Genomic DNA, 72089 nt, shown 5'->3' with positions numbered 1-72089 from the left:
AGATCCAAAATGATTTTAAGTTATGAAAAAACCCAACTCGAGTTATAGCGTGTCTCTAAGAATCAAACCAGATCTTGATTCCCCTTAGCGGACCACAACTAAGTTTGTTCACAAAAAGTGAAATTATGACCAACCAATCCATCTTCCCAATTGTAAGCCAAAAAAACCTTCAAGCCAACAACATCTTTTCGGATTGAAGATGTAGTAACTTTAAAGAAGTAGCCGATTGCCACTCCTAATTTCCAGATAACCAAAGAATGCTATCCAAAGTTATGAAGAATAAGACTCAATTCTCAAGATTTAGAATTAAGCTTCGCAAAGCTTTAGGCTAAGTGAAGTTTAGCTAAGCATGGATTGGATCATACTCAACATAATAAAAAGAAAATAAAGAGATAAAAGAAAATTAGAACTTTAATAAATAGCCAAGGAAATATAAGTTCAACGGTCAAACCTACAGGTATTTATAACCCGAGAGTTCTAAGTAAATAAATTAACTAATTCCTAAATAAAAAATAATGATATAATCAAACTAAAAATCCTAGCTAGATGTCTAATAAAATAACTAGTTCCTAAATAAATAATAATAATAAAATAATCAAACTAAAATTATAAATCTTAAAGGTTTATCACAAAAGATAAAAATAAATATTTAAGTCTTGTAGTTATGGTTGAATTCTGCTTCAACTTATGGATAACCTTGTGCTAGGTAAATTCCAATTAAATATTTAAGATAATTCTACTCATCTTCTAGAAGATGTTGATTGGGCCATCAAAATATGTTATTTTTAGGCTAATTAATCCAATGAAACTCCTATCCAAAATAAACCCAAAAAGAAACAAATAAGTAATATCCAAGAGATAAATGAGGAGTAAATAATAGTAAAAATATGTATCATCTACTTTTAATCAAACTAGGTTTATTACTTTCCCAATTTAATTATGTCACTTTGAATTCAAGTCAAACTTTAACAAATCTCTACCTTGGCACGAATTTTGAAAGTGCAAAAAATTCGAGATAAAACACTCAAATTCGATGAGGCATCAAAAATCAACAAAAATAATTTTTTACTTCAACGAACAAGTTCTCCACCTCTTTCACAACACCCCTCAAAGAGTTAATCTTCAGTAATGGATACCGACCACGTCCAAGCAATGCTCAAACTTGGTTGTAGGGAGCGATTTGTTCATCTTGTCCGCATGATTGTCACGAGTGCTAACTTTGCTTAAAACAATGTCACCTCAAGTAATTACATGACACAAAGTCATAATCGATATCAATATGTTTCATTCACTCATGAAACATTTGATATTTCTTTAAGAATATAATGCTCTGACTGTCACGAAACATCATACTGATTTGAACGTCCTCACTAAGTTTGCCAAAGAGTCCATTCAACCAGATTACTTCCTTACAAGCTTTAGTGATCGCCATGTACTTCATTTCAATAGTTGATAAGGTGGTCGTACTCTGCAAAGTAGCTTTCCAACTAATTACATATCCTCCAATCATAAAGACGTTACCCGTAAGTGATATTCTCTTATCAAGTTCTCCCACAAAATCATAATCTATGTACCCCATGACTCCATCTATAGTTTTCCTAAACTGTAAACAAATGTCACTAGTGCCACGAAGATATATGAAAATTCACTGGACAACTTTCTAATGCTCTTTTTTGGGATCCGTCGTGTATCTACTCACTAAATTGGTTGTGTACACTAAGTTTCAGATGTGTACAAACCATAACATACATTAAATATCCCACGCACTTGAATATAGAACATGTGACATGTACTGTACCTCTGTATTTGATTTTGGTGAACAATCTGATGAAAGTTTGAAGTGAGTTGCTAGCGGAATGCTTATAGGCTTCGCACTCCACATATTAAACCCACAAAAAACCTTTTAATGTACCCCTTTTGACTTAGGTACAATTTAGCTCATTTTCTGTCTTTTCTAATCTTCATTCTGAGTATTTTTTGTAGGAACTAGATTTTTCATCTCAAAATCCTTATTAACCTAAGTTTTCACATGTCTAATCTCTTCTTTATTATTCGCAGATATCAACATAAAGATGTACATATATAGGCAAGCCATCACAAATTATTCTAAAGTAAACATAACTGTCAAAATTACTTCGCTTAAATTTAAGAGAAACCATAAAAGAGTCAAATCTCTTATTCCATTATTTGGGTGACTGCTTAAGTCCATAAAGAGATTTCTTCAGCGAACAGACATGGTCTTATTTTCCTGAGACCATGAAACCCTCCAACTGCTGCATATAAATATCTTATTCAAGTTTACCATGCAAGAATATAGTTTTCACGTCTAGTTGCACAAGCTCTAAGTCTCTCATACCTACTATTCAAAGCAAAGCTCTAATCAAACTATGTTTTTTCACCAGAGAAAACACATCATTAAAGTCAATACCAAGGAATTGACTGAACCCATTTGTAATTAGCATTCCCTTGTATTTGAGTTCTTCAAATATCCCGGAATTCCTTTATTCTTTTTGTACACCCACTTACACTGAATGAATCACTTTCCTCTAGGAAGTTTCACTAAATTCCAAGTGTCATTTTTATGAAGTGGCTCTATTTCCTCTTGTATTACGATCATTTACTTGTCTGAGTCTTCGCAACTAACTACCTCTAAATAAGATGATGGTTCTTGGTTTACATTAATGTCTTCACAACACTCAAAGCGTATGCAACTAGATCAACCTCTACGTACCTTTACGGATGCCTAGTTTCCCTTTTGGGTCTATTCTGTATAGTAGAAGACAAAAAATCAGATTGTTGTGGAGGAGTTATATTCTCTATGGACGTGTCAAATACGGACCCTATTTCAAACTAAAACTCTACCTCATTCTGTGTGGACTCTGGTTCCTACAAATCCTTGGTAGTTTCATTGAGGGGTGATCATCGCAAAAGGGATGGGTTGCAGAGGAGCAGAGTCCTCTCATATATATTACGTATTGACAACTTTCTATCTATCATACTTCAAGCTGTCCACTTATGATGGAACTAGAGATTCCATGTAGTATCAGTATAACACTCTTAATCTGATTTAATCGAAAATCAGATCAACGATACTATATTAATTTATCCAATTCGATAATAATATCTTAATAGCCATAATTTGATTATTGATGATTAAATTATGATTTCAAAAAAGTTATTAAATATTAATAATTAACAGTCTACTTAGATGGAATCAAAAGGGACATAAAAAATTTAAGGCTAGATTTCACACTATAATCATCGTAGTCCACTAGTCTATGATTTGTCAACTCTTTGCTAAAAAACAAGGCTTAATATCTAAATAATTGTTTAAACTATACATTTTTTTTCTTGAATAAGTGCATATAGTATTTTTTTAACCATCTAAGTGAATAACGTTACAAACGTGACTACTTTACATGCCCGAAACGTATCGATCGTTAATTTTTTTCGTTAAATGACACGTGTTATAATCCGATAATTTTAAATTATTTTTAAAAAAAGAATATTTAAAATATTATAATATTTATAAAAAATCTTAATTTCTTTTAAATTACAAAAAAACCTCAAAATATCTAAAATCCTAAATCCTACCACTAAACCGTCGTCGTCGTCCTTTCTGACCATGACCATAGCTGCCGACGTAGTTTTTGTCATCATCCTAATTATATGACGCTGTAGTTGTTGTCGATTGGCCGTTGGAGTCGCGTGAGATCGTGATTTTCATCCTATGGTTCACGAGGTATAAAATGTCGATTCACTGTCGACCGATCACAATTTCATAGGGTTTTGGTCGTCAAGGGGAGGAGAGGTATGGTGGAGATTCGTTGACGACAAATGGAGGCGATCGACGTAGGTTTAGGGGTTGAAGTGAAGGTTTTTAAAGTTTTGGGGTTATTTTAAAATTTATGTGTTTTCTTTTTTAAAAAAATATATAATTTATTTTTTAAATTTTATATAAAAATTTAAAATTACCGGTGCCGTTGACAGCTCGGGCACCTAAAGTGGTAATGTTTGTAACATTAGGCATTTGATGGGCCAAAAAATACTATAGGAACCTATTCGGGAAAAAAGTATAGTTTGGGCACTTATTTGGGTATTAAGCCATACAAAATTTTAGGGTAAACTATACCATTGACCACTAAACTATGTAACCCTTTTACTTTTACCACTAATTTTTCAATTTTGTTAATAAGTCCACCTAACTATCAATTGTTATTAATCAAGCCACTTTCCGTTAACAGTTAATGGATAAGGAGACGTGGCAATTAAATATTTTGACATAATTACATATTTGGTCTTTATTATTTATATATTTTATTAATTTAGTCATATATTTAACAAATTAAAATAAATTTAACACTCGAATCAAATGGTGCCACATGTCACCATTTGATTAGAGGGTTAAATTAAATTAATTTATTTTAAATTGATATATTTATTTACCTCCAACCAAAGCGCGACATGTAACACCCTCTAGATGAAAGAAAACAAATCATGCATAATTCTGGGTAATAAGATGACGTGAAGTTGTTGAACCATTGAGCCAAGACCAATATTTGGTTTAAACAGACAATATGTTGTATATATTTGTATTGTAATGTATAAATAACTAACTTAAATTTCATAATATTTTATATTCTCAACTTTAAAAAAAAAATTCTATCTTAAATTATTAAATATATTTTATTCTAAATTTAATTTTTAAAAATATATTTTATTTTTATTATAACTTAAAATACATTTTATTTTTATCTTAAATTTTAAAAATATATTTTATTTTATTTTAATTTCAATATATTCCAAATATATATTTTATTCTTACATTAACTTATTAAATATATTTTGTTCTTACTTTAACTTATTAAATATATATTAAAAATATTTTTAAATTAAGATAAAAAAAATATAGTTTTTTCAAGTTAAGATTAAAATAAAATATATATTTTTATATTAAGATAAGAATAAAATATATAATTTTAAGTTAAAATAAGAATAAGATATATATTTTTAAGTTAATATAAGAATAAAGTATATTGTTTAAGCTAAAATAAGATTAAAACATTTTTTAAGTTAATATATAAATAAATATTTAATAATTTAAAGTAAGAATACAATACATTTTTTAAAGTTAAAATGATAATAAAAATATATTTTAAAAGTTAAGATGAGATAAAATATATTTTTAAGTTAGACAAGAATAAAAAATATGTTTTTAAATAAAAATAAGAATAAAATATATAATTTTAATTTAATTTGATAATAAAATATATGTAATAAATTAAGATAAAAATAAAATATATTTTTTAAAGTTAAAGATACATAAATTATTCTGTTAAAAAAATTCATAAATTATTATAAAATCAGGTTAATTATTTATACGAAATGATATACAGTATATACAACATGTTATATATTTTAACTGAATGTTGGTGTTGGCTCAGTGGTTCAGGGTTTACTTGCCTTCCCAATCAACCTCTGATTGATTCCCATTGACCTCAGCCATGTGTGATTCAAACAAAAAAGTAGGGAGAAACAAAAGAAGAATAAAGGAAAAAGAAACAGAAAAAGGGAAAACAGCAATTGACAACCGGTGGAAGAAGCAGAGTTGTCGTTGATTTGTTTAAGGGCCTTGAAGCTGATCCTCTCTCAGTACCAGATTATAAATATATAGAGAACAACCGGAAAGCGGCAGTGAGTTGAGCGGCTCGGCTAAATCTTCGTTTTCTGCGGGTCTTGAAATTTGGAACGTGAGGCGGAGCTGTGTCCACATGCTCTGCTGCATTATGATCTTTAATTGTTCCTGACTTATTTCTTCCACCGACCGCAGCCGCTCCATACGCCGGCGAACAGTTCTCGACTTCCTTCTCTGCGTAAGTAAAATTCCATGTTAAAAAAATATATTCATTTCGATTTTTCAATTCTTGTATCGATGATATAGATACTGTAGACACTCGTTTTTGACCGGACTTAAAAAATAATATAAATATTAATTATATTATTATTATTATTAATATAAATTACATTATTTATGTAGGCCTAAAGTTCAAGCCCTCTACAACAAAAGAATTCCAGGAGCTCAATGCAAGCCCAATAAAAATCCAACAGCCTAAATATAAAGTTTAAGCACAAGAGGTGTTCCCATCCATGCAGCAACCAATCACGCCAATATCTCAAGCCATCGCCACTGTTAGCTAATCTGCACAAAGTCAACAATACACCGAATCAAGGAAAAATTAATTAGCCACCGAAAATTGCATCAAAGTCAATACTTGCTCAACCAAATATCACCAAACGCAGAGAAAATCAACATGCACACAAAGTATTAGGTGAAGAAAATATTGATAAAAAAAAAGGAGGTACACGAGATAAAGGAGGAGGCCATTCGAAGGAAAAGGGGGGACAGAAAAGAGGGAGCATTACATTCGAAAGGAAATTCATCAACAACAGGGGAACCATTCGAAAAAAAGGCTCTCGGATTTCAACAGGAAAGCAAAGAACAAGGAGGTTTTTTCTTTACCCTTCGAAAAACTTAAATTTCGGGTTTCCATCCCCAATTTGGTATTCATAAGCAATGTAACCAACTGTAATTCCAAGATATAAAAGAAATCAATTTTTTTACGAGACCATTCGAAGTAAATTATTAATCATCCACAAGAGTAATAACAGTTTTTTTTGAGATACATATTCATTTGGAATGCATTATCGATTTCCAGTGTATGCATTTTTTTAATAAGCGTAATAAATGAATTTTTTTTAAAACATAAAAATAGAGTTAAAAGAACTTACATATAGGTTGGTTTCTCTTTGTCTGGGTAGTTCGCGTCTCCGGTAATAGGTCGACTCCTTTTGTCGCTTGGAACCTTGCATGTCGTTTATTGGGTTAAGCTCTCATCGGTTGGGATTTTAAAATAAAAAACGGAAATAGATAAGGTTTAAGTTCTTACCTTAGTATTGCAAGCTCTCATGGTCGGGGTGGAGGTCCTCGTGGTTGAGAGGATAAGTGGATGGATAGTTAAGTCCCAAACAATGTGTCTTGAGTAAATTTTAAGAAGTCTCGGTCTGGAAGGATGAAAGACGACTGTATTAGGTTTTGGCCCCTTACCGGAGCCCTTATCTGGCCGTGGTCGGTCTGGCGGCGTTGAATCGAGCCTTTGTGGCTCTCGGTCGAAGCAAGAGAGAAGTGGAGAGGAAGAGAACAACGCAGAAAAGGGGAAATTGTTAGGTTTGGCAGAGTGTGGTTTTGTTAAATATTAGGTTTCAGTTAATCCATCAAAACGGCGGCGTTTTGTGTTAAGGTGATTTGTCTCTAGCAGAATTGAGGGTAAACTGTGAGACCACTCCAAGTAGTTTTGATTTGATACATTTTAGTCCTCAGACTATTTTTTTGTTTTTTATTGTGCCTTTACATTTAACACATCTTTCATTCTGGTCCCTCGTTAAATTGTTCTGAATTTTATGTTACTTTTTTTTATTTATTATTTAGCCTGTAATTTTGTTAATTGCCATTTTAGTCATGTTTTACATATTATGTTATTTTTTGTCAATATTTAATTTTGGTTATGACATTTGTAAATTAATTATTTTAGTAATATTCTTTCGTTATTTTAACTTCTTCATGCATTTATATATATATATATATATATATATATTACATTCACATGTTTGCCCTTTAATTTATTTATATTTTTGGATTTATTTTACAGTTCACAACGCATTTAATTTGAATTTAAATTTGATTGATTTGAATGTAAATTACTTGATTGTTTCCTGCTTTTGTTTAGCGGTAATTATTGATGTTGATTTAATAGTCTCGGGTTTTTACCTTAATTTTAAGACGATAATGCATTGGAATAGCATGTTACTGTTTGTTTACCTTAACCTTTACTTTATTCCATTTATTTACACATGATGTATGTTAATTAATGCTATAGGGATAAAGATTAGTAATAAATATAATTTTAGTTGTGTTAGGTATTAGTGTTTTTATATTTATAATTATATTTAACTTATTTGACAACCTACTTTGGACTTTATAATATTTTTATATATAATAATGCAAGCTTATATATATATATATATATATTAATTGAATGTTAGTTATTAGTATTTGACTTTTATTATATTGTTGTTTGTTTATAAAATTGGATTATTTGACATTATACAAGTGTGTAGTCGGTGCATATAGGTTTATGATTAAATTTGAATTAATTTGCATGTTAACTTCATGTGTAACTTAACCTAATTATATAATTAGATTAAAGGTAATACCTTTTTAATTTAAAATGATTTTAAGAGGGTTGTCTTAACTGATTAAATATCCATTTTTGACAATTTTAAATTAAAAGTGTATCCCATTAATGACACCTAAAAATTGATTCATCACTTTAAAATTTAGGAACGAAAGAAAATGAAATATTCGGTTATTTAATTTTTTTGAGAAAAGATAGTTAGAACTTATCTAAGATATTGTCTCGATATTTTTAAATTATCGAATATTCTTTATCTTTATAAAGGTTAGATAATTTTAATTTAATCTATTTTGGTGTTTTTAAATATTGTAAAACTCGTATGTTGTTGTTTTGTTGGGGATCATAAATCAAATTAAAATTGAATTTATAAATTTCATTGCAAAGACGTTAATTAATCAACTAGGTACCGATTTATGGCGTTGTGGGGTGTTAATTTTTCCCTACGCGTAATCGACTCCCGAACTCATTTTCTAGTAACGCAGACCTTAATTTGTTGTTTTAATTAAAATAAATTTTTATTTAAAATGATAATATTTTTGGGTGCCCAATTACACTTTAATCAAGGATTGGTGGTGACTCCTCAAATCGTATTTATTTAAGAAATCCCAAATTTTTCGAAACAAGAGGTTTTTTAAAATTGTATTGATTTTTAAAAAAAAATTACAAAAATAAATTTAAAATGACGTGATTTTCAAAATCTCTAACTTAAGAAAAAGATGATTTCGATAGATTATATATATATATATATATATATATATATATATATATATATATATATATATATATATATTAACAATCTTGATATCATATCGTAATAGATGTATACCGCCAGCCGCTTCATACGCCGGCGAAACCGGAGAGCGACAGTGAGTTGAGCGCCTTGGTTGAAGTCTTGGTTTTCTGTCTTTTAAAATTTGGAAACTGAGGCGGACCTGGGTGCTCTTGCTCTGCTGCGTTGTGATGTTAGTCTCCCTTGGAAGCTGCTCGCGTTCCATTTCGGCGGCTTTAATTTTTTCTCTCACTTGCCTTTGTCTTTCTCTGATCTTTCGTTGTTCATGTCTTATTTCTTCCATATACGATCGCAGTCGCTTCGTACGCCCACGAAGGGTTCCCGACTTCCCTCTCTGCGTAAGTAAAATTCCATGTTAAAAAAAAATATAATCATTTCAACTCTCGTAAGTAAAATTTTCTCTCACCGCTATTCGATTTTTGCTGAAGCTATTCTTCGTAAGATCAATTGTTGTTGCTGGATGTGAAGCTGATCACCCTCTTCCTCCCCTTTATTTATAAACCCCAATTACATTCGGTTATAGAGCAGATCAATCGCTTTCTTGCTCATCGCGCGCCTATCGAACGAAATCAACAACTCTTATTTCTATTGGCCCATTTGATTATCAAAAGGTAAAGCTAAAAATATATTAAAATATTGAAAATAAAAAATAAATAAGAATTCAAGGGACGCAAAGAACAAAGAGAGAGAAAAAAAACTCCAATCGAATTTTAAAAAAAAATAAATTCATTCTATTTAATGTTGTAGATTAATATTAAATTAATGTTACAATTTAACTGATTATCAACCCAAATAGAAAATAATAAAAATATTTTTATTTTCCATACTTTTATAAAATAATTAAAAAATTATTATTTAAGAATCAAACATAAAATTAATAAATTTTATATATTTTTATTTTAGTTATAATAATATATTGGTTTGTCCTTTTAAATATATACTTTTACTTAAAATATTTTTTTAATTTTTAAAATATATTTTCAGAGTTGCTAATTAAAGTTTGATGTCATTAAATTAAAAATATATATAATTAAGATATAAATTAAAAAAAATTAATTTATAAGATAATGTTAATAATTTATTTTTTATACTAATTGATTTAAAAATAAATATGTTTAAACACTAATTTAAAAAAATTGATTCTTATTGTCTTTTGAATTTTGAAAAAAAAAAATCACTAATTTTATTCAAAATATGAAATATTCTAAATTACAATAAAAATTTACGATCATAATAGTAAATTAAACACATAATTAGGACAATTTCTTATAACAATTGAAACAAAACTAGCAACTAAAGATCATAAGGACTATACAAATAAAGATTAAAATCTAACCCAGATTACTCGAACAAAGATAGATACAAACAAATCTGATCGCATCTGCAAACGAACCACAAAAGAGGATCAAGCTACTGAAAGACTATCGATAGACCACAAATCAAACTTGAGCGACGTAAAAAGTTATCCACGAATGCATAACGGATATCCAAATCCAATACGAGAGTAAATAGTCTAAAAGCCACCCCACATGCTAAGATTTTTTATAGTGTGGGTTAGTTGAAGTGGGGGAGTCCAATTTTCCAGTCCACTCACAAACAATTCTTTTTCCTTTATGAAAATTGATTTTGATTATCTTTTGACTTTTTATTTAATCATTTTAAAAGAATTTTGTGTACTTTTGGAACCTATTGATAAACAAATAAACACGATCGAAAAAATAAATAAAGAATACTAAGATTTACGTGAAAGATCCAAAAGGAAAAAACTTACGGACAGACAATAATAATTTCACTAATATGAAGAAAGAAAATATAAAAAGATTTTGGAGAAAGAAATACTTTGTCGCACCCCACTTTTTTTTAAATTAAAAATTAATTTAGTTAATTTAGGGACTAAATTGGAAGTTTTTTAAGCTTGAAGCTCAGTTTAGAATATGTAGGAAGTTCATAGACATAACCCTGAATTTTCCCCTTTTTGGTTGGTAGAGATAAAAAAATATGAAAGTGTGGCTAAGGGGTTTCGAACCCCTGTTCATCAACATAGTTGGCCATCATCATACCATTTAGGCTAGGTCACTATTAGTGATATTTTTAATTAAATATATGTTGTAATTTCTTAATGCTCGGGCAACCCAAAGCCAACCTCCATTTCTGAATAAAAAACACCCAAATCCCCAAATTTCCCCAACCTAAAATCCCTAACCTCACTGCCGGCCCTCACCAATTCACCACCGCCCGATCGTCGTAGCATACATCGCTTCTAGCATCCAGCTCGCCACTGTCCGACGACCAAAACCCCCTTAGATTCAAACTGTGCATCATCGTCGTTTGTCGTTAATTGACGTTTGACTGATCATGGAGAACCCTTGTAACCGCACAATTTTTTTTCATTTTTTTGTTGATTCCGCTGACGTTGTAGCACACCACCACTCTTTTTAGCTCCATCGGCGTCGTGCGAAAAAAACTCAGGCGATAAACACATTCTGTTGTTGTACCTCCGTCGCTTACCGTTGGGGGTACACGAGACTCTCCCGATCGTTTAACAGCTCGACCCAGATCCTCCCTATCCGTTCGACCTTGTGAGTCAGTGATTACTCATTCGAGCACTGTTGTAGAGCGTGGCGAGGAAGGTGCTCAGTAAGCCCCTTGACTGACCCCATTTTTACGAGGTGTGTTCCCGGTGTGCTATATGATTGTTTTTATATGACTGTTCTACCTGTTTTGAATTGTGAATGAATTATCTGATTTTAATCTTGATTTATGATTCATGTTTTACTAATTATAAATATGTTTTCATGATACATGTTCTCTGGTTGTTTTACTAAGAAATAATTATGTCTAAATTAAAAATTTATTGTCTTTACTGATACTTTATGTGTTATTTTATTGGATACTTTTAGGATGTTACCTGGAGTCTCTGAGGTGCAGCTCTGATCAAGCTGGTAAATCCTTATGGACCTAATGCAACCCTTGAGTGGGCACCTAGACCTACTGGGCCTAGGGTAAGACCTTATGGACCTTAAGGTACTTCCTTATGGTGGCTCATCTACTTTGTGCATTGGGTAAGACCTTATGGCCTGGGGGTACTACCCCCAGGTGAGATCTTATGCTTTGGCTAGGATGAGACCTTATGGCCCAAGGTGTTCCCTTAGGTTGGCTCCTATACCCAATGGGTACATGGTAAGTCCTTATGGATGTCGTTCTGGGAGACCGTATTTCAGTGTATGGGAGGAGTGTAGATATGAATTTTAAACTATAAAATCTCACTGATTACCTTATGTTACGTTACTGAATCATTTTCTGAATACTTGAATACAACGCTTTATTTGCACTATTGGGACACACTGAGCTCCCTAGCTCACTCCTCCAAACTTTTTCCCTTTCAGATACTTTTGGATAGACACCCCTGACTTGGCACTTGGAGGATCGACACATCACCTACAATAATTTTGTTGTAATGTTTCTATCTTCCAAACTACCCTTATTTGGTGACATGTGCCTGTATTATTCGGTGATACATGTTTTATGTCATATTTTGATTTACTATTAATGTACGAGTTATTGGGATACTCGGTATTTGGTTTACTTTTGACATTCCATATTTTGTTATACACTTAATATTTTATGTCTTATATTATTTGTTTTAACTTATTTAATATTACTATGATCTAAGTTATTTTAAGATCGTTAATGTAATCCGCTAGATCTAGTCATAACGTATAGGTTGGGTCTAGGGGGTTACATACTTGATATCTAATTCATGCCCTTAGTATTTATTTTATAGGGATAAATACTTTATTATAAAGGAAACTAAATAAAATAAAAATCTAGTTTAATAAAATTATCTACTGGCAAGCGTCAAATTTGTCAAATAAAATAATTCATAATTCTCAAATAAATAAATAAATAAATAAAGTAGTATATAAAAGCATGGTCGATCCACAAAGACTAAAGAAATTTGACAATGTTGTTTCTTGGATTGTATCAATTGCAAAAAAAATAAAAGAGGAGAATTTTAAAAATAATAAAAGTAAATAAATAAATACTAAATAAAAATTAATGAGAAAAAAATAAAGTAAATAAGGTTGAAGAATTCAATTGAGATGATATAGCCTTAGGCTTTGTTTAGCCTTAATTTCAAACGGTCATCAAAATAGAATTTTCCCTTTGTGACGCACGTTGGTTACAGTTAACAGGGTCCAACCCCTACATCCAACTCTTCTCTCCGATTAACCAAAATTTCCAAGTCTATCTCCGAAATTCAGTACTTGTTGGTCTAACCACATATATCATCGTTAGATCCTAAACAACTTTAAGTTTTGGAAAAACCCGACTCGAGTTATAATGTATCTCTGAGAATCAAACCCGGTCTTGATTCCCTTTAGTGGATCTGTAACACCCCCGACACGTACCCGACCCAGATACGAATATGAGGTGTCACATTGACTTTTTAACGCTTTGACTCTTTGAAAATCTGACTAAATGTTTTTCAATGAAACAAATACTGAGTATTTGTACATAACTTTAATAAAACATATTTACAAGACATATCAGAGCATTTGCTATTTATACATTTACAGTACAAGCCAACAAAATTCAAATAACAAAATCAAGTACTATTCAAATCAGTCTGATATGATATTCTTTAAAGATATGATGTCGTATATTTGTTTATTCTCCTGGCTCCTCTGAACATACGTGTGAAAACACTCACACGCTAAGTCTTTGACTTAGTGAGGCATAAATGAGTATAATAAAACATTAAAACATTTATGTAAATATTTCAGAATAAACATTAAATACAAAAACACAATACATTTCATATCATATAACATTTACTATTAAACATTATTTAAATTATATCCATTTGTTTAATTAGCCCAACGTATATCACACAGAACTCAAGGTATGTGAGTACTTTGAGGTTGTGCACTAAAATTTACAGTCAAAAATACCGCGTAGAATTTGCACCAAAATGCCATGTAGAATATGCACCAAAGTGATGTTAGAGTATGCCCAAAGACCAATCATACAATGATTGTAATAATACATTTGTTTACCGATTTTATTGAATGAAGGCATTGCCACTATTATTTTCAGTTATATGTCTGTGTTTAAAATAAACTGAAATATAATAAAGTCCATATAATAACATTGTTATTTTTAAAAGATCAATAGTCAAGTGTTATTATGGGCATAGATAATAATAATACGCTTAAGACTACCATGTTATTGATTGATGACAACGAGTTGTCATTGACATAGAGATGTCAGAATTGATACATAATTATATTGTTAGAGAATAATGTATTGGATTGACCCACCATGAGCATATGTCTTGGATTATTATGTAATAGTCATAACATTGCTCATGGTGATGACTATATGTATGATCCTCAGACTTGAGATCAATGTTAGCCCAACATATATTGTTGTATGTTTTGAAACAGTTAAACATGCTCCTAACTGGTTGCACTATAAAGACTAGTATTGAATATATCTCGATTTATGTAGTGGGTGCGTATGATTAAGATAGGATTTGTCCTTCCTACATAATAGGAAATAAATCACAAGCCACTTGATTGAGTGAGACTAGAAATGCATGGACATGCTCGAATAAGTTGATATGAGATATAAAAAATATTTGCTAATTATAGTCTACTCTAGATATCAAGAAACAATAGATGAGCTATACAAGTATGACTATTCCAAGACTTGTGCCTATTCTAGATATAAAGGACAAAAGGATGTAATACATAAAAGAGTTAATCACGAAGATGATATGTCAAATCATAATTTCTTGTAAATTGGGTGACAATGATATATTGCTAGATGTCACTCATTGTATGTAATATTAGAATTGTTCTAATAATTACTACTAACGTTACAAGAACCTACAAGGTTACACCCTAGGATTGAAATGAGCAAAAATATACAATTTGTTGTATGTTACTAAAATATATATGGAGTTAATATATGTATATTTGATATACATATGATTTTAATTATCCCGAATATAATAAGAAAACATTAAAAGAATGTAATTTTGATTACAACTCTTTTAATCGATATTTAATTCGAAATAATTAAATAAGAGTTTAAGTAAACGTTAAAGATTATAATTCAGATTATAAGTATTTAATGGATATTTAATTTGAATTAATTAAATAAGATTGTTTATTAATTTGAAATAACTTAAAATCCCTAAGAGGTTAGGGTAACTGATATATTTAAAGTGAGGAAAGGTCTAGCAGCCTCTTCTTCTTTAGCCATTTTTCTCAAAACTGTTTTTGGGAAAAAGAAAATTTTGCTCTCAATCGGGTGAACTAAGTAGAGGCCGAGACGTGTTTTCTTGGAGGTTAACGATTCGAACCGTTCATGATCACAATTAGTCATTGTTACCTTTGTTGTTTTTCAAGGAACCCATTGTAAGTATTCACATTATTTCCTCCCGATTTCGATTTTTCAGTACTTGGATCGTTGGTGAGACCGTCAAGTTTTGTTTTCGCTACTCCATGGGATGCACCGACGATCCCAACAAGTGCTACATAGATTTGTCCCAAAGGACCACGTAGAACCCTCGAATCTTGGCATGCCAACTATACCTCTAATTCTCATAACATATAGTTTGGGCTTGAACCATATAATTATTTCACATTATATTATTCCAACTATCTTTTATTCACATAGACCACATTTACATAGAACATATTCACATAGAACAATTTCACGTAGAACATATTTACATAGATGATTTACTCATAGCATTTCATGTAACATTTTTCAACTTATCATTTATTCCTATAGAACATATACTCATAGTGTTTCATATAACATTATTCAAATTATCATTTATTCCCATAGAACATGTTCACCTAGATCCTATACTTAAAGTATTTCACATAAAATATATATACGCATAGCAATGAAATCAAAATAGTGCTTTTAAAATATGATTTAGCTAAAACCATAACATAATCAAATCATTTTGTTCAAAAACGTTTGAGGTTGGCTCATTGCAAGTCGTCCTCCAATAGTGTATAAAATAAGTAAGTAGCACTCACATTTGCCTCACTTAAGCCCTAAGTAACTCATTCTCTCTTTCACTCTATCTTTATACATTAATTTGTTCAATACTTGCTTTCAATCGAATCTACACGTTAACATGACTATGATGAATATCGAGGCTCAATTAATCATTAACTAGTTAACATTTACATCAACCAAATGAAAAACCTATTTTACAATTTCAAGCTGAACAATATCGGTACTCCTCACCCAGTACCGATACTTCTCTTCTATGGTATCGATACCGACATTAGTATCAATACCCAAATTGCATTCTGGATTTTCCTTTTCCATTATAGAATCAATACTCTAATATTGGTATCGATACCCACAGTATTGATACTACCCCTTCAGTATCGATTCTGTTCATCAGATTCATATGGTATTGATACTGTTCTTCCAGTACCGATACCTTTGCCCAGAATTCACTTATTTTACTTCGAATTTAACCCAATATTCTCTCATATTTCTAACTCCATTCATGCCTTTATACTCATTTATACTTATTCCAACAGACTTACATCAATTAAAATCCCTTTAACATCTAAAAATCTCCATAGAACATTTAAAACTAAAAATCTCCATAGAACATTTAAAACTAAAATCATACCCAATCTTTAACATTGTTCCCAATCCTTCTAACACTTCAAACATCATATTTATACCTTTGACAAGTCAAATATACCTTTAAAATCCAATCACTAACCAATTTTCATCGACTCCCTTAATAATACAGGATCACTACTAAGTTTGTTCACATGAAACTGAATTTTGACCAATTTATCCGTTTTCCCAATTGTAAGCCAAAACAATCTTCAAGTCAACGACGTCTTTTGGGATTTAAGATGTAATAACTTTAAAGAAGTAGCCAATTGTTACTCTTAGTTTCCAAAGAACTGAAGAATGCTATCCGAAGTTATGAAGAATAAGACTTAATTCTCACGATTTAGAATTGAGTTTTGCAAAGCTTTAGGCTAAGTGGAGTTTTGCTAAGCATAAATTAGATCATACTTAACATAATAAAAAGAAAATAAATAGATGAAATAAAAGTAGAACTTTAATAAAAAGCCGAGGAAATATAAATTCCAATATGAGCTCAAAGATCGAACTTAAGAGTATTTATAACTTGAGAATTCTAAGCAAATAAAATGATTAATTATTAAATAAAAGATAATGATAAATATATATAATTTAAGGAGTAAATTATTTATTAAGTCTAAAAATAAAGGGAAAATAAGCCCCTTTTATATGATAAACATGGAAATATAAATGTATGTGTAATATTGTTTTTAAAATTTGAAAAGAATGTATTTTTATGGGAAGCGATAATTGCTGACGAGAGTAAGAAATGGAATGTGGTTGCCATTTGTATTGTTTTTCTATGAAAATAAAGTTGTTTGTCAACTATGATTTAATGAAGTTTGTATGAATCTTCTCTTTTATATTTGACAATTCAGATGTTGTGAAAATGAAGCGGTAAAAATATATTATTAGAGGCCTTGAGTTTAATCATTTATGTTTGTGAAGTGAACCAAAAACATTATTTGACATTTTACTACAACTGGGGTCTTTTTTTTTTTTTTCTTTTTTTCCTCTTTTCAATTTCTAAAGTTTCGTCTTGATTAATCTGGATTGACTTAGATCCACGTTGGTTCTTCTTTTTAGTCTTTATTATTTTGATATTGGGGCAATAATTATGAATTAATGTTTGATGTATCATTCTTATATAATCTAACACATAGTCAATGGATTAAATAACAATGTATATAAATTCATCAAATGGTCTTAGTAGTAAAGATGAACTATTGCTTTCCGTAGAGATATTGGATTCAAACAGATGTGTTTATAGGGTATATACGTTGTCAATAGATTTAAAAAGTTTATGTAGATACTATCTTGTAAGTTATAATCACCTCAAACTATTAAAATAATAATAATGATAATAATAATAATAATAATTTGTATTATAAATTTTTAAAATTATATTTGTTTAAATTATATTTTAATGATATATCATTATTTAATTAAATTTGTATAAGTGATTAATATATTACATATTATCTTTTAAAATTATATTATATTTATTAAATCTTCTTCGGATCTTTTTGGAAATAATTCCAAATGGGATGGGTTGCAGAGGAGCAGAGTCCTCTCATATATTACGTATTGACAACTTTCTATCTATCATACTTCAAGCTGTCCACTTATGATGGAACTAGAGATTCCATGTAGTATCAGTATAACACTCTTAATCTGATTTAATCGAAAATCAGATCAACGATACTATATTAATTTATCCAATTCGATAATAATATCTTAATAGGCATAATTGATGATATCTCAGGTACGACAATCTTAATATAAGACTAAGGAAGTTCGTTATCGAAAATATTAATATATTTTTAATATTTTCGGTAAAGCGTTATCTAAAATATTATTTTTTCTACCATAAATGTTAATATTGGGCGCTACCTAAAATATTTATTTTTCTACCGAAAATTAGGTAGCGAAATTAACATTTCCAGGTAAAAAAAATAATGTTTTAGGTAGCGCTTTATCAGAAATATCAAAAAAATATTAACATTTTCGATATGATATTTCCTTAGCTGTATATTAAGGTTGTCATACATCAGAGCTACCCGTCATAATTTGATTATTGAATATATATATTTAATCCAATTATGATTTCAAAAAAAAGTTATTAAATATTAATAATTGATGGTCTACTTAGATGGGAATAAAAAAGGACATCCAAAAGTACCTAAACTTGAGGGTAGATTTCACACTATAATAAGAGGATGTCTAAGGTACGAGTATTATGTTAAGGAAATGTGTTACAAGAAATATTAATATTTTATTAATATTTTCGGTAGAGCGTTATTTAAAATGTTATTTTTTTTATCGGAAATATTAATATCGGGTGCTACCTAAAATATTATTTTTTTTACTAGAAATATTAATATCGAAAATATTCATTTTAGGTAGTGAAATTAATATTTTTGACAGAAAAATAACATTTTAGATAATGCTCTACTGAAAATGTTAAAAAATAATAACATTTCCGGTAGCGCCTTTTCTTAATCTTATATTAGGCTGCCTATAATAAAACTACCCCTATAATCATCATAGTCTACTAGTCTATAGTTTCGTCAACTCTTTGATAGAAAACAAGGCTTAATACCCAAATAAGTTCTCAAACTATAATTTTTTTCCGAATAAGTGCCTACAGTATTTTTTCGACCATCTAGGTATCTAACGTTACAAACGTGACCAATTTAGGTAGCCGAGATGTAATGATTGTTAGTTTTCTCCGTTAAGTGACATGTCACAATCTGGTGATTATAAAATAACTTCAAAATCCCTAAAATCCTAAAATCCTAACACTAACCCCTACTGCCACCCTTTCTAGCCACGACCACCGACGCCAACATAGTCCCTGCCATCATCCTAGTTATATGAAGACCTAGTTGTCACCGATTGGCTATCGAAATCGCGTGAGATCACGATTTTCATCCTGGGGTTCGTAGGGTATAAAACGTCGATTCATCGTCGACCAGCCGTCGATCGGTCACAATTTGTATTGTTTGTCTATGAAAATAAAGTTGCTTGTCAACTATGTTTTAATGAAGTTTGTATGAATCATCTCTTTTATATTTGACAGTTCAAATGTTGCCAAAATGAAGCGGTAAAAAGATATTATTTTTCTTAGAGGCCTTGGGTTCAAACAATTATGTTTGTAAGGTGAACTAAAAACATTGACATTTTATTACAACTAGGGTCTTTTCTCTTCTTTTAGTCTTTTTTTCCCTCCCGGATCCCAAGGTTTCATCCTGACTAATCCGGATCGACCCGGATCGCACACCTAGCTTTGGTGGGTGAGTCTCTCAGCGGGAATTTTCTACATACACAATGACTCAAACTAAAAATCTTAAATAAAATAATGAATTCCTATATAAAATATAATAATATATCAAACTAAAAAGTTATAATAAATAATTAATTCATAAATAAATAATAATAATAAAATAATCAAACTAAAAATCCTAAATATAAAAGTTTTATCAAAAAAGATAAAAATAAATATTTAAGTCTTGTAGTTATGGTTGAATTCTGCTTCATCTTATAGATAACCTTATGTCAGGTAAACTCCAATTAAATATTGAAGATAATTCCACTTGTCTTCTAGAAGATGCTGACTGGACCATTGAAATCTGTTGGTTTTTGGGCTAATTAATCCAATGAAGCTCCTATCCAAAATAAACCCAAAAAGAAACAAATCAATAATATCCAAGCGATAAATGAGGAGTAAATAATAGTAAAAATATAGAATATTTAACATTTATCAAATTCTCCCCATTTATTCAATGGTTGTCCTCAAGCATACTTCAATCCCTATTTTCATCACTTTCCAAAGATTCACACAAAAGCTTATGTTAAATCCCAAGTTCAAGCACGAATTGAAAAAGTTAGACAAGATAATCAGAAAAAAATGACAAGATAATCCAATAAAGAAAAGTTAACCAAATGAATAAGAGGTAGATATGCAAAACTTTTACTATTTGCTTGAAAGAAGAAACCAAAATTAGTTCCCTCGTGGTAGACGATTGGTGGAGTGTGAGTTTTATTTTTCTCCCCTTTTGTATCACACACTCTTGTTTTTTTCAAGCGCTTATTTTCTCTTTCATTTTTTTGATATTTTTTCTTTTTTTTTCGAAATTCCTCTTACTTTTTTGTGTTTCTCTCTATTTTCTTTAATTCAGTAGTCTCGACTCGTCACCGAACCTCCAAACTGGAAACAAGATGACAACCCAAACACCTCGCCCCAGCTCTTTAATTCGGTAACATGAAGTAACAATTGAAGATAACATCAAACAGTAGTGAAACAATCACAAACTCATATTTAAGCAACAATAATAATTATACCACAAGGTTAAAAGCTTTCATCAAATCATTTCATCAACTCAAATCAATTATTCTTGCATAAAAAATCCACTCAAGCTTGTAAACAAGAGATTATGAAAAAACTAACAAGTTAACCAAGACAAACAATAGTCATAAGAATCGAGATATCCATTAAATCAACATGAATAGAAAAGGTGAAATTCTCACTCTACTCCCATCACTTAAAGAGTATTGTCCTAATACATAGTAAAAAGTAAGCACAAAGTGAAAGAAGGTAAAATACTCCCCGTGTCTAATGTGATAAGACCCAAATAAACTCTATGGTCATATCTTCGAGCTCAATCAAAATACCTGGTGTACCTAAAAATACAAAGAAAAAAAATAAATAGATAACCAAAAAAAGAGAAATTGTATAATAAATAAATTGAACGAAAAATGTTAAAAATAGTTTGCCTACCATTAGAGTGTTTTGTTTAACTTTGTTAGCTCGACGATCTGATTCAACCAGCAAATGAAACGGTTTATCGAAGACTAAGCGGTATGGGGACATGCCGATGTAACCTTTATAAGTGATGTGATATGCCCATAAGGCATCGATGAGTTTCAAACTCTAATCTTTTCAGTTTGGCTTCACGATCTTATTGAGAATCAACTTGATTTCTCGGTTCAAAACTTTCGCCTGACCATTTTTCTAAGGATGATAAGTTGTGTTGATTCTCTGTGTAACTCCATATTTCTTCATGAGTGCTTCAACAATCCGATTAACAAAATGTGTCCCACAATCACTGATTATTTCCCTCGATGTGCCAAACCTAGAAAAAACAATTCTTTAGAAAATCAACAGTGATTTTGACATCATTGTTATGAGTAGCCTTAGCTTCTACCCATTTAGACACATAATCAACAACAAGTACTATATAAAAATTCCCAAAAGATGAAACAAAATGTCCCATATAATCAATTCCCCAAGCATAAAAATTTTAAAAACATGAATTGGATTAAGAGGCATTTCAATTCTTCGGCTTAAATTATCGGCGCATTGACACTTTTCGCAGGATTTACATAAAATATAAGTGTCGCAAAATATGTTAGACCAGAAAAATCCACATTCTAAGATTTTATGTACAATTCGATTTGGACCGAAATAGCCTCCACAAGAATAAGAATGACAAAAGTTAAGTATAGAATTTACCTTATTTTCTGCCACACATCGTTGAATTACCTGATCAGAACAATGTTTTCATAGATATGGATCGTCCCAAATGTATAATCAAGATTCACGTTTAATTTGACTTACCTTAGAACGCGATAAATCTGAAGGTAATATTCTTGTGGCTAAGTAATTTACCATATCCGTTTACCATGGGAATACACTCTACACCGAAAAATAATCTCTCTTTAGGTAGCTCATCCCTTATTTCCACACCAACTACTGTGATAGGTAATCGGCTAAGGTGATCGACAACTAAATTCTTGTAGTCTTTCTTGTCTTTGATTTCTAGATTAAACACTTAAAGGAGTAAAATCCATCAGATTAAGTGAGTTTTTAGCTCTTTATTACTAAGCAAATACTTCAAATTTGTATGATTAGAAAAAACAATGATTTTAGTTCCCAGAAGTTATGAGCGAAACTTTTCTAAAGCAAAAAATAATAGCGAAATATTCTTTTTATGTTGTCAAATAGTTTCTCTAAGCCACATCCAAAGTTTTAGACGTATAAGAAATGACGTGCGACTCTTTTTTTTAATCTTTTTTTCATGTATGGATCCCATGTTCCCATCGCTCGTATCACACATGGTCTCAAAGGGGTAGTCCCAGTTGGGCGGCTGAACTATATGTGCTGAGAATAACTTTTCTTTAAGGATATAGAAGGCTTCTTTACATTATAGGTCAAAGTCGAAGGCTTTGTCCTTTTGTATCAAATTGCAAAGTATTGTACCACCTTGGAAAAATCTTTGATGAACCTCCTGTAGAAACCTGCATGGCCAAGAAAAGAACAAATCTTCCTCACAATCGTGGGGTATGGAAGTGAGCAAATAATGTCAGTTTTAGCTTTATCAACCATAATCCCATCAGATGAAACGATATATCCCAAAATTAAGCCTCTATCAACCATGAAATGACATTTTTCATAATGTAACCAAGATTAAATTCTAAGCATTGCTTCAGGATTTTGTTAAATTTGAAAAACACTCACCAAAAGAATTATCGTAGACTGTAAAATTGTCCATAAATAGTTCGATCCCTTTTTTGATGTAGTCAAAATATATACTTACCATGCACCTCTAGAAAGTGGCATGTGCGTTACAAAGACCAAAAGGCAATCGATGATAAGTGAAAGTGTCGAATGGACAAGTAAATATGGTATTTTCTTGATCTTCTAGTGCCACATGGATTTGAAAGAAACCTGAAAAATGATCAAGACAACAATGAAGAGTCTTTTTGGTTAAACGTTCAATTATTTGATCAATAAAAAGAAGCAAAAAAAATGAAATTTTTGAGTTAAAAAGTTCAACTTCCTGTAATCGATATAAAATCTCCATCCATTCTAAACACGAGTGGGGACTAGTTCACCTTCATCATTCTTAACTACCGTGATTTTGGTTTTCTTAGGGACCACATGGATTGAACTTACCCGATTACTATTGGATATCGGGTATATCATGTCTACATCAAGAAGCTTCTGAATCTCTTTTTTTACCACCTCCATCATGGGAGGATTTAGGCGCCTCTGGCATTCTCGTGAAAGTTGGCATTGTCTTCAACTTTAATCTTATGCCTAAAAGTCTAAAGGACTAATTCCTTTTGATATCAATAAGTGTCCATCCTATTGCTTCTTTATACATTTTTAGGACCTTTACCAAATATTCCTCTTTTGCCTTGGAAAGCTGTTTGAGATGATAACCGGTAAAGTAGTTCATTCTTCCAAAAACACATACTTTAGGTGATCCGGTAGTTGTTTCAACTCAATCTCTAGTGCCTAAAAAAATTAAAGGTAAAAGCTTAGTTTTGAAGGACTTGGGCACAAATTGAAATCAATATTAGAAATATTTTTTAACATTTTTTAACTCCCTTGACTGATTAGCTTCTTCTTTCGAATCCCTACAAAAATTATCAAAAAAATTATGCTCAATATATTCATCAACAAATGGTTTAATAATATCGATAAAGCTAACATTTGACTTAGAGTCAGGATATTTCATGGCCTTATAAACATCAAACTTCACTATCAAACTCCATAGTGAGTATTCCATTTCGAACATCGATCTTTGTTTGAGTCGTACTCAGGAATGATCTTCCGAGTAGAATTTCAGAAGAAGTATTGGATCGATCATATTCCATATCAATGATGTAGAAGTCGACTGGAAATACTAACTCATTTACCTTTACAAAAATATTTTCCAGGATTCCTTTTGAATATACCACTGATTTATCAGCAAGCTGGATCGTTACACATGTCTCTTTCAAAGGATTAATACTCAATAAGTTATAAATGGACAAAGGCATAACATTAATTGAAGCTCTTAGATCACACATAACTATTTTAATACCAACCTTACCGATTTTGCAAGGAATTGCAAACATAACTTGGTCCTTGTATATATGTGAGATTGTTTGTTGAATAACAACATAAACATTCTCAACCTTCTTGTTCCCAGTAAGTTTTATCTTATTAGTGCAGAGATCTTTCATAAATCCTTCATTCCTTGGAACTTTTTTTATTACATTGAGGAGTGGAATGTTGATTTTTATTTTTTGAAAAATATCGAGAATCTCTTTGTCTTCAGCCTCTTTTTTGCATTTGTCGAGTCTTTCTTGGAATGATGGAGGTATGGTATAAGGCGATAGAACAGGTGGTTTAGCTATCGATTTTGGTTCTCTTTTTTCCTTCTTGGATTTTGTGCCAACTTCTTCTTGAGATCTAGATCAATGATAGCTCCGCTTCGTAGGGCCATAGAACATACATTTTGTTTGGGATTTGGTACTATTTGCAACAAAAATTTTCTCTGAGATTCCAAATGTCCCACTATTTAAGCCAACTGACTCATTTTTTTTGTCGAGCTCTAGAAGGTGAGCCTCGATCTTATTCTAAAACTTTTTCTAGCTAAGCGCAAACCTCTTTACTATTGACTCCAAAGATAATTTTTTAGATTGATATTTTTGAGGCATAAGTGGTCGTGGTTGACAAGGTTAATTGTATTTGGGATTTGAACCATATCTAAGGATATAATGATCCCTCCAACAGGAATTATAAGTATTTCAGTAGGGGTCATAACGCCTTTGGGGAGGACTTGGAGAGCTCCTAATAGCTTCTGCATGTGTCGTATTGTCTTCTTGAAGAATCAGACAACAATATGTAGGATGATCTGGCATAGTGCAAATTCCACATAAACGAGCCAAACTTGTTTTTCCAACAAGCAAAAAGTGAACAACATTAGTAAGCTTATCAATCTCATCTTCAATGGAAGGAGTAATTATCTCGTGAACTCGTTGAGTGGGTTCATTAGAATGACAAAATTGTTGAGCATTGGCGGCCATTATGGAAATCAAATCTGTAGCCCTTTGAGGAGTTATGTTAACAAGGACTCCTCCGCTTACCGCATCGATAATTTTCATCTCCATGAGAAGTAATCCTTCGTAAAAATATTGCATAAGGGTTTGTTTCGACAAGCCATGTTGCGGACAACTAGTGCATATCATTTTAAAGTGCTCCCAATAATCATATAATGATTGGTTATCTTTTTGTTGAATCCCTACGATGCTTCGCCTTCGTTTGCTTGCTCTAGCTGCAGGAGAAAACCTATCAAGGAATAAACGAGACATATCAACCCATGTATCAATAGAACCAAGAGGTAAATAAAATAACCAATCCTTCATTGAATCAGCTTAGGAAAAAGGAAAAGCATGAAGTTTTATTTGATATTTAGAAACTACATGTGTTTTCATACTCATACAAACCATATGAAACTTTTTTTGATGTTTATGCGGGTTTTCATTTTGCAAATCGTAAAGGGTCGAAAGAAGACATATTAAACCCGTCTTTAATTTGAACAGTGTTTCTCTGTTCGAGAATGTGATGCAAAGCAGTTGTTGTTCATCAGGTGTGGCAGCAAGCTGTCGGATCGTTAGATCAGCCATGTGAATTGATTCTTCTCTGTCATACATGAATAAAGCTTTAGTTTGAGAAACATCTTCAGATTCAGGTTCGGGTTGTTGTTGTTGTCTCCTTCACCAAAGAGTTTCTCCATGTAATCTCCGAGCAAGTGTCTGGTCATAGATCAAAATAAGAAACAATATTAGTACTTTTTTCAAAGTCTCCACCAACGACACCAATTTGACAAGAGTCAAATTTACCAAATAAAATAATTCCTAATTCCCAAATAAATAGGTAAGTAAATAAATAAAGTAGTATAGGGAAGCGGGGTTGATCCATAGGGATTAAGAAAGTTTGATAATGCCGTTTCTTGGATTGTATCAATTGTAAAAAATAAAAAGGGGGATTTTAAAAAATTAAAAATAAATAAAATATAAAATATAAAAAATAATGAATAAAAAAATAATGAGAAAATAAATAAAGTAAATAAGGTAGAAGAATTCAATTGAGATGATATAGACTTAGGCTTTGCTTAGCCTCAATTTCAATCGATCATCGAAATAGAATTTTCCTTTTGTGATGCACGTCGGTTACAGTCAACAGGGCTTAACCCCTACAACTAACTATTCTCTCTGGTTAACTGAAATTTTAAAGTTTATCTCTGAAATTGGATTCTTTTTAGTCTAACCACATCTATCATTGTTAGATCCAAAATGATTTTAAGTTATGAAAAAACCCAACTCGAGTTATAGCGTGTCTCTGAGAATCAAACCAGATCTTGATTCCCCTTAGCGGACCACAACTAAGTTTGTTCACAAAAAGTGAAATTATGACCAACCAATCCATCTTCCCAATTGTAAGCCAAAAAAAACCTTCAAGCCAACAACATCTTTTCGGATTGAAGATGTAGTAACTTTAAAGAAGTAGCCGATTGCCACTCCTAATTTCCAGATAACCAAAGAATGCTATCCAAAGTTATGAAGAATAAGACTCAATTCTCAAGATTTAGAATTAAGCTTCGCAAAGCTTTAGGCTAAGTGAAGTTTAGCTAAGCATGGATTGGATCATACTCAGCATAATAAAAAGAAAATAAAGAGATAAAAGAAAATTAGAACTTTAATAAATAGCCAAGGAAATATAAGTTCAACGGTCAAACCTACAGGTATTTATAACCCGAGAGTTCTAAGTAAATAAATTAACTAATTCCTAAATAAAAAATAATGATATAATCAAACTAAAAATCCTAGCTAGATGTCTAATAAAATAACTAGTTCCTAAATAAATAATAATAATAAAATAATCAAACTAAAATTATAAATCTTAAAGGTTTATCACAAAAGATAAAAATAAATATTTAAGTCTTGTAGTTATGGTTGAATTCTGCTTCAACTTATGGATAACCTTGTGCTAGGTAAATTCCAATTAAATATTTAAGATAATTCTACTCATCTTCTAGAAGATGTTGATTGGGCCATCAAAATATGTTATTTTTAGGCTAATTAATCCAATGAAACTCCTATCCAAAATAAACCCAAAAAGAAACAAATAAGTAATATCCAAGCGATAAATGAGGAGTAAATAATAGTAAAAATATGTATCATCTACTTTTAATCAAACTAGGTTTATTACTTTCCCAATTTAATTATGTCACTTTGAATTCAAGTCAAACTTTAACAAATCTCTACCTTGGCACGAATTTTGAAAGTGCAAAAAATTCGAGATAAAACACTCAAATTCGATGAGGCATCAAAAATCAACAAAAATAATTTTTTACTTCAACGAACAAGTTCTCCGCCTCTTTCACAACACCCCTCAAAGAGTTAATCTTCAGTAATGGATACCGACCACGTCCAAGCAATGCTCAAACTTGGTTGTAGGGAGCGATTTGTTCATCTTGTCCGCATGATTGTCACGAGTGCTAACTTTGCTTAAAACAATGTCACCTCAAGTAATTACATGACACAAAGTCATAATCGATATCAATATGTTTCATTCACTCATGAAACATTTGATATTTCTTTAAGAATATAATGCTCTGACTGTCACGAAACATCATACTGATTTGAACGTCCTCACTAAGTTTGCCAAAGAGTCCATTCAACCAGATTACTTCCTTACAAGCTTTAGTGATCGCCATGTACTTCATTTCAATAGTTGATAAGGTGGTCGTACTCTGCAAAGTAGCTTTCCAACTAATTACATATCCTCCAATCATAAAGACGTTACTCGTAAGTGATATTCTCTTATCAAGTTCTCCCACAAAATCATAATCTATGTACCCCATGACTCCATCTATAGTTTTCCTAAACTGTAAACAAATGTCACTAGTGCCACGAAGATATATGAAAATTCACTGGATAACTTTCTAATGCTCTTTTTTGGGATCCGTCGTGTATCTACTCACTAAATTGGCTGTGTACACTAAGTTTCAGATGTGTACAAACCATAACATACATTAAATATCCCACGCACTTGAATATAGAACATGTGACATGTACTGTACCTCTGTATTTGATTTTGGTGAACAATCTGATGAAAGTTTGAAGTGAGTTGCTAGCGGAATGCTTATAGGCTTCGCACTCCACATATTAAACCCACAAAAAACCTTTTAATGTACCCCTTTTGACTTAGGTACAATTTAGCTCATTTTCTGTCTTTTCTAATCTTCATTCTGAGTATTTTTTGTAGGAACTAGATTTTTCATCTCAAAATCCTTATTAACCTAAGTTTTCACATGTCTAATCTCTTCTTTATTATTCGCAGATATCAACATAAAGATGTACATATATAGGCAAGCCATCACAAATTATTCTAAAGTAAACATAACTGTCAAAATTACTTCGCTTAAATTTAAGAGAAACCATAAAAGAGTCAAATCTCTTATTCCATTATTTGGGTGACTGCTTAAGTCCATAAAGAGATTTCTTCAGCGAACAGACATGGTCTTATTTTCCTGAGACCATGAAACCCTCCAACTGCTGCATATAAATATCTTATTCAAGTTTACCATGCAAGAATATAGTTTTCACGTCTAGTTGCACAAGCTCTAAGTCTCTCATACCTACTATTCAAAGCAAAGCTCTAATCAAACTATGTTTTTTCACCAGAGAAAACACATCATTAAAGTCAATACCAAGGAATTGACTGAACCCATTTGTAATTAGAATTCCCTTGTATTTGAGTTCTTCAAATATCCCGGAATTCCTTTATTCTTTTTGTACACCCACTTACACTGAATGAATCACTTTCCTCTAGGAAGTTTCACTAAATTCCAAGTGTCATTTTTATGAAGTGACTCTATTTCCTCTTGTATTACGATCATTTACTTGTCTGAGTCTTCGCAACTAACTACCTCTAAATAAGATGATGGTTCTTGGTTTACATTAATGTCTTCACAACACTCAAAGCGTATGCAACTAGATCAACCTCTACGTACCTTTACGGATGCCTAGTTTCCCTTTTGGGTCTATTCTGTATAGTAGAAGACAAAAAATCAGATTGTTGTGGAGGAGTTATATTCTCTATGGACGTGTCAAATACGGACCCTATTTCAAACTAAAACTCTACCCCATTCTGTGTGGACTCTGGTTCCTACAAATCCTTGGTAGTTTCATTGAGGGGTGATCATCGCAACATAGCAGATTCATCAAATATCACATCTATGCGAATAACTATTTTTCTATTTTCAGGACACCACAACTTATATCTTCTTACTCCCGATTTATATCCTATGAATTCGTACTTTATGGATCTAGGCTCCAATTTTCCATTATTTACGTGAGCATACACAGGACAACCAAATATTTTCAAATCAAAATAATATACAGGCTTACTAGACCATAGATCTTACGGAGTATTTTTGTCAATGGCCATTGAAGGAGACATGTTAATGAGAAAACATGCTAGCGAAGCCGCTTCAGCCCAAAATGATTTCGGTAGACTAACATTGGAGAGAATGCATTAAACTTTCTTCATTATAATTTTATTCATCCGTTTAGTAACACCATTTTTTTGTGGCGTATGGAAGATCGTTAGGTGTCATACAATCCCTTTTTCTTTGCACAACTCATTAAATTAATCAAAAAACAACTCTAAACCATTATCAGTGGGAAGATGTTTAACATTTCTTCTGATATGTTTCTCAATCATTGTCTTTCGATTTTTAAATGTAGTCATCACATTACTTTTCTACTTCGAGAAGAAAGGCCAAACCTTTCTGGAAAAGTCATCAATGTCTGCCAGTATGTAGTTTGCACCTTCATAAGATGATACTCTAGACGATCCCCATTGATCAGAATGAACGTAGTCTAGCGTACCCTTTGTATTGTGAATTCTTTTTGGTAAAACTGACTCTCTTTTGTTTGCCAAACACACGATGTTCGCAAAATCCTAGCTTACGAATTCCTTTATCATCAAGGAGACCTCTTTTTCTCAACTCTGTCATGCCAAGTTCGCTCATATGCCCCAGGCGCATATGCCAAATCTTGATTATATATTTCTCTGAAAATGCAGATGATGTAATAACAACATCACTAATAACCATAAACCCTTGGATAACATACAATCTTCCATTCTTTTTCTCCGCCTTCATCACAATAAGTGAACCATTACTAACCTTCAAAATTCCACATTCACCAGAGTACTTATACCCTTTTGTTTCAAGGGAACTTAGCAAGATTATGTTACATTCAAACCTAGAATATGGTGAACACCGCTCAGGGTTCTGACAACATCATCATGTATATTGACTTTGACACTGCCAATTCCTGCAATCTTACAAGATGCATTATAATCCATCAATACAATACCTATTGACACAACTTCATAGGTCACAAACCAATCGCGATTGGGACACATGTTATAGGTACACCCAGAGTAAAGGATCCACTCCTCTTCCTCCTTCGCATTATCGTTGAAGGCCGCTAGGAGTTCGCACTCGATATCTTCTGCAACGTCTGAGCTAGATCTCTCTACGAATTGTTCTTCAACCTTTCTCTTTATCTTATTATGCATTGGTTTAATATTATCTTTCTTTTTACAAAAGTGGCAAGTTTTACATCGTTTGGAAGATTTTGATCTGCCACTTCCTTTACTGCTAGAAGAACGCTTGCCTTTTCTTTCACGGTCTGAGCTAGTCGGTCCATGCACCATGAGGCCCTCTACTTGCGACTCGAAACTAGATACAAGATACTTCATCTTTTATTGAATGAGTGCATGTCATTATACTCCTCTTTAAGAGTGAGTGTTTCGCGAATTTACAAGATTGTGCCTTTGAAAGATGAGTAGAAATAAGGCAGTAAACATTGGAGGATTAGTCCTAAATCTTCTTGAACATAGAATGAATAGGGTGTAATGTCAATAACTAAGAAAGATTCTAAATAGATATGAACTTTTAGTCACCTTAGACTATTAAAAATGTAATTATATTTTTATACAATTATAATATGATGTCTAAATATATATTTTCTTAAAACTATGCGTGACTTGGTTTAAAAGAGTTTGGGGTGTTCAAAAGTATCTGATTTGATCTATTCGATTCTTTGATCCAACAACCCGATTAAAAATTATTAGTATTTATGATGTGAATATTTAAATTTATGGTTCGGATACCCGAATTGCTATTATTTCCAGGTTTTCAGCTCGGACCTAGATAACAAAAGAGCCCTAACCGATTACTCGATACCCATTTCATTTCATTTTTATTTTATTTTTATATTATTTTACTAAAATTCAATATTCATTGTTGTTTAATGACTTAATTTACCTATCTCGGTTCCTTTTAATGAAATCTCACTTTGAATCCAAAGGTTTTTATTCGTACTAATCTTTCTATTTTAAAGTTCAACTATTAAGTAAATATTTTTTATATCATTTTATCAAACAAGTCTCAATATAATGTTTGTCAATATATATAGTTTAGTTTTTAAGTTTGTTTAGTTTTAATTTTTTTAGAAAATTAATTTAGATTTATAATTTTGATGGGTAAATTACACAAAAGGCCCTCTACTATAGAGTGTTGCTTTATTGAGTCCCTTGACTATTAAAAGTTACAAAATGATTCCCGACTATAAGTCACTGCTTTGTTGAGTCATCTGACTATTTATATGTTTCAAACTCGTCATTTTTCATTAAAAAATTGAAGATCGTCTGAGCTAGATGTAAACCTATTAACTGAATATGATAAAATTTGACACTAGAACCATTTAACCTATATTTTATAGATCAACTCCCTATTTACATTATGTCATTGAGTCAGTGCTTCAAAGCAACGATAATACCAGTAGACGTCATTAAAATATAATTTTATCATACTCCGATCAACAAGTTAACGTCTAGCTCAGACGGTCGTTAATTTTTAACAAAAAATGACGAGTATGAAATATATGAATAGTCAGGTGATCATTTTGTAACTTTTAACAGTCGAAAGACTCAACAAAACAATATCATATAGTCAGGGGACCATTTTGTAACTTTTAATAGTCAAAAGACTCAACAAAGCAACACTCTATAGTTGACGGGTTATTTATATACTTTACTTAATTTTGATTTGTCAAAAAAGAAAATCGGATACCATATTACCTGAATCAATTATAGTGAAAATAGAGATGTTACTTTAAAAGGAAAAATGAAAGTGAGTAACTACATTTGATCGGTTAATCAAACTATTAGTACTTTTCTTTCCTAGTAGATTATAATTATATTTAAATCTTTCAAAAGAAAACTAAGTTTAAAATTTATCGCAAAAAATGAAATTCAAGTACTGTTATTAATTAGAGTAACATTCCATATTTATTGCACAATTTGAGCAGCAAAGCTTGAAAAATATTTCTAAGTCAGCACTAAGGGATAATCCTTGTATACGCGTTGGAAAATGGGAAGAAAGAACTTATTAATTGATTTTAATGATAAAATAAAATGTTACTTTTTAAAAAAATTTAATTTGAACAATTACATTTGTAGAGTATTTGTGTATTTCAATAAACTAAATAAAATTATGTAAACATTCAATTTTATTTAAATCAACGATATCCGATAAATAGAAGTAAAGATTTTATTTAACAATCATGTAAACATCAATTTTTCACAAATTATTATTTGGTTAATACATTTAAATTTCATTTTAAGATTTAATTAATTATATTTTTAAATTTGACTTCATGGTTTAATTTGAAATTTAATTTCTTTAACTGCAATTAGATAAATAAACTTGATTTTTTGTTTGTTTGAATCAATACTTGATTTTTTTATTTACACAAATATTTATCTATGAGCATAAGAAAATATTCGTAAATTATACACGATTTCACGAATCAAAGTGAATTCTTCCTTAAAACTATCACTTTTAACATATTTTAATACCATTTTATACAGTGCCACAGCTCATGGGCACCTCAATCTTTTCATGTTTCCTAGAGAAAAAAGACCTTTTCTATCAGAATACTGAGCTAATGAGATGACATTAGCAAATTTTATTATTGAATAATTTGAGCATAAATTGCCACAAATATGCGACAAAAAAAGGTATAATGTTAAAAGTAGCTCATAACATTTATTAAAATGATTATTTTAGCCTATATTCTATTTTTTTTTTTGAGTATTTTAGCTTCCAACATTTCACTTTGGGATCAAAAGCCCCCTCTAAAATGATTATTCGGTCATATGTTATGAATCTTTTTGTCCTAAAATGAAACGTTGTGGGTCAAAATGCTCCAAAAAGTAGAATAAAGGGAAAAATAACCATTTTGGTAAACGTTAGGCTAATTTTGATATTATGCCAAAAAAATAACAAAGCCTTGAAAGTAGAATAAATGGTGTTTTCTCTATCCAGATAAAACATAAAGAGAACTCAAGTGTCCAAGAGGAAAATCAATTGAATTTGTTTTGGGGGGTAAAAAACTTTAATCTAAAATTGCAATACATGTATAAAATTAGTAGATTCTCAAACTACTTTGGACCAATGTCCTTGAGAGCACAGATCTGCTCCTCCCCCATTGCGGACATAACAGACACAACCAGGTCTTTTCCGTCGGCAAAACCATCCTTGATCTGTAGTTGCAGAAACATGTTATTGGATGCAAATCCACATAAGGGGTATAACTATTAAGATGACAATACAGAGAAGCAATGGAAGTGCCATATATGATAAAAACATCAGCTAATCACCATTTGAACAGCAAAACATACAAAGCACATTGTAAAGCGAGAATATGGCTAGGCTGAGTAGCATGATAAAAACATTTTCAGGAGAGAATCTATATTCCCCTAATGTAATGAGACTCAATCCATATATATATAAAGACATAAGAAAAACTATGTTACTCGAACTCTTTACTCTCAAATACCCATAACCATGTTTGATATATACCACAGACGTAAGAAAATGGACGTGTTTTCCAAATTATATGTAAAAAATCAATGAAACTGATCATGTCCTAGTCAAATATACATATGCATAAGATACTCTGAAGTCCGTCTAACATAAACAAAACTCGTAGAAATGAATAAAGTATAAACCTCTCACATGCCAAATTTTAACAAGCCCTTCAGCGTCTACAAGGAAAAGAATGGAACAAGCATTGCATGCTGCCACAGGAGCCACTAGGCAGCACAAAAAGGCCTGGTTGTTTTTAGAATCAGCAAAGGCTACTCTATGACAACAATGATGTATGTCTAATATAGATATATATAAATAGTTAATTAACCTGTTTCAACAAGCTCTCGTCAGTTGGGAGCCTCAGATCATCCTTAGTGTCTCCACTATCAGTCAGCAAACTCACCTGAAATGATTAACTAGTTAAGAAACGCAAGCACAGAACTTCCAGCAGAAGTACTTACAAATCCGTCCTCAGAAATGTCAATCAACTGATAGTCAGTACGATTGACATGTGGAACCTGTTAAAAGCCAAAGAATAAACATTCATTAACAGTAGTGCAACACATGCATTAGAACCGAGAAAGCAAAACAAAGCATATGAAGTTATAATTTCATACATCACAGTTGTGGGAAGAAGGAACAATATCTTCCAGCTTCTTGGCAGTGAAGATGTCAATGGCAACAAAATGACACTTAGCATGACCATGCTTCCCAGTTTTGGAGGTGGAAACCTCAACAACCTGCAACATATTAGACAACAATAATCAAGTTAACTGAAAATCTTAAATCACTTCATACTCGAACAGAAATAGCAACCAAAAGGTACAAAATCAACAATCAATGTATGTTAATCCAACTCTTCATGTCTTATGGAATACCAGCCTCGGACGCATACTCAAACACTGTTAGGCAAAATACCAAGGACCCTTGAATACATGATTTTTTTTTTAATAAAATTGAAGAACCGTATCAAACCGTTGACCATATCAGGAACAAAAGCATGTCAAGTATCATATCAGTCAATCTTTCAAACACTAGTTAATCACACGCCAGCAAACACTAACAGATTGGTTATGACTCGGAATGAGAAGATTCATTAGAAAAACCTAATAATTTCTTAACACTAAAGAATGGGTTTTTTAAAAAAAATTGCTTTTACTGGGTAAAAAGTTTATATAAAGCTAAAGAAAAAGTATTAGAAAAGTTAAACCTAACTCTTTTCAATACTTATAAGCTTTCAAAACAATATTTAAGAGATTTAAAAAAAATTAACGGCATATTGTCAACTGTTTGAAACAAAAACAAATAAACAGATATGAAGAACAAGTAAAATACATATAGATTTCAAAAAAAAAAAAAGGCAAACGAAAAATATAAATTTCAAAATCCAACTATAAAAAATAATTTAAAAAATAAAGCAACAAATATGAACCATCAAAATAACAAGTAGAAATCATTAATAAACCTAGAAAAATCTAAATCAGGGTCTATTTCCGGGATAACACCAAACAGATATTTAAAAGAAAAAGAAAACAAATTTCATAGATTCAAAAGAGGGGACCTTGCAGGGGCGGCCTTTGATGACGATATGGCCGTTTTTGCGGATGGTGCCGGCCTGCTGAGGATAGGTTTTGGAAGCGCCGGCGTCGGCCTTGGATTCAAAGTGATGTTCCTCGTCCGACATATCCGGGTTTGAAGTTATGTTTCAATCGTCTTTGGCAAAACCAGAGAATGGGCGGCGTGGATAGGGAAAGGAGGCTGAGGAGCCCGCGGGTTTAAATATTAAGTAAACTATATATTTAGTCATATAACTGTAACTGTAGTTTCGTTAAGATTATCCAATTATTTTTTTATAATCATACATAAAATTATGTTTTTGTTCTATTTTAGTAATTCGTCGTTAAAAAATTAACGGTTGTGCTGATTAGAGATGTTCAAAAAGTCCGACTTGAACAACCCGACCTATCGATCTGGTTAAAAGTTATTAGGTGTTTATATTGAAAACACCCAAATTTATGGGTCAGGTATTCAATTCCTTATTTTTTGTGAGTTTTTTAGTCAAGTCCGGATCACAAAATTTCTCTTAATTGAGTGTGATTTCTTATATATTTTAATTTTTAATTTTAATTTTAAATTTTATTAAATTTTATATTCCTAATTCTCAAATTATTTCATCGTAACATGCTATATTATTTCTTTTAATTTCATAATATTTAATTTTAATTGTATTTCTTTAATTTTATTTTAATAAATTTTAGGGTAAACTACACAAGCACCATCAAACTTTAAGCGCTGACTCGTTTATACCATTAAACTCTCAATTTTTTCAATTTCAGGACTGACATTTATTTTTAAGTGCAATTATGTCAGTCTGCTGTTAATTATCTAACCGGATGATGACATGACAACTGTGCGCCATGACATTGTTGATGTGATTGCCTCACCAAAATGACATTAATTAGGCATGACTGTGTTTGGTGCTAAAAAAAAACCTAGAACAACAAAATTTTGTTTGAGAAGATTTGATAAAATATTACATTTAATGGGGATTTGACCTCAAGACCTTTTGAAGCAAAAGCTAATGCTTAACCACTATGTCAACTTAAAATTTTGATATAATTATACAAACATAATATACATAACACGAGTCACACATTCCATATATTATTTTCTAAAAGATCTCATGAAATTATTAAAATTCCTAAAAAACACATTAAATTCCACAAAATTCTAAAAAAACCTAAATTCCTAAAAATCCCTAAATTCCTAAACTCTAAATCACAATCTCTAAATTCCCCCATCATCATCTTCAATAGCACGCCATTGTCGTCGCACTAAAACGTCCTCTTCTCACTGTGCATGTCATTCATTATTTGCTCGTTAATCGATCATCGTTTGTGGTTCAATTAGAATATTTTACATTCAACGTTTGATGCTAGATTAGCACGTTGTTCATCGATTTCAGGCGATAACAGAGTGGGATAATTGGTGGTAAGGGTCCGACGATGGAAATGGTGGGCAGTGGTCATAGGTTCGACATCGACAATGGGTGAAATTAGGGATTTAGTACTTATGACTTTGGGTTTTTGGGGAAATTTAAGAATTTCAAAATTTTAAGGGTTTTTTTGAAAAAATATTATTTTTATTATAAATCATATATATAATAAAACAAAACAAAATAAAAATATTAAATAAATGATATAAATTCAAACTGTTATTTAACATATATATTAGTTTTGTTAGAATTATAATAAATCTTATGGAAATAATTTTTTCCATTAGCAAAACAATGTCATTTTGGGCTTTATGAGCATTAAAACAATTGTGCCAAAACGATGTCGTTTTGGTGAGGTAGTCACGTCAGCAACGTCACGACACACGGATGTCATGTCATCGTCCCGTTAGATCATTAATGGCGAAGTGACATAAATGCACTTAAAACTAAACATTAGTGCTAAAATTGGCAAAATGGAAAGTTTGGTGGTATAAACGAGTCTGCGCTTAAAGTTTGGTGGTATCTGGTGTAGTTTACCCTATGTTTTCAGCTAAGGGTGTAAAGGAATAGAGCGTTCATTGAATTGTTCGTGAATCGTTCGTATAATGTTTGTTTCTTATGTTAAATAAACGAGTATGAACAAATTTTATATGTTCATTTAATAAATGAATGAACACGAATGGAGGCGTGCTTGGTTCGGTTATGTCCACAAACAAGCTCGTTTATCGACTCATTTGTTTATGCTCATTAACAAGCTCGTTTATCGACTTATTTGTTTATGTTCATTAACAATCTTGTTTATCAACTCGTTTGTTTATGTTCATGAGCAAACTTGTTTATTGACTCGCTCATTTATGTTCATGAACAAGCTCATGTAATGACTCGTTTACTTTTTATTTACATTTTAAATATTAATGAATATAGAGATTAAATTGAACACATGATAAAATTTAGAGTTTAAACTTTGAAGCTTAAGGAGTTTAAGCACTGGTGACATGATTTAATCATTTTCTTTAGCACAATTGGTTTTGTTTAATTTTTTAATGTATAAATGAACACATTCATGAATGCTAAAAGAACACATTCGTAAATGCTAAACAAACACGTTCATGAAAGCTAAATGAACATGTTCACAAACATTAAACAAGCATGTCCATGAACGCTAAGCGAACGAACACAAACACCTTCAAAAATAAATCAATAAACACGAACACAATATTTAAAATTTAAACAAATATGAATCGAACATGAACACTACCTTGTAAGTTCAAACTCGGTTCATTTACAACGCTACTTTCAAATCGGTAATTTTATTGACTCGTTTATTTATGTTCATGAACAAGCTCGTGTAATGATTCGTTTACTTTTTTTAACATTTTAAATATTGATGAAAGTAGGGATTAAATTGGACATATAGTAAAATTTAGAATTTAAATTGTGAAGCTTAAGGAATTTAAACACTAGTGACGTGATTTTATCATTTTTCTTTAGCACTACTTGGTTTTGATTAATTTTTGAATATATAAATGAACACATTCATGAATGCTAAAAGAACACATTCGTAAATGCGAAACAAACACATTCATGAAAGCTAAATAAACGTTAAACAAGCATGTCCATGAATGCTAAATGAACATTGTTAAAAACATTTTGATGTTTCGATATAACAAATTAAGTTAAATTAATTTTAAGATTTTACGAATGATTTTCTAAGTATTGATTTTCTAAGTATATTCGATACAACTATTCGAATATCAAAATATTACTCCAAGCTTTTCAAAATGTCAATTTTAATTCTTACTCAAAAATTAAGTTTCAATCTTAAAATATTTTTGAAATAATTTTTAAAGTATTTCGAGTCTTTCAAAAATTACAGTTTACTCATAGGGTACCGATTCCCCCAAGGAGGGAACCGATACCCCCTGAAAGGTTTTGGCTCCGAGAAATAACAGATTACTCAGAAGGTACCGGTCCCCCCCAGGAGGTATCGATTCCCCCATCTCATAACAAACGAAATATTTAAATTTTACACTGCAGGAACCGATCCCCTATGAGGGGGTACCGATTCCCCCCACGCTCTAAGTTGTTTTATTAATTGTTTTCACATAATAACGACTCTATTGACTCCACTAATGATCCCCAACGTTCATAATCAATTGAAGGAGTATTTAAATCAGCTTAGAAGCCATTGATCAATAATATGAAACAAGAATCAAGAGAGAATCAAAGAGAAAGCAACAAACCTCAAGTTTGAGCATTTTCAAGCCTATTTCATTCTATATTCATCTTTGCTTTCAAGAACACTTATTGTACTCAATTGTATTATTCTTGAGTGTTCTTTATTTGTTATATAATTTTGCAAACATCTTTCCTTGTGAGGACTTTCTTGTAAGTTTGCAAAATTTGTATTGTTCTCTTTAGGAGAGAGTGTTCTCAAGAATTTGGGGTATAATTCTTGAGGGACTTGTAAGGTTACTCTTTATCCTCAAAAGAAAGACAAATTAGTGAATTTGTGGAAAATCCTTAGTGTGGATAGATAAGGTAGTGGATGTAGACTTTGGGTGAGAAATTCGAACCACTCTAAATTGCTGTGCAAATATTTTTCAATTTTCTGAAAAACTTCTACCAAATTTTTAATTACCAATTCACCCCTTCTTGGCTATATTCGTCGATCGATTAACTCAACAATTGGTATAAGAGCTTGACTCATTTGAAGATTTAATCGCCTCTTGAGTAGATCCGGGAAGAGTTACATCGATATTCAAGTCATCAATGGTCGACGCTTCAAACTCTGACTTCGTTCTCGATTCAATGCCCGTCAACAAGCCTCATTTATTCAATGGAGCTAACTATGCTTATTGGAAGAATAGAATGATGTACTTTATTCAAGCAAGTGACATGAGAGCATGGAATGTCATAGAATATTGATACATCAAACCTTCCACTCACCCAAGATTGTGGAGTGAAGGAGAGACAATAATGTTTCAGCTCAACTCCAAAGACATCCATATCATATTTTGCGCACTTGGAACGGATGAATACGGAAGAGTTTCATCGTGTACAACTGCCAAGGAGATATGGGATAAACTACAAGTCACTCATGAAGGCACGGACGAGGTAAAAAAATCTAAAATTAGTCTTCTAACTCATAGATATGAAAATTTCAGGATGAAACCAAATAAAGATATAAAAGCTATGATGGATAGATTTTCAACGATTGTCAATGGTCTCAAATCATATGGATAGATCATTCCAAATGAAAAGTTCGTGAGGAAATTAGTTTACTCACTTCCAAAATCGTGGCAATCAAAGAAGACAGCAATCATCGAGACTAAAAACTTGAAGTCCTTAATCCTTGAAGAACTAACAGGCTCCCTCCTCACTCATGAAATGATGCTTGAAGATGAGGTAGACCTCGATAAGATTGACGAGACACCAAAGGAGAAGGAGAAGAAGAATAATGTTGAAGTTGCTCTCAAATCTACAAGAGATGAGAGTGATTCGGATGAAGATGACGATGATGAAGAAATGGCATTATTTGCCAAACGGTTCAGAAAATTGATGAGGCCCAATCGAGGAAGAAAATTCAAAAGGAATGAAGGCTTCAAAAATGAACCGAAGGAGAAAGACCCCATTATTTGCTATGAATACAAAAAGCTGGGGCATGTCAAATATGATTGCCCTCAATTGAAGAAAAAGGGTCAATTTAAGAAGAAACACAAGGCTCATGTGGCTACATGGAGCGATGAGGAAGGTTTCGATGAAGAGGAACAAGAAGTTGCAAACTTGTGCTTGATGGTCATCGGGGATAGCTCTAAGGTAACCTCTAACTCATTTGATTCAAATGATTTATCTTATGATGAGTTATTAGAGGATTATAATGGTTTGGTTTCGGATTATAAGACTTTATTTTCAAAATACAAAAATGATATTTCAAAATTGAAAAATGAAAATAGTCTTATGTCCAAAACCAACAATGAGCTTGAAAGTAAGATTAAAGAATTGCAAATCAAACTAGATGATTTTGAAAAGAAAAATACTGATTTGGATAACTTACTTTCAAAAGTTCATGATGATCATAAAAAAGAAATTGATGACCTTAAAACTTCTTTTAATAAAGTTGGTACAAAACGTTTTGAAAAAGGAGAAAATTCAAAATCCAACTTTGTTAGAAAAAGTTTTAGAAACTACAATCATAGAAGTCCTCAACGAACCTTAAATGGTAAAATTGTTAGGAGTATATGGGTTCCTAAAGAATTCATTACTACTAAAGATAAGAATATCCTACATCAATGGATACCCAAGGGGACAAGGATTTTAAGTACTAATGAATATGGACTCAAAAAACTTTGGGTACCAAAAATTAGAAATTAATCTATGTTTGTAGGGAAATGAGCATTGCTAGAAGGCACGGGAAACAAATTCAAACTCATGGTACCTTGATAGTGGATTCTCAAGACACATGACTGGAGACATGAGCCGGTTCATAGAGCTTAACACTAAAAATGGAGGAGTGGTGACCTTTGGTGATAACTCATAAGGTTACATTGAAGGTATAGGTACTATAGGTAATACCTCTTCTATACAAATTAAAAATGTGTTATATGTGAATGGATTAAAGCATAATCTATTGAGTATTAGTCAATTATGCGATAAGAGATTCAATGTCATATTTGAAATTAATGGTTGTAAAGTAATCGACGTTGGATCTAATCGGATTATGCTTATTGGTCATAGAATAGGAAACATTTACATGGTGCATTTAGATTCCATTGATATGACAAATTTATGTCTAGTTGCTAAGGATGAACATGATAGTTAGTTATGGCATAGGAGACTAGGACATACTAGTATGAGTGTTTTACAACGACTAATTCAAGGAGACTTAGTAAGAGGGTTGCCAAAGCTAAAATTTGATAAAGATAAAATCTGTGATGTTTGTGGTAAAGGAAAACAAGTTAGAGCTTCCTTTAAGTTCATTAATGATGTATCAACTAGTAGAGTATTACAATTGATCCATATAGATCTTTTTGGGCCAACTACAACTACTAGCTTGGGTGGAAAACAATATGCATTTGTCTTGGTAGATGATTATTCTATATATACTTGGGTTCTATTCTTAATTACTAAAGATGAAGCATTAGAAAATTTCATCACGCTTTCAAAAGTAATCTAAAATGAAAAAGGTTAGTCCATTACTAGTGTTAGGAGTGATCATGACACTGAATTTGAAAATCTTTGATTTACCGATTTTTGTAATTCTAATGGTTTTAGTCACAATTTTTCAGCACCTAGAACCCCTCAACAAAATGGAGTTGTTGAGAGAAAAAAATTGAACTTTAGAAGAAATGGCTAGAACTATGCTTTGTGAAAACAATTTGCCAAAATATTTTTGGCCGGAAGCCACAAATACCGCTTGTTATATTATAAATCGAGTAATGATCAGGCCAATTTTAAAGAAAACTCCATATGAAATTTTCAAAAATAAAAAGCCTAACATTAGCTATTTTCTTCCTTTTGGATGTAAATGTTTTGTTTTAAATAACGGTAAAGATAATCTTGGCAAATTTGATGCTAAAAGTGATGAAGGAATTTTTCTGGGTTATTCCTTAAATTCTAAGGCTTATCGGGTATTTAATAAAAGAACTTTAGTAATAGAAGAGTCTATACATGTTATTTTCGATGATAATCCCCTTACGAGGAAGGATTCTTGTGTAAATGATGATATAGGTATTGTAAATTCAAATGACGTTATACGTGACGTTGGAGAACTATCATCAAAGGAAGAAATGAAAAATGAGGAAACTCACGATCCCTTCGAGAATCCAACCATTGAAGAAAGGGAAGTATCTTTCCCAAGAGAGTACAACTATGTCAAGGATGGTGAAATTATAGGTGATCCATCCAAAGGGGTAATAACTCGATCTTCTCTTAGAAATATATGTAATTATGTTGCATTTATTTCATACATAGAGCCTAAGAATATTAAAGAATCATTAAATGATGAAAATTGGATAATGGCTATGAAAGAAGAATTAAATCAATTTAAGAGAAGTAGAGTATGGAAATTAGTTGAAAGGCCTAGTAATAAATCTACTGTAGGTGCTAGATGGGTATTTATGAATAAGCTTGATGAAAGTGGTAATATAGTGAGGAACAAGGCTAGACTTGTTGCTCAAGGCTATACTCAAGAAGAAGGAATATATTTTGATGAAACATATTCTCCCGTAGCTAGGATGGAAGCAATAAGAATGTTATTAGCATTTGCGTGTTTTCATGAATTTAAATTATATCAAATGGATGTTAAAAGTTTATTTTTAAATGTTTTATAAAAGAAGAAGTGTATGTGGAACAACCTCCAGGTTTTGAAGATTCAAAATTTCCAAATCATGTTTTCAAATTGACAAAAACACTTTATGGTTTAAAACAAGCTCCTAGAGCTTGGTATGAAAGATTGTCAAACTTTTTAATTGAAAAAGGTTTTTCAAAAGGGAAGGTTGACACTACATTGGTTTTAAAGCATAAAGGTAAAGATTTATTAGTAGTTCAAATTTATGTTGATGATATAATATTTGGCTCTACTAATGATGCTCTTTGCCAAGAATTTTCTAAGCTAATTCAAAGTGAATTTGAGATGAGCATGATGGGGGGCTCTCATTTTTCTTGGGACTCTAAATCAAGCAAAGAAAACATGGCATTTTCATCAATCAAGCTAAGTACGTCAAGGATATGCTCAAGAAGTTTGGACTTGAAAATGGGAAACCTCATGCCACTCCAATGAGCTCATCAACAAAGCTTGACAAAGATGAAGGAGGTAAATGTGTGGATGTTAAATTATATAGGTCAATGATTGGATCTTTTATTTTTGTAACCTCAAGTAGATCATATATTATATTTAGTGTTTGCTTATGTGCTAGATTTCAATCATGCCCTAAGGAATCACATTTACTAGCTGTTAAAAGAATCTTTAGATACCTTAAGGACACTCATAGTTTAAGACTTTGGTATCCTAGAGACTCTAGCTTTAGCTTGTATGCTTTCTCTGATGCGGATTATGGAGGATGCAAAATAGATAGGAAAAGCACCTCCGGTACTTGTCAATTCCTTGGAAATATGTTGATTTCTTGGTTTTCAAAGAAACAAAATTGTGTTGCATTATCTACCACTGAAGTGGAATACATTTCAACCGGTAGTTGTTGTGCACAAGTTTTATGGATGAAACAACAACCTTTTGATTATGGAAATGAAGTAGGTACCATACCTATCAAGTGTAACAATACTAGTGCTATATGTCTCACTAAAAATCCCATCCAACACTATAGAACTAAGCACATTGAAATTAGATATCATTTCATTAGAGATCATGTCACTAAAGAAGATATAGTTCTAGAATATGTTGATACTTTGCACCAATTAGCGGATATCTTTACAAAACCTTTAGATAAAGAAAGATTTTGGACACTTAGGAGAGAATTAGGTTTGACCAACCTACCTTGACTTAGTGTTTAAAATAAGTTTAGCACTTTTAATTAGTTTTGGAAAATTCTTATAACACTTTTGATTGCATTCTTTGCTATTAGTTAGGGGGAGTTTATGATTCTTGGTGAAAAATTAATTATATGTTCAAATTATGTTTAAGGATAGAATTGATTGTTTGAACACAATTAATCTTCTTAATATGAGTTACCAATACCACTAGAGCAAATTAATTTAGCATTGAGTGTTTAAAATACATATTTTTTTATTTTTGGCGCTAGGAATCGATACCCCCTTTCATGGGTACCGATTCCCCCATTGAGGGAACCGATACCCTCCACGGGGTCTGTTCTTTTAAACGCCCTAATTAACACTATCACTCAAAACCCGTTTCTCTCATATCTCTCACCGTTTACCTCTCTTCTCTCACCCTATCTCTAGATTTTCTGAAAACAACAATTTTAAGTCGGATTTACTTCAATTTGCAATACTAAAACCTGGTAGCATCATTAATTTCGTGCAAACTTCATCCAATCTCACTTAAATCCGAAAATCTTCAAGGTATTTTTCTAAAACTTCTATTTTATCAATTTTTGATTTTATGACTAGTTTTAATTAGTTCTAGGATGAACATTACATTGGGCATTGATTATATGATGATTCTAAAATGGATTTTACAACAAATTTCATCAAAAACAAACATTTTTTCAAAATTTTCTTTGAATTTCAAAATCAAAATATATATATTATTATTATTATTATAGATGTTTTTGATTCAATTATGAAAACTATACGTATTAAGACTTTCAAACATTATTTTCAGTAGTTTTAAAAAAATTTCCCATTAGGATTCGGTTTAGAGAACCTTGAATATTGCAGACTCATTTGAGTTTTTGGATTGATTATATTGCATACATGTTTTTAAATTTGCAGGTTACTTATTCAATTCCGATTTCCTTAATTATGTCTCACAAATGCCCTAGGTCATCCACTAGTCGTTAAAACCAACCACCAAACGCACCTCCAAATCCACCTCATATCTAACAAATTCCTAATCTTGATGATCCTATTATGACTATCCGTAGTTCGTGCTTCAATCAACCTGGTCGTAGAGATAATCTTTACTTTAGATTTTCTCAATATTTTGAGTCATACAAAATTAGGGAAGAACGAATCCCATATCTTCAAGCTATGTTAGACATAAATTTTAGATATCTTCCTACCCTACGAGAGTGGAAATTTGATAAACTCTTTGAACTCGAACCAATAGTTTATCATCAACACGTTCGAATTTTCTATTCTAATGCCTTTTGCATTAAAAATTGGGCTAAAACTGCAACCATAGGAATTCGATCCTATCTTATAGGAAAATTCTTTTATATTGACCTGGAATACATAGCCAATGCATTAGGATTAGATAATGAAGGCTTAGACAATGAAAAACAAATGGTAGGTTCTCATTATAAAAGAAGGGATAGTGCGAGTGTATTAGATCTCCATGATCCTTTCCTTTATCTAATGATCTCTTGGTGGTTTCGACCATCCGGAGGCAGATACTCCACTCTTCGAGACTTGGATCTTTAGTGGATACATTATATCCAAAATAATCTTAAAATAAACCTACCTTAGATTATCTTTGCCAAAATTGTTGAAACCGTAAACCTAGTTCCTAATAAGAAACTCTGTTCATCTATAGTTTACGATTGTATTATGAGTAATCTGTTTTCTAAAACCGAGATTAGGGTTGGCCTTGATGCATCTTTTCCTCTCAAAAATCAAATCAATCTCTTTTCATTAACAAAATCGGGATGGAAGATAAGTGAAGAAACTGCTCAATGGGTTCGTACCAGTGACCAAACTCTGGGAGCTAGTTCTTCACGAGCTCCACCGGCACAGGCTGAGGGCGATGATCCTGAACTTCAACAGCTGATGCAAGATATTGACGATGTTCCTGACGATAAGCCGGAGCAATACGAGGACCAAACACATTAAGAAGGTCAAGTGCCTCTATACTTTCGATCATTTATGGAGAATCTTGATATGAGGTTTGCATCCATCGAATCACATCTGACTGCTAACAACGAAACGATGAATCATCGTTTCGACTCTTTGGACGAGAGGTTTGATGCACTTTCATGTGATGTGGCCAATATTTGGACATGTTTATCTCCTCCTGATCCACCGATGGACGATTAGGCCTTGTTTCTTGCTTAGCTTTATTCAATACAACTTCGAACTTCTTGCTTTAACATTTTGATGCTTATGGATGTTTGAATTTGTGGATGTTTAAATTTGTTTTAGATATTTGAACTTATTTGGTTTGGCTTAAATTTCATTTTGTGCATCATTTACATCATTTTAGATATATGACCAATTTTGCCATTTCACATTATTTTTTAATATTGAATTATGAAACTAATGGCTAACGTCTTCTCTTGATTGTGATCTTAGCAGCTTAAGCTATTTTTAGAAAAATCAACTGGCCAAAATTTTCAAAAACCTTGTTTAAATGTGTTTTAGAGTCTCTTTTTGATTTAACAAAAAGGTGGAGAAGTGTTGTAGTAAGGGGGAGTAATTTTTCAAACTTAATTTTTGATTTCAAAAATGATTTTTCAGTTAAGAAAATCTTAAAATTACTAAAATGTTTTGTTATATCAAAAAGGGGGAGATTGTTAAAAACATTTTGATGTTTCGATATAACAAATTAAGTTAAATGAAATTTAAGATTTTACGAATGATTTTCTAAGTTTGATTTTCTAAGTATATTCGATACAACTATTCGAATATCAAAATATTACTCCAAGCTTTTCAAAATGTCAATTTTAATTCTTACTCAAAAATTAAGTTTCAATATTAAAATATTTTTGAAATAATTTTTAAAGTATTTCGAGTCTTTCAAAAATTACAGTTTACTCATAGGGTACCGATTCCCCCAAGGAGGGAACCGATACCCTCTAAAAGGTTTTGGCTCCGAGAAATAACAGATTACTCGGAGGGTACCGGTCCCCCCCAGGAGGTATCGATTCCCCCATCTCATAACAAACGAAATATTTAAATTTTACACTGCAGAAACCGATCCCCTATGAGGGGGTACCGATTCCCCCACGCTCCAAGCTGTTTTATTAATTGTTTTCACATAATAACGACTCTATTGACTCTACTAATGATCCCCCAACGTTCAAAATCAATTCAAAGAGTCTTTAAATAAGCTTAGAAGCCATTGATCAATAATTTGAAACAAGAATAAAGAGATAATCAAAGAGAAAGCATCAAACCTCAAGTTTGAGCATTTTCAAGCCTATTTCATTCAATATTCATCTTTGCTTTCAAGAACACTTATTGTACTCAATTGTATTATTCTTGAGTGTTCTTTCTTTGTTCTAGAATTATGCAAACATATTTCCTTGTGAGGATTTTCTTGTAAGTTTGCAAAATTTGTATTGTTCTCTTTGGGAGAGAGTGTTCTCAAGAATTTGGGGTATAATTCTTGAGAGATTTGTAAGGTTACTCTTTGTCCTCAAAAGAAAGACAAATTAGTGAATTTTTGGAAAATCCTTAGTGTGGATAGCTAAGGTAGTGGACGTTGACTTTGGTTGAGAAAGTCGAACCACTCTAAATCGCTGTGCAAATATTTTTCAATTTTATGCAAAAGCTTCCATCGAATTTTTAATTGCCAATTCACCCCCCTCTTGGCTATATTCTTCGATCGATTAACTCAACAAACATGTTCACGAACGTTAAACAAGCATGTTCGTGAACGCCAAGCGAATAAACACAAACACCTTCAAAAATAAATAAGCGAACACGAACATGATATTAAAAATTGAAACAAACTTGAATCGAACATTGTAAGTCATTTGACGTTCGAACATATTAAATGAAATGCTACCTTATGAGGTTATAGACAATGAGCAAATTTCAATCTTGAAATTCTTTAAATATCATCTCAATTAAAAGCTCTTTAAATAATTGGGTTATAAGTCTTTGACAAGTGAAAAGATTGAACCCTTGTAAAACAAGGACCCTTGATCATACTTTAGAAGATACACCCGAACATCACAACCTTCTCTTTCATGGAAAAATATAACCTTCTCCTCCCATGAAGGGATGATCAAAGGGTTTGACATTTAGGTATGTATTAGGAGTAGACAAAATGGGGCATCTCTGGTGTATGATTTTGCAAAGTTGATTAGATTATACTTCTCTCGAGGACGTTAATGATGATCATGATCTTCATATATTGAATAGTTGAGTAGATAAATTTAGTTTAGGTCGATTGCTTGAAATTGAACTATAAAGATGAAATTTGCTGACCTTCAACGACACCTAGACTATAAAAGGTTCTTCTCAACGAGCTTAAGAAATATTAAACCCAAATACCCATAAAATTAATGAAGTATTATTATAAGGTAAATGTAAATAAAGCTGAGCTATTATGCTAAAACAATTGGTTACAGAGGTAACACAAGAGCCCTGGATTTATGAATAAATTATATTCAAACCATGACATTGATCGAATACTTGACAGTTCGGTGTTTGCTCCACTGTGGTTGTCAAGTAATAAAGGAAATTAAATCAAAGTAATAAAATTCAAGAAATTGATAAAGTTTGAGGTCTGGATTAATGAGGAGTGTTGGTGGACGGTGGACTAAGGGATTTGAGAAACATTTATTACAGTGAACTTCACACAAGCACTCAAGAATTTTGTTTTTAGATCGATATTTTTGCACTGTCTATACTAAAGAAGTCTATAAAGCTTGTACAAATGGAAGATTTTAGAGAACTGAAATAGAAATATTCTAAAAGGTCTAGCAATTGATTATGCTAGTTGAGTCATTTTGTCTGCACCCAATTAGAATGTCAAACCGAGAAAGAGGGCCATGTTACAATGGTCACACGGACAGAGAAAAGTGGGACAACTTAATGAATGAAACCATAAAATATTTAGGAAGCTAACCCCAAAACTAACCCGACAAGTTATATTTTTAAAAGATTAAAAGGGCAGTTGATTCTTTTTATATCCAGTGAACTCGTGTTTTCTGATTTAATTTAATTGTGAGCCCAAATATGGGGTGTTATTTCGGTTCCTTCGACAACAGAAATTCATATTTTTTTCAAAAAGATTTCATCAATATTTTTAAAGAAAGAAAAACATTTTCAAACAATATAATCTCTCAAGAAGTATATCTTGGAATTCAACAAAAGTCTCTCAGACTCAAGAGCTCAGAATTGAAGCTGGGGCAAGAAAGTTGAAATTTTAGGACAAAATTTGTTGGGGCAAGAAGAACAAATTGTCATGAGTCAAGAATTACAAGGGTGCACTATAATGGGAAAAGAATGAAGACAACCAAATCAGAAAGAGAATGAAGACTACTCATGCATCCATTCCTGACCGTTGATCAAGAAAACATACATTAACAAAGTCATACATGTCACATAAATTTGCATATTTGCATCCAACATTCATCATCACATGCTATAGAAAAAAATTGTTTCTCCTCTCATGAGGATGCCTTTATAAACTTTTTGAGAAACTAATTTCGTCTTTCTTAAGACTGTTTCTCCAGGAACATCAATCTTATATTTCTTAAGACTATTTTCCTTAAAATTATAGTTTCATTTTTCTTAAAGACCATTTTCTCCTCTCATGAGGACATCATCTATTTTTCCTTTCTCAAGATCATTTTTTCCTCTCATGAGGACAAATTAAAAAACCATTTTTATTAAAAAAAATCAAATACATGAGATAAGTTTCATCTTGACATCCATGAAAACATTCAAGGTAGTCACATTCATAGATGTATAATTTTTTTACAAATATTTCAGGAAAGAAAAGTTTGGTGATGACTAGATCTCTTCAACAAGAATGAGCAACGTTATCTTCAAAAGAAAATTATCTAAAGGCAACTAAATCTCCTCAACATGAAGAAGCAAATTATCTGTCTCCCTCGAGATAGTTTTTTTAGAAATAATTTTTTCTCGCTCGAGACAGTTTCTCTTGAAACACGACATCGCGATTGTTTCAATCAAAACAATAATTTTATCTCACTTGAGATTGTTTTTCTTGAAGCAAAATTTTATTTCACTTGAGACAATTTCTATTGAAATGAAAATTTTATCTCACATGATATAATTTCTCTCGGAACACAAACATTGAGACTGTTTCTCTAAAAACTGAATTTTATCTCGTTTGAGATTTATTTATCTAAAATTATGAATTTTTATATTCTTTTGTTCAAAAAGAAAAGAAAATTTTCTCTCTAGAGAATGTTTCCCTTGAAACAAGATTTTTAAAAATTATTTCTCTTGAAAAATGAAAATGTCATTTTTTTAGATTCTCTCTTAAGATACAAATCTTGAAATCACTTCCCTTAAAATACATGTTTCATCTCCCTTGAGATAAAATATTTTTTAATTCTCTCATGAGACAACATCAAATTTCAAAGCAGAAGATGGAACCGAACGAAAATTCTGTGTTTTTGTCTTTGCCCAATTCATGTTTTCACACCCATGGGCAAAGAGGGCAACTATAGACAATAATTTTTGTCTAGATTTGTATTTTATTTTATTTTATTTTGTTTTGAATTTATTTTAATTTGATTATTTAATCGAATATAAGTATATATAATTTATAATATTAATTCATACATATATTATTTAACATTATTATCGTGTGTGCATATATATATATATATATATATATATATATGTTAAGTACATAAAAAAATAAAAGTAAACACTAATATTAGTTTATTTCATTTTCTTTTTACAACCCATTTACAAATCTCAACCCATTTGACCTAACTGGTAACTACCCAATCTGAGAACCCAACATGAAGCCCCAAATTTTAACCTAGGGAAAACCCTAATCTCAAGCTTCACTCAGTTATCGCTGCATTTGTATCTACCGATGAATCCAAATAAAGGATCCAACGGTCCATATTTGATGATGTATTTAGGGTTTTTCAACCCTAGTGAGTTTTGCGCCGTCGCCAGCAACAATTGAGGATATCACCGCAGTCGATTGCTCCGCGTCATCGCCTAGGACCATATCTGACGCTCATGCATGACCCAACAACCACTTGTGCCTCTCGTGTGGTCCCCTCCCCTCTACAAAAATAGTTTGCCAATAGTTGAATGAGTGACCTTGCAGAGGTCAGGGTGGCAGGGAGCCCTTCAAACGGCTTGCGGCTATGCACAAAAGAGAAAAAGAGACAAATTCCCTTCTCACATATAACCTGAAACGAAAACAAAAGAAAGGGATCAACATTTTCTCATTAGCAGAACAAAAAGAAAAAACAAAATCTGGAGAAGAGGAGTCGTTTTAAACAAAAAAAATCAGTAAGCATTTAAACAAAAAAAATCAGCGTAGAGAAGAAAACCATTGTTTTTCGATAAAAAAAGAAAAAACACAGCAACCATCATCATCAAGGATTCGAACAAAAAACAAAAAAACCACAACCCACAGGGTAAAAAAAAAAAAAAAAAAAAGGAAAAATACTGCCACGATTGGAACCCATAAAGAAGAATGAGAGAACAAAAAGACTTCCCTTTCGAAAAAGGAAGATCATGGAAACTTAAAAACTCCAAAACCCTTCGAAGAATCAAAGGCGAGGAGTTGATTTGAGAGTCGTTTCTCCTTTGGCGGCGGCCATGGGGTTTGGTTTTCCCCTATCATGTTGAGGAAATAGATAGAGTTTTGCTCTCTCTCTCTTAGGCGATAGAAATAAAAGTGGATGGGGCCTTTAGGGTTTTATAACCCTATAATGACGGTTATATATTAGCTTGGAAACGACATCGTTTTGGTCATCAATTGAAATTTACATGTCTTGTTTCGAGCATAATAGTTTTGTTTTAGTTAATTTCATCCCTGTTTTGCTATTGATGCATCTTTGCTGATTTTTTTATCTGGGTATGAATTTTTGTTAACTTTTATTTTAGTCCTTATTTGTTCTTTGTTATAGTTTTGATAGTGTTTATGATTTTGGCTACTTGTTTTGCTTGATTTTCATTTTGGTCCTTTATGTTTGCCTTTGATTCAAATTGTTTAATTTATGATTCAGGGTTTAGATTTCCCCTATATTTATTTTAGTCGCTATCCTTAGTCTAGTATTTAGGATCCGATGGTTTTATTGCATATCTAGCCCATGTTATTTCTCATTAATTTAGTTCTTAGTTCACTTACTTTCTTTTTTTATTTAACCACTCTTTGCTAATATTTTAAGAATTGATATTTTTGAAAATTATATTGTTCTTGTACTTTTATTTCTTTTGATTTTGGCATTGGTTTGTTCATTATTTTATTCGTTAATATTTATGATTTGTGCTTCGATTTTTTTATTAACTTATACTTTGACTCTTGTATATTTATGTATAAATTTTGTTTTTTAGAACTAATAATTTTGAAAATTTTACAAAATTTTTCATTTTATTTGTCAATATTTTTAACGTGTCTTGCTTGAATATTCTCAAGGAAACTTTTCATAGAATGGGGGTGGAAAGCACTACTTTATCGAAGTAGTGCAATTCGACACGACATTCGAACGAAAAGTGAACTTGAAATAAATAAAGTTTGTTTTGATTAAAAGGTGATAATTAAGTTATTATTTCTTGTTTTAGTTTAAATAATGGCAATGTGTATGATTTCTTTAATAACATGTTTCATCATTTTATTCGATATTGTATTGCATGTATATTCGATTTATGTAATTTTATTTTCAACAATAAGAAAGAGACATTCTTGTATACAGAAGAAATATATGGGATATACTTCCTATTGGTGGATGTACAAATCTTGTGATTCATTCTCAAAATATGGAATGTCTCTTAACTAATAATTTGAAATAAATTAGTCAATGTTCAATAAAATGGATCGTGCTTTAATTATTAACTCAAATTTTTAAATTCCGCTACTATGACTATGTATAAGTGACTAGGTACCAATTTTGGGCGTTGTGGGGTGCTTACCCTTCCCTAGTGTAATCGATTCTCGAACTCTCAAAAATGAATTTATGGTACAAGAATATTGACTTTTGGTTTTTAAATGATTTTTCTTTAAAATTATTTAAAAGGAGTTTTTTAAGTATTCGACCTACCTAGCCCAAAGGTCCATTGCGACTACAAATTAAATTAAACAAAAAATCTAATTTTTCCCAAATAAGTTGTATTTAGGGTTTTTATTTAAAATCAAAATATTCGTTTTAAAAAACATTACAATAGCTTGGTGACTCCAGTGGAGACTTTAGAGAGTCAAGCTGTTAATCACTTATACATTATCGTAGCGGTGGAAATTATGAGTTCCAGTCCATAATTAACTTATGATCCTTTTATCGAATTTGTCATTATTATACATTCTTTATATAAATAGTTGTACTAATGTTTAAATTCAGGTTTTTAGCTTCACAAAATTTTCTCTCAGAAGTACTTTTTTTTTATTTTTTTTATTTGGTTGATGGTTTGTATGTTCCTTTTCACACACTTCACGTGCATTTGCATGACATAAGCTCTATACCCGAGCTGCGTCCCAAGTAAGTAGGGGTGAACGCTTTACTCTCGTAAGAATTTATTCTTCATAGAGCCTTAGCAAATAACCTCTAGGGTACACATTCCTTATACCTTCGTAAGGATTTATTCCTTGTATGAGTATAGGGGAGTGAATCTCCTCTAATTGAACTCGATTCATTTAAGCCTATAATGGGTGTGGATGGAGGGTTTGACAGCCCAAGGGGAAACTGATAACTCTCCAAAAGATTTATCATGTTAGTACTTTATACCTAGGTTTAGCTTGAATTTAAGCATGCTTAAAAGCATTTTAGGATTAAATTAGTCTTAATTCCATATATTTTTCCATTATTAGGAATTTGGTTAACTTGGGTTGATTTCTAGTGTTTCTGTTAAAAAAGATGTAAAATGATGCAACATTGGAGTGGATGCTAAAGAAAGTGATGACACACCATGGCTGGGCAGAACATTCTAGAATAGGCTGGTTGGGACAACACTAATTCTTCCTATCAGTGCTTGCAACATGAAGCGTCCCTATTGGAGAGGATTTAACACCCCTTACATAAAAATAGGGTAGTCATTTGCTCGTTTTATATTCAAATATTCACCCTCTCCTCTCGACAAAATCCTCTCGTCCTTTACCATGTTTGCTTAAGCCACTCAGCCGGGAAAGTGCTGCAGTATTCGAGGAAGAGCTCTTACTGAGTAGCATCGGTGGTGAACAAAATATCAGTTCAACTACACTTGTCCTCCGCCTAAGATAGGGGAGTACTAGGATAGTTTGAATATTGTTATTATGGATGATATTTATCTTAAAATTAGTTGTTTGTTGGATATTTTTGCTATTATGAATGTTTTGAATTTATGACTTTGTGCCTTGAGCCTATGAATGATTAAAGATATTTTATTTTTCAAGTATGTTGTTCATTTAGTTTAGAAATAAAACTGATGATATTCATACTATTTTTGTTGCCTTGGTATTGCGAGAAAATATTGCATATTGAGATGTATGTTGCCAATCAATTGGCATAGTTACTAAATTGATCGTTTGATTTAGTTAGTGCTATTTCTGAATGATTATTTTAAGTTAATCTATGTAGATACGTTTTGGTAAATTTAAGCACATGATTATAGCATAAGTTCCTTTTTATCATTCCATTCCCTTTTATAGTTGACTGTAGGCCTTACTTGTTGCTATAGCATGACCTGGATCCTTTATCATTGAATTCAATCCTTTTAATATTTGTTTTCGATTGCATGTCACTTTTTATCAATATTATTTGTTAACTGTTGTGCAAACAACTTTTGCTCTCTGTGGGATTCGACACTCGACACATTAACTTGTGTCCACTTTATTACTTGATTGATATATATGCTTGTGTGTATGTTGTAATATTATTATTGGCATTAAGATTTTGGCATTGTTATGGGGAATAATTGTTTGCTTTAGAGTTTTATTTTACTAACTTTCCTTCTTTTCTTTTGAAGGTACTTTCTTAGTGTTGTATGTCTGAGAGCGACAACCTCGTCCCATTAGACCCTAAAATCGAAAGAAATTTATGCCTTCATCGAAGATAAGCTAATTGTAATCGAATCAACATGCATGATCAAACACAAGTTCATAATGCCCTACCACCATTACAGTATGTTGGAGAAGAAGAAATGTTGCACGACATTGGAGCTGAGTAACAATCATACTTCAATATGGATGATCGCAACCGACCGATTAGAGAGCATGTTGTTTCTACGCTGGATGATTTACACCCTGGAATTGTGTGACCATCCATCCAAGATGCTAGTTTCGACTTGAAGCCTGTGATGTTTCAAATGCTACAATCCATGGGGCAATATAGTGGCTCATTTACCAAAGATCCTATAGCACACCTCAGAGAATTCATGGAGGTTTGTGATTCTTTTGTATAGCAAGGAGTTCCCGAGGAAGCACTAAAGATGAAGTTGTTTCCTTATTCGTTGTGCTATAGCATCCTAGAATGAGCCAACACAAAAATTTCTATTGCGTTTTAATCATCCTAATATTAATGTAAAGCTGAGGAATGACATCACCTTCTTCAAGCAACTTAAAGATGATAATCTATACAAAGATTAGGAGCATTTTCAAGAGTTACTTTGAAAGTACCCGATGCTCATATTTCCCTATTAGACGCAAATAGAGATGTTTTATAATGGGTTAAACATGCACACTCGTATGGCGATCGATGCTTCAACAAATGGTTCACTATTAGATAAGTCGTACAATAAAGCATGTGATTTATTGGAGAGATTTCCAATAATGACTATCAATACCCCAATACAAGGAATATATTCGACATAATTTATGTTGCAGCAACATAAATTGATGCTTTGAACTCAATGGCATAACAAATCACTACATTGAAGGATATATTAAAGAAATTACAAATGCCAGGTGGCATGTAAGAGGTAAAAATGTTTCTACTCCCTCTTATGTTTATTGTAGAGATGCACATAATTATGAAGAATGTTCACAAAACATAGAGTCTATTTGTTTTGTGGGAAATTTTAATAGGGGAGATAATGCCAATCATTATGGGAATTCATACAATGCCAACTACTGCAACCATATTTTGTAGAATTCATTATGGAAATTTATCTTGGAGGAGCCGAAACATTGCCAATCCCAATGTTGTGCAATCAAATTTTAGCAATCAACAACAATATTTTAATCAACAACCAATGATTCCACATCACCAACAGTCAATGCAACCTCAACAAAAGCATAATTACCAAGGGTAGAATTCCAATCATGCCGTTAATCCTTTTGAAGCTTTAATGAAATAATACATGGCGAGCCAATCAGCATCATTGAGAGCTCTGAAGAACCAAGTTGGTCAACTAGCCAATGATTTAAGCAATAGGTAACCAGGGACGCTGCCCAACTATACCAAAGTCCCTAAGGCTCATGGGTAGGCTCATTGTTATGAGCATTGAAATTCCATCACAACCCGAAGTGGAATCCATATTGGGAGACTTACTACTGAAAACAAGAAGAATGATGATGAGCAACAAACCAAGGACAAGGAGGTAGTGCAAGATACATCTATTCTAGATGTTGCAACAAAGGATGCTAGATAAAGCATCAATTCTAGGACAATGTTAGCAGCATCACCTCAAACAATGCCTCATGTTATACCCGTGATACCATAACCAACACTGAATCAATCGACTCCAAGACCTCCTTCACCTTTCCCATAAAGATTCAAGAAAACCAAGGAGGATCAACAATTTAAAGTGTTCATTAATGTAATTCGCCAATTAACAACCAATATCTCGTTGATAGATGCTTTGGAGAAAAACCCAAAATGCATCAAATTTATGCATGAGGTACTATCCTAGAAGAAAAGGTTGGGTGAGTACAAAATCGTTGCACTTACTGAAGGCTATAATGTTATGACCACGAGTTGAATGCCACCAAAGCTCAAGGATTCAGGGAGTTTAATTATCCCCTGTAGCATTGGTGGCCAGTTTTTAGGTAAAGACTTATGCGACTTAGGTGCCATTATTAGCTTGATACCATTGTCTATTTTTAGGAAGTTTGGAAGTGGAGACACAAGGCCAACTACCATGATGCTGCAGCTTGTCAACTGATCCATCGTGAATCCTAGTGGAATCATGGAGAATATGATGGTTCGAGTGGATAAATTTATATTCTCCATTGACTTTACTATACTAGAATGTGAAGCCCATAAAGAAGTTTCAATCATTTTTGGAAAACCCTTCCTTGTTACAGGGCAAGCTCTAATTGATGTTGAAAATAGAGAACTCACTATGCATTTAAATGATGAATATATTACTTTCAATGTCTTGAAAATTGTTTCTTATATGGATGATAATGTTCAATGCAATGACATTGATGTTTTTGATGTTTATGTGCAGGAGCATTTGGATGAAAGCTATAGCATGGAAGTTGTTACAGAAAATGTTGTAGCAATTGAATAAATCGAAGACAATGAGGCAGTAGATTTTATTCAACACTTTTAGTCCTTGGAATTTCTTGATCGACCCATTCAATCACCAAAGATGTCCATAGAATAATCGCCTAAGCTTGAGCTCAAACATTTTCCTGAGCATTTGAAATATATTTTCCTTGGAGAAAACAATACTTTGTAGTCATTTTTTCTGCAAAGCTTATAACATCACAAGCGAACATCATGATTTTGGTGCTAAAGCAACATAAGAAAGCAATTGCTTGGAGCATCGCTGATATAAAGGGGATTAGTCCAACATTTTACATGCATAAAATTCTATTGGAGGATCCGAATAGTAGTTCTATTAAGCAACAAAGATGGTTAAACCCAATCATGAATGAAGTTGTTCGTAAAGAAGTCATCAAATGGATGGATGATGGGATCATGTACCATATTTTTGACAACAATTGGGTAAACCCCGTGCAATATGTTCCTAAGAAGGGGCATATCTGTAGTAAAAAATAAAAAGAATGAATTGGTTCCTACACATACAAATAAGGGCTAGAGAATTTGCATGGACTACCGTAAGTTGAATAAAGATACAAAGAATAATCACTTCCCACTATCGTTTATTGACCAAATACTGGACAAAATTGGTGGAAAGGTTTCTACTATTTCCTTGATGGATATATCGGGTATAATCAGATTGATATAGCTCCTGAAGATCAAGCCAAAATGACCTTCACTTTTCCTTATGGAACTTTTACTTTTCGAAGAATGTCATTCGACCTATGCAATGCTCTAGCAATATTTTAGCTCTGCATGATGGCAATATTCTCCGATATTATTGAATATTACTTGGAGATATTCATGGACAATTTCTATATTTCTGGGCAAGACTTTGAGCAATGCCTTGCTCACTTGATCATTGTTTTCAAAAGATATGAAGAAACCAACTTAGTTTTGAATTGGGAAAAATGCCACTTCATGGTGACCAAAAGGCATAGTGTTGGGCATCGCATTTCTCATTGTGGAATTGAAGTAGATAAGGAAAGGTAAGTTATTCAGAACTTACCTCTTCCATTAAATGTAAAGGATGCAAGAAGTTTTCTAGGGCATGCAGAATTTTATCATAGATTCGTTAAGAATTTCTTCCAAATTGCCAAACCTTTGTGCTCATTGTTGGAGAAAAAAAAATTCATGGTTTATGTTGAAGTTCTTAAATCCTTTGAAACCATTAAATCTAAGTTGGTTAATGCTCCTATTATCGTAGCAACAGATTAGAGTTTACCTTTTGAATTGATGTGTGATGCTAGCGACCACGCTGTAGGAGTAGTGCTGGGGTAACTCAAGGAGTGATTCTTTCATGCTATTCGTTATGCTAGTAGGACATTGAATGATGCTCAGGTAAATTACACCACAACTTTAAAAGAGTTGCTTGTTGTGGTGTTTGTTTTTAAAAATTTAGGCCATACTTGGTTGGTACTAAGGTGATAGTTTACACATACCACTTGGCTCTGAAGCATTTATTTTCTAAGAAGAACACTAAGCTGAGATTGATTCGTTGAGTGCTACTACTTTAAGAATTTGACATTAAAGTCCGAGATAAGAAGGAGCTAAAAATCAAGTGGCTAACCATTTCTCTCATTTGGAATTCGAAAGTGAAGATGAAAAAACATTTATGATTCCGAATACTTTTCCCGATTAGAGATTGTTTACCATCGATGCTTTACTATGGTATGTGGACTTTGTGAATTATTTAGTTAGTGGTATGTTGCCACTAGATCTTAATCATCAAGGTAGAAAGAAGTTCATGAGAGATGTCAAAGCATATTTTTGGGAAGAACCCTACCTTTCAAGCAATATAATGACCAACTTTTAAGGAGATGTGTTCCCGAGAGTGAGCAGCAAATCATTTTACAATATTGCCACAACGCACCCTATGGAGAACATTTTGGTGGCATGTGAACAATAGTGAAGGTCCTCTAGTGTGGTTATTATTGGCCATCATAGTTCAAAGATGCTAATACTTTCGTACAACATTGTGATAAATACCAAAGAATAGACAACATTTCTCGGCGCAATGAAATGCCAATGCAACATATTCTGGAGATAGAATTGTTTGATGTTTAGGGATTAGATTTCATGGGACCTTACCCATCTTCTTGTGGAAACACTTTCATCCTTGTTGCCATTGATTGTGTGTCTAAGTGGGTTGAGGCTGTAGCATTACTCTCAAGTGATGCTAAAGCGATTATTAGATTTCTTCATAAGCACATTTTTACTCACTTTGGAACACCAAGAGCATTTATTAGTGATAAAGTTTCCCAATTTATTGGTCAATAAGTAGCTAATTTCCTGCAGCGTTATGTAGTAAAACATTACATTACTACATCTTATCATCCTCAAACAAATGGTTAAGTTGAGGTTTTTAACCGTGTAATCAAGTAAATCTTGGAAAAAATGGCCAATCTTTCGAGGAAAAATTGGTCTCTACGACTTGAAGAAGCACTTTGAGCCTATATGATAGCTTACAAGACTCCTTTGGGTATGTCTCCTTATCGCCTTGTGGATGGAAAAGCTTGTTACATACCCGTAGAGCTGGAGAGCAAAGCCATATGGGCACTTAAGAAGCTGAACTTTGACCTCAATATTGCTGGTGAACAAAGAATGCTAGAGATCAATGAATTTAAGGAGCTACGCAACAACACTTACAAGAGTGCTCGAATTTATAAGGACAATAGTAAGAAATGACACGGCCAACATATCTTTCCAAAGCAGTTTCATGCTGGACAACAAGTATTGTTATTTAACTCTTATCTAAAGCTTTTCTCGGGCAAACTCAAGTCTCGCTGGTCTGGACTCTTTGAAGTTGTAGATTTCTATCCTCATGGGGCATTGCTTTTGAAGAATTTAGTAGATGGAAGCACATTTAAAGTCAATGGGCAGTGTTTAAAGCATTATTGCCAATAACAAAGCCATCATATATCCTCTATCACACTAAGTGATCCCCCTTATTTTAAATTTCTTTTGTTATAAATAAGTCAATTTTGACATTAGTTATATTTTTTAGTAGATTTTAATTAATTTTCTTTCTTTCCTTCTAGGATAATACTGCAGCCTCCCTACTGAAATACTTCTCCGGAGAATGTGTGTGCTACATAGCGATTACCAATCTATACAATATCGATTACTGCATTAGATGCTACAACATATGCCAGCTGGGTAGGTAACTCTTGGTAAAAAGTAATTTGGGTGAGCTGTCACCCACTTTACCCCTTGCATATCCACCGTCCACTTTATCCTATCTTAACCATCCAATTTTTATCTTTATCATTATCATTTTATTTAAATTTCAAAAACTTCTTTTTACACTCTTATACGTCACCTTTTAATATTCCAACCCTAAAAATAACTCACACTTATTGCATTTTACCCTTCATCTTCTTTCCTTGGTTGTTTCTCCTCTATTTTAAAAGACTCTCCATTTTTATTACAAAACTCTTCCATTCACTTACCTTCTTCCATTTTCCTTCGAATATTTCGTCTCTTTAGTCATGGCATCGAAAAAGAAGGTTGTTGTCAAGAGTGTTAGTTATATTCTGAATTCCCTGTTATTAACCTTATCATCAAAATCAGTGTTTACCGCTGAACCCATACAATTTATGGAAGCTGAGTAGCAAAGGAGTTACTATAAGGACTTTGTTGATCGTGAGTTTTGCAATGATATCATTGTTTATGTGACCAATATCATTGAAAATATGAAATGAGAGACTTTTTGTTCTCATCTGAGAGAAATTAATTATCAATGGGTCTGGGATTTTTATAGCAAATTGATGCAAAAAGACAAGCCCATAGTATTTGTTGAGAGAAACATGTTCATTGGTGGGATGCACCGATTAACAACCTACTTGGGCTTGAAGAGAGTGTGTGTGGGCACACCAAGTTTGTCAACAATCTCACAATCGATGATCTAGAGTAAGTTTCTAGGGATGTGTGCTTTCCAGGCAAGACTTGGATTAAATCTTCTTCTAGTGGCTACACCAATGCGTCGATTGGACCTAAATCGAGAAACCCGGGTATGGTTTGTTTTCCTTCGAACTCGTTTAATTCCTATTATGCATTTTTTAGCCATTATTAGGGATATAATTTTTTTGTTGCATTCCATTTTAATAAGTATACGTATTGATGTTAGCATAATCATCTTTGCTGAACTATTTGCATGTAGCTAAAAGACTAGTAGTTATTTATATTTTCCGTCACTCATTTCTGCACTGTGCATCAAAGAAGAAGTGGTTAGATTGCCTTCTGATTAGGTTACTGAGAATATGAATGCTATCATCATTGTTGTTATCAAGAGAACATTGCTAAAGGAGGGACTTGGACAAGAATTCTCCATGCCCAAGACTAGTGAGCCAGAAACTGTTGATGGCCAGAATTCTGAACCACATGGCATCCAAGGCAGAACAACTGGACAATATCATGGCCATGCTGAGCCATACTATCCATATTCAATCCCAAATGCACTCAGTTCAAGTGCAATACTAGCAATATTCCCTCGCCAGGGATGCTATGTTGAGGAAATTATCAACAACATTGGTCAAAGATGGGAAGTTCATATTTCCAGTATTTTCTACAAGTGTTCTTGTTGATCTTGCTCAATCGCATGTTTTAGATGCTACTGATATTTCTAACAGCGTTGAGGAGGTACCAGTATCCAAGACTGATGTTGAAGCAGACACTATGAAAATCGATACCAAAACTTATGAAGTCGATAAAGAAGAAGGAACCGAGTAAGAAGAAGATGCGAAGGAAGATGAGGTTGATTCAGCTACTTCAATGGATTTCATTGCAACTGATTCTGACTATGTTGATCTTGTGGAGACCAACGAGTCACTCAACCAAGAGAAAGAAAGAGAGGAACTACCAGCCAGGAGTAGACTATTGCGAGGCAGTTGTTGGATTAAATGTAACACCCCTAACTCGTACCCGACCCAGATACGAATCCGAGGTGTCACATTAACTTTTCAAATCATTAACTATTAAAATGTAAGGAAACATTTAAAATGTTATTCATATTAAAATGATAGAACCCTTAAATTAAAGCAAATAATAAAAACTCACATTAATATTAAATAAACACTTAATAATTTACATAGATACAAAAGTAAAAGGTTACAAAATAGATAAGAGAATTTCAATTTAACTTGTAGTGCATGCCAACAGTGTACAAATTCAAAAGAAATCAAGGGAGTATGCTATCCTCAACTAGCTTCAACCTTCTATTTTCTTCAAACCTACGTGTGAAACAATCACACGCTAAGTTGATGACTTAGTGAGGCAATTACGAGTGAAAAATTTTATAAATGAAATCTTTATTTATTTCATATAAACATTTCATAAGGGATTCAAATTGATTTTCATAATAAGACTGTATACTTTTATACATTATTCTTTTTATATAACTTTGTTTTCAAATGCCAAATGCATACTACTGAGAACTCTAGGTATTTAAGTACATTGAGGTTATGCATTAATGCTGTCACCAGAGCTCGTATAATTTGCACCTAAGTGCCACATAATTGTCCCGAAGGACCACATAGATTTGTCTCGAAGGACCACATAGGTTTTGTCCCGAAAGACCACATAATTTTTTCCTGAAGGACCACATAGAACCCTTGACTCTTGGCATGCCAACTATACCTCTAATCCTCATACATATACCTTGAGCTTTTAACCATATAATTATTTATCATTTCATTATTCAAAGGATATCTTGCTCACATAGGTACTTTCACATCGAGTATTTTCGTATTCACATATCCACATTCTCATAATCATGTACACATAACCATTAAAACATAGATTAAGTAATATAACTTGAATAAAACATTGTAAAAATATAACATAAAAGAAATTGAAAGGTTGTTAATCGAAAACTCTAAGGTTGGTTTATCTCAAGCCGCCCTCGAATTTAATATAAAACACATGAGTTGCATTCACCTTTGCCTCACTGAAGTCCTAAACGAATCCTTATCACTTTGTTCAATGTCTACACAAGAACAACCGAAAATGAATATCACAATTCAAATCACTTACAATCAATCATTATAACTTAAAGCTGAAAGAAACTCTTATTGTATCATTTGAAGCGCATTAGTATCGGTACTTCCACTACAGTACTGATACTTCCCTTCTATGGTATCGATACCCACTTTGGTACCGATACCATTTCGACATTCTGGAATTTTAACTTGATAATGCTATCGATACCCTACCTTGGTATCGATACCCCCATTTCAGTATCGATAACTCCTACAATTAGTACCGATACTGATCCTGGAACTCAAACTAATTTGCCTTGAAGTATCGGTACTGGAAGGTATTGGAAGAACAATACTGATACCCTTGCCCAGACATTACCATTTCCATTTCGAAATTTAACCAAAAATTCCCCAAATCTCCTACTTATATTTCCTTTTATACCCTAAACTCCACTTCATTCATTAAAACCGACTTATCACAATTATGTACTCCTAAATATCCAAAATCTCACTAGAATATTTGAATCTAAAAATCATAACATTTTTTCAAGTATGTTATTAATCCATCCTAATACTTCTAACTCCTTAGTTATCCCCTTTACAAGTCAGATTTATCATTAGAATTCCAAAAACTAAACCATATAAAAAATTCCCTTAAAAACCCATTTTACCAATTCATCACTAACTCAATCATCTTTTAGTTTTACTCAACAATAAGCTTTCATTAAGCTTATATAACCCCCATATATTCAAAACCAAACCTAAATTTGAACAAACAAACAACTTGATATCATTTACCTTTGAAATGGAGCTCACAGGCACGAGGAAAAAGATAAGAAATGGTTCCAGACTTTTCTCTTTCCTTTCTCCATTTAATCCACATGTTTTATATCCCTTAAAAAGGAAGATAAAAATCCTTCTTGTGAAAAGACCATAATGCCCTTCTTATAACCAAATTTTAATATCAAGTCCTAAATAATATTCCATAATAAATCCTTGAACTTTTCAAGTTATTCTAATTAACCACTAAGTTTTGAATTCTTACATTTTAGTAACTGACCGATGATTGGGGTGTTACAAATCTCCCCCTTAATAAAATTCATCCTCGAATTTTTCATTGCACAAAGAGGTATTGTCTCCTCATATCTTCTTCTTGTTTCGAAGTAGCTTTTTCTACTTTATGGTTTCTCCAGAGAACTTTAACTAGTATAATCTTCTTGTTCCTTAGCTTATTGATTTCAAACGCTAGAATTTGCACCGATTCTTCTCCGTAGGTCATGTCAGATTGAACTTCTATCTCGTCTGGAGTTATGCGCATGATCTGATCGATATGTCCGAAGCATAGACACATGGAAGACATTGTGGATCTTTTCCATCTATAGTGGCAAAGCTAACTGATATGCCATTGGTCCAACTCTTTTCAAGACTTTATAGGGTCCAATGAACCTAGGACTGAGCTTTCCTTTACGTCCAAAATGAAGTACTTTCTTCCAAGGTGATACTTTTAGGAAAACCTTGTCGCCTACTTGAAATTCAATTTCTTTCCTCTACAAATCTGCTTAAGACTTTTGTCTGTCTGAAGCCACTTTAAGATTTTGCTGAATAGCTTGAACTTTATCTTCCACTTCTTTAATCAAATCAGGACCATGAACTTCCTGATCTTTTCATTCATACCAGTTAAGCGGTGTTCGACACTACCTTCTATACAATGCTTCATATGGTGCTATTTTAATGCTTGATTGATAGCTATTATTATATGCAAATTCTGCAAGCGACAAATACTTTTCGTACGATCCATGAAAATCAATGACGCAAGCTCTCAACATATCTTCCAGAATCTGAATCATTCATTCTGATTGGCCATCGGTTTGAGGATGAAAAGTAGTACTAAAGTTCAATCAAGTACCCAAAGCTCCTTGTAAAGATTTCCAAAATCTTGAAGTAAATCTTGGATCTCTATAAGATACTATTGAAACTGGTACTCCATGCAGTCGAACTATCTCATTAATATATAGTTTAGCATACTTTTCCATTAAAAAATCCGTTCGCACATGAGTGAAATGCGCAGTCTTTGTGAGGCGATCTATAATTACCCAAATTGTCCTTTTTGTTTGGTGACAATGGCAATCCTGTTACGAAATCCATCGTAGCTCTTTCCCATTTCCACAGAGGAATTGAGATCGGTTGCAATAATCCCGAAGGCACTTGATGTTCATATTTTACTTGTTTACAATTAATACACTTTGAAACAAACTCTGTAATGTCTCTTTTCATGCCTGGCCACCAAAAACGCCCTTTCAAATCTTGATACATCTTGTTCCCTCCTGGGTGCATAGTTAATGGACTACAATGTGCTTCATAAAATATATTTCTTTTCAACTTATCAACATTGGGTACACAAACTCAGTTTTTAAAGTATAAACATCCATTAGACTTTACTTCAAAGTCCTTAATTTAACTTTTTTCTAATTACTCAAACTAGACTGAACACTTTTCATCCTTATTTTGCAACTCCTGAATCTGTTCTAATAAAAACGGTTTTAACTTTAACTCGACCATTAGCGCACCATTGTCCTTTAACACAATTCGGGCATCTAACATACGCAAAGCGGAAAAAGTATTCCGACTAAGAGCATTAGCTACTATAATGACTTTCCTCGGATAATAATCTATAATCGCATCGTAGTCCTTGAGTAATTAAATCGATCTCCTTTGTCTCAAATTAAGCTCCTTTTGTGTCAACAAATACTTCAAACTTTTGTGATATGTGAAAATGAAGCAACACTCACCATATAAATAATGGTGCCAAATTTTCAATACAAATATCACCGCTGCTAATTCGAGATCACGCGTTAGATAGTTCCTCTTATGAGGCTTAAGTTGCCTTGAAGCATAGGTGACTACTTTTCCATCTTTCATTAATACACAACCCAACCCATTTAGGGAAGCGTCATTATAAATTTTAAAATCCTTGCCTGATCCTGGTTGTACTAGCACTGGAGCCTCCGTCAAAACTTTCTTCAATGCTTCAAAACTCTTTTAACAATCAGGGGTCCAATTAAAAGACACATCTTTTCTTAACAACTTGGACAAAGGCAGAGATATCATAGAAAATTTCTTGACAAACCTTCGATAATAACCTGCGAGACCTAGAAAACTCTGAACTTCTGACACACTCTTCAGAATTTCCCACTCTAAAACAACTTTTACCTTCTAAGGATCCATCTAAATTCCCTCTACAGAAATCTCATGTCCAAGGAATGCCACTTCAGCTAGCCAAAACTCGCACTTTGAGAACTTAGCATAAAACTTCTTTTCTTGTAATGTTTGAAGAATCACACGAAGATGGGTATCATGCTCCTCCATTGTCTTTATATACACTAAAATGTCATCAATAAAAATGACCATGAACTAATCAAGGTACGGCTGGAAAACTCTATTCATCAGGTCCATAAACGTTGCAGGCGCATTAGTTAATCCAAATGGCATTACTACAAATTCGTAATGGCCATACCGAGTCCTAAACGTCATTTTTGGAACATCTCTTTCTTGTATCTTTACTTGATGATAACCAGAGCGTAAATCAATTTCTGAAAACACCACAACTCCCTTGATTTGATCAAATAAATCATCAATCCTTGGAAGAGGATACTTGTTCTTTATAGTCACCTTGTTGAGTTGTCTATAATCAATACAAAGGCGCATCGAACCGTCTTTTTTCTTTACGAACTGGAGCACCCCAATGTGACACACTGGGTCTGATAAATCCTTTATCCGAAACTCTTATAACTGAATCTTTAGCTCTTTCAGTTCCTTTAGGGCCATCCTATAAGGAGCCATTAAAATCAGTGTTGTTCGTGCCATCATTTCAATTTAAAACTCAACCTCCCTATCTGGAGGTAATCCAGGTAATTCTTCAAGAAATACTACTGGGAACTCTCAGACCGTCGGAATATCTTCAAATTTTTTCCCTTGGCTCTAGTATTGATCACAATGGCGATATAAGCTTGACATTCTTTTACCATTAACTTCCGAGCCGAAATCATCGATATCACATTAGCTAATAGATTGATTCTCTCGTTGACCACACAAACTTCAAATCCATTTAGACTTCTTAACACAACTCATTTAAGTCGACAATCCACATTGACGTGATAATGATATAGCCAATCCATACCTAGGATAACCTCGAACTCATCAAAGAGTAATTTTATTAGATTAGCAGGGAATTCAATTCCCTGAATCCATATAGGACACCCTCAACATATTTGTCTCACTCGAGCACTATGCCTAATGGATTAGTCATAATCATCTCGCTACGAATAGATTCTAACTGAATTTTCAAGTCTTTCACCAGTTTACTACTAACATAATAATAATTCAAACCCGGATCAATCAAAACTAAAATAGGTTTTCCAGATATCTGAAAAGTAATTGTAATGATTTCAGGATCATCACAATATTCATTGGTCTTAAGGTTGTACATTCGAGCAGTGGAGGACACTTCAGGTTGAGCGGTCGACTCAGACTAATTCTTCCTCGACCTCGATGTCTACCTCTCATAGGTGCAGCAGTGGATCTTTTTGTTTGTGTAGGCTCTCCGATTATTATTGGACAGTCCTGAATAAAATGCCATGCCTCCTCATACTTAAAACAAGCTCCTGAGACTTTTTGACATACGCCACTATGATGTTTTCCACAGTGTTAACATTGACTTGGCTTATCCACTCCTGATTCCACTGATTGAGTCTGTTTAGATCTTCCAAGATTGGATCTTCTACCTGAGGATACAGCTGACAACGATCTGGTCTGAGGTAAAAAACTTGAACCTTGACTCTTCTTTGATTGGGATGTACTGGATGAGGCACCGACTCTTTTATTCTATTACGTCTTTTGCTCCATAAATCTCTCATTTTGATCTCGCTTCAGGGCTTTGGCTCTGTTCACTACCTCTTGGAATGAAAAGAGGTTAAGTGCCAGCAACAACTCTTTCAATCGAGGGCATAAACATTCCACAAATCAATCATAAGAGTCTTTTTCCGTAGGGACCAACTCCGTTACAAATCTACTCAGCTGTTGAATTCGCACTCAAACTCATACACAGTGCGATTCCCTTGCTTTAAGCTCATGAATTCTTGTTTCATCTGACGAATGAACTGATGCCCTATGTATTTGTTCTTAAATTCTTCCAAGAAGAACAACCATGTCACCTAGTCCCTTGCAGCTCTCATCATCACATTAGACCACTATATTCTGGCTTGACCTCGCAATAACAAAACTACCCCATCCAGCTTCTCCATTTCAGAATAATGGATATTCTCAAGCATTATCTTAAGAATGTTAAGCCACAGATTGGTAGCCATAAGACCTTCATCAGCTTCTCCTTTCAATTCTGGTGCTCCCAGACTTCTAAGCTCCTTAGCTACATTCATTTTAGGAGCTGAGAGAGCAGACGGTTGGAAACAAGTTAGAATCGCGTCCAATGTCTGGAAAAAGTCCCTTGGTCTTGTACAGGCATTACCTGCTATGCCTGATCCTCACTCTGCCTACTTGGGGCATGTGAATTCCTATTACCTTCATTCCTATCTATCGTTTCACTTAGGGAACCCTCAAAATCCGACATCTAATAAGTTCAATCACTACTTAATTAATAAGGACAACATATTAATTACCTTATCAGATCAGAAAGACTAAACTCTTAGTTGGTATGTACTCTTTTTAAAACCAAAATAACTTCATTTCGAATCAAAATCAATTAAACCTATAACACCATCTCTTTGTACCTTTCCGTACACAAGATACAAATGTCACATCACTTTTTAAAACTTTTTTTTGTCATTTAAAAAACCTTAAAAATTTTGTTTCAATTTTAAAAACCACAAACGTATAATATTCATAAAATTATAATACTCTAACTATCACTTTAAATACATTACAAAATATTTACTTGAGTTTAATTACATGCCAACCAATTTTTCAGAATGAAAAATATTGTCATATTGTTACTGACGAGTCAACCTTAATTGATAATAGTTGCTGCTACGACTGCACTCATTTCACAACTAATCTCTTCTTTTACCTACGCGTGAAATCAACACATGTTAAATACTTATTTAGTAAGACATAGTATTGTAAAGAAACATTTGTATATACATAAGTATATACTGTTTATTTGGTTTCGAACTACTTCATATCATCCATAAGGATTATATAAGTCCTAATTATTTTAACTAAATTTTTTCATACTAACTTCGTAAACATTCTTAGAATGTCTAACATACCTTTCTTTCTGTACATTGTTCTCATTATTCTTTAGTAATTATTCATTAATTTCATTTATGGCATCCTTTCATGCCTTTAATGCACCGTTATGCATTTTATTTATGTCAAATTACACTATTAAGCATTTAGTCTTTTACCCAAAGGTATTTAACCTTTCATCTTACTGGCATAATTGACACATTTCTACCAAATACACAGCTAGGCCATTAATCTTTTACTCAAAGGTATTTAACCTTTCATCTAACTGACATAATTGGCACCTTTCTGCCAAATGCACAACTAGAACATTAATCTTTTACTTTAGAATAGTTTCTACTATAATAATTATTCATAATATCAATTAACTCTTTTAATTCAATATAACTCTATAGTTTGCACACATAGTGGCAATACATTAATTTACAAACTTATTATAATTTCGTGAGGTTGTACACACAGTGCCCTTTAGGTAATTACAATACATACATTAGGCATAATACATCTATGATTATTATAACATATAAGTACATAATAAATGCACTCACCTGGTAATCCTCACTAATAAGATGTATAGATGTCTGGCTATTCAGCAATTTTATATTTTTTCTTTTTCTTGCTTGATTCAGGAGCTTGGTTATGATCTACACAAGCATCCATTAAACACATATACTATACCAAATATTAGTATATTCCCTAACATTTATACTTTAATAATACTCAAAAGTACTATTATTTCAGTTTCTATAACAATAGTTCCAAGCTCAATAGTATCTATACTTCTATATTACGATAATGATACCTTTTTCTCAATATCGATACTACTACACTATGGTACCGATACTTCCTTTCGGTATCGATACCAATTTTACAATTTGTTATCCATGATATCGGTACTTCCCTTTGTTAGTATTGATACCCTCTCAGTATCGATACCACTTGCACCGCTACCATTACTGTTCATCACATTTATACTCATTTACACTGATAGCATCGGTACTGTTCTATCAGTACCGATACCCTTACCCATATTTACCATATTTAGCTCTATTTTTACTAAATTTTCCCCTCTAATCTATTACTTTTACCTCCATCAATACTATTAAACTTTTTTTAATTATTCCAACTAACTTCCCTTCATATAACTTCTTATAACATCTAAAATCTCTCAAGAACATCTCAAACCAAGAATTATACCACTTTTTCTAACATATTTTTATTCATATCTAAAGCTTCTAATCTCATATTTACTTCTTTAACAAGTCAAATATACTAATAAACATTAGTAAAAACTCATATTCCAACATATCCTTTAAAAACCCATTTTCTCTAATCTCCAATAACTCATCCATCTCTTATTTTTAATTTTCTTTAACCCTTTCTTAAGCCT

At 32.4% G+C, this 72089-nt stretch overlaps 1 protein-coding gene and 1 long non-coding RNA gene across 3 annotated transcripts; both read right to left on the bottom strand.

Annotated features, from left to right (window-relative positions):
• Nucleotides 1-5377: 5377 nt before the first annotated feature.
• Nucleotides 5378-7207, bottom strand: LOC120196660. Its single transcript, XR_005523198.1, has 4 exons — nucleotides 6948-7207; nucleotides 6790-6863; nucleotides 6025-6199; nucleotides 5378-5869 (listed from the first exon to the last, which is right to left on the bottom strand). It is a non-coding gene; the product is annotated as an uncharacterized LOC120196660 (long non-coding RNA).
• Nucleotides 7208-33907: 26700 nt separating this feature from the next.
• Nucleotides 33908-63084, bottom strand: LOC120196455 (eukaryotic translation initiation factor 5A-2-like). Of its 2 annotated transcripts, XM_039198260.1 has the most exons (8): nucleotides 63080-63084; nucleotides 52650-52660; nucleotides 44063-44074; nucleotides 36043-36178; nucleotides 35099-35221; nucleotides 34943-34999; nucleotides 34810-34884; nucleotides 33908-34153 (listed from the first exon to the last, which is right to left on the bottom strand). In XM_039198260.1, the coding sequence occupies exons 4-8, from the start codon at nucleotides 36163-36165 to the stop codon at nucleotides 34052-34054; spliced, it is 480 nt and encodes a 159-aa protein (XP_039054191.1). In that variant the 5' UTR covers nucleotides 36166-36178; nucleotides 44063-44074; nucleotides 52650-52660; nucleotides 63080-63084; the 3' UTR covers nucleotides 33908-34051. The 2 variants fall into 2 exon arrangements, with proteins under 2 accessions (XP_039054191.1, XP_039054190.1); XM_039198259.1 differs by lacking the exons at nucleotides 44063-44074; nucleotides 52650-52660; nucleotides 63080-63084 and having other exon boundaries at nucleotides 36043-36252.
• Between the last annotated feature and the right edge of the window lie 9005 nt (nucleotides 63085-72089).

Source organism: Hibiscus syriacus, unplaced genomic scaffold (genome assembly GCF_006381635.1).
Source record: "Hibiscus syriacus cultivar Baekdansim isolate YM2019G1 unplaced genomic scaffold, ASM638163v2 tig00117034_pilon, whole genome shotgun sequence".
Lineage (NCBI taxonomy): Eukaryota > Viridiplantae > Streptophyta > Magnoliopsida > Malvales > Malvaceae > Hibiscus > Hibiscus syriacus.
The sequence above is the reverse complement of the archived record's forward strand: the minus strand, read 5'-3'. Positions and strand labels throughout refer to the sequence as shown.

Bases quoted from the DNA above. Each gene is read 5' to 3' on its own strand.
- LOC120196455 (XM_039198260.1), bottom strand. From the start codon at position 36,165: ATGTCGGACGAGGAACATCACTTTGAATCCAAGGCCGACGCCGGCGCT. The intron at 35,222-36,042 runs GTCCCCTCTTTT...AATATGTTGCAG, and splicing joins TCAAAGGCCGCCCCTGCAAG to GTTGTTGAGGTTTCCACCTC. The intron at 35,000-35,098 runs GTATGAAATTAT...GGCTTTTAACAG, and splicing joins CTTCTTCCCACAACTGTGAT to GTTCCACATGTCAATCGTAC.